This window comes from Thunnus thynnus, chromosome 2, assembly GCF_963924715.1.
Source record: "Thunnus thynnus chromosome 2, fThuThy2.1, whole genome shotgun sequence".
Classification (NCBI taxonomy): domain Eukaryota; kingdom Metazoa; phylum Chordata; class Actinopteri; order Scombriformes; family Scombridae; genus Thunnus; species Thunnus thynnus.
In genome coordinates, this window is record NC_089518.1 from 15,476,447 (window position 1) to 15,537,394 (window position 60,948).

The 60,948-nt window shown below is 40.3% G+C and overlaps 4 protein-coding genes across 4 annotated transcripts; 1 reads left to right on the forward strand and 3 right to left on the reverse strand.

Moving 5' to 3' along the window:
* Positions 1-12,199: 12,199 nt before the first annotated feature.
* On the reverse strand, positions 12,200-33,874 carry mfsd3 (major facilitator superfamily domain containing 3). Its single transcript, XM_067605619.1, has 6 exons — positions 33,769-33,874; positions 32,428-33,256; positions 24,403-24,550; positions 18,054-18,154; positions 15,954-16,063; positions 12,200-13,951 (listed from the first exon to the last, which is right to left on the reverse strand). Exons 2-6 carry the CDS (start codon positions 33,125-33,127, stop codon positions 13,745-13,747), a joined length of 1,266 nt encoding a protein of 421 aa, XP_067461720.1. The 5' UTR covers positions 33,128-33,256; positions 33,769-33,874; the 3' UTR covers positions 12,200-13,744.
* A 1,304-nt stretch (positions 33,875-35,178) lies between these two features.
* On the reverse strand, positions 35,179-40,763 carry anxa1a (annexin A1a). The gene is made up of 12 exons (XM_067605629.1): positions 40,607-40,763; positions 39,769-39,842; positions 38,854-38,944; positions 38,444-38,538; positions 38,244-38,357; positions 37,846-37,936; positions 37,618-37,697; positions 36,405-36,549; positions 36,215-36,310; positions 36,056-36,114; positions 35,833-35,955; positions 35,179-35,684 (listed from the first exon to the last, which is right to left on the reverse strand). Exons 2-12 carry the CDS (start codon positions 39,826-39,828, stop codon positions 35,625-35,627), a joined length of 1,014 nt encoding a protein of 337 aa, XP_067461730.1. The 5' UTR covers positions 39,829-39,842; positions 40,607-40,763; the 3' UTR covers positions 35,179-35,624.
* A 4,646-nt stretch (positions 40,764-45,409) lies between these two features.
* Positions 45,410-52,853, forward strand: LOC137194093 (uncharacterized). The gene is made up of 20 exons (XM_067605640.1): positions 45,410-45,599; positions 45,839-45,960; positions 46,370-46,462; positions 46,533-46,655; positions 46,916-46,996; positions 47,130-47,190; positions 47,274-47,419; positions 47,980-48,147; positions 48,336-48,499; positions 48,653-48,765; positions 48,967-49,073; positions 49,605-49,704; positions 49,808-50,000; positions 50,321-50,501; positions 50,625-50,862; positions 51,284-51,444; positions 51,546-51,650; positions 51,749-51,846; positions 51,938-52,016; positions 52,141-52,853. The coding sequence occupies exons 1-20, from the start codon at positions 45,524-45,526 to the stop codon at positions 52,189-52,191; spliced, it is 2,460 nt and encodes an 819-aa protein (XP_067461741.1). The 5' UTR covers positions 45,410-45,523; the 3' UTR covers positions 52,192-52,853.
* A 993-nt stretch (positions 52,854-53,846) lies between these two features.
* Positions 53,847-60,521, reverse strand: cyp1d1 (cytochrome P450, family 1, subfamily D, polypeptide 1). Its single transcript, XM_067605654.1, has 7 exons — positions 60,234-60,521; positions 59,518-60,135; positions 58,604-58,727; positions 58,394-58,483; positions 56,559-56,682; positions 56,131-56,217; positions 53,847-55,538 (listed from the first exon to the last, which is right to left on the reverse strand). The coding sequence occupies exons 1-7, from the start codon at positions 60,519-60,521 to the stop codon at positions 55,256-55,258; spliced, it is 1,614 nt and encodes a 537-aa protein (XP_067461755.1). The 3' UTR covers positions 53,847-55,255.
* Between the last annotated feature and the right edge of the window lie 427 nt (positions 60,522-60,948).

Consider the following 60,948-nt stretch of genomic DNA (forward strand, 5'->3'; position numbering starts at 1 on the left):
AAATCATTTCAGAGAAAAAAATTGCAAGTGTGGGGTTGGGAAAAGTTTGCATGTATTCTGTGTTTGTGTGTGTGTGTGTGTGTGTGTGTGTGTGTGTGTGTGTGTGTGTGTGTGTGTGTGTGTGTGTGTGTGTGTGTGTGTGTGTTTGTGTGAGAGAGAGAGGTTGGGGGTTAGGCAGAGTCAGACAGTGTCTAATCCTCACATCCCTCTCTCTCTTACAACAACAATAACACAGGATGAGACGAGATAAAACAGTCTCAGTCATTGTTGCCTCAGACAATGAATAAAACTGTTGTTGATTAATACGAGCTTCGACCCACACTGAGCATGCTCGGTTTATAAAAACAAGCTTTCTTTTTTTTATTGGACATGTATGCATCCATTATATGATACTTAAGTATATCATTAATTGGGATGAAGATTACACAATGCAATACTTTTTTAGTCTTATATCCTTTAAAACATTTACAGTGGTAGGTTACATATGATAATGGATCAATATACCCACTATGTATAATAGAATATCTGATGTTAACTATAGATCCCAAATAACATGTTTTTATTTTTCAATTATTTAACATCAAATTTTGTGAAAAATGTCTGGAGCTCAGCAGTTCTTCTCGCCACCACACCTTTTACCCCGTCTCCATCTCCAGGCATAGGCACTGTATCACTGACACATTTAAGTATTGTTAAACATTGTTAGTGTTACCGAGATGTCATCGTTTCACACACACACACACACTCACGGAAGCACCCTCATGATCATACATTTATTCGGGGTCTTCGATGCAGGGATATGGGCAAAAGGCACTGGGTGGCGAGGCAGAGCTGTCACTTTGCCTGTCTGTCTGTCCATGTTGAAGCGAGAGAGAGAGAGAGAGTGTGTATGTGTGTGTGTGAGTAGGGGGTTTCTCTTAATAGGCAGGTCCCTAAAAGCGCGCCGATTACCCCAATTAAACAGTGTTCCCATCACCATCTCTGGGTCCCGGGGCCCCGAGAGCCTGTTCGCCTGTCTGAAAGAGTTGACGAGGCCAGAGTGACACACCCAGCCACACACACACACACACACACTGAAGCTCAAGAATATACACATACCCATGGAGAAAATCCCCACTTCAATAAATTCTTTATAAAATTCATACTAGAATCTCACTGTCTTATAACACCAGTAGAGAAATCACTTAGTTGATTCTAAAAATGTCCTCAGAAAGGTGGAACTGCAATGGAAATAAAAGAGAAAAAGTGAAAAAATTAGATTATTTTATCTCATTTGTGATTTTTTTAACTCAAAAATATTAGTGTTTAAAATTAAATGACTTGGCTAAAGCATACAGTACTCCTTGCACATTAAAAATTGCATTTTAGACCTGAAGCTGATGCTTGTGCTGTGTTATATTACAGTAATGTATAATCAAAATTTCCAAATCCAGTAATAAATCAGTCCAACAAGCATTTGACAAATGCAGGTCAATGTCAAATTCAAATCAGCAATATTTGAAGAAAATGGTGAGGACGAAAAAAGAGAAACAAAATCAAGTAAACTGTTTAATGCTATTTTCAGATTGTAGCTCATAAAATTATATTGACTTTCAACAGTGATGATGTTTAAATTTCTTGCATTGCAGTGAGCAGGGGAGACACACAAACAAAACAATTTCATACCCCACACAAACTCACTGTTATGTCTCCAAAAACAATCTCATTACCATTACATGATACCTATTGTCTGTATTACATCACAGATGTCACCTGAACGTACCAAACTGCATCCCAACAAATGTTTGGAAAGGAAATCTGAAATGAAAACCACAACATGACGTTTATTACACAATATTTCTGTCAACAACACTTGCAGACATTTTGACTGCCTGTCTTATTTTTTGACTCTTTCCCTGTTATTCTCTATACATGCACATATTGCTCTCTTTCTCACACACACACACACACACACACACACACACACACACACATTCAGACACACATAGCAGCGGTGTCATCTCTGAATGCTGTGGTCCCATGCTGTCGTCTGGCTGTCACAACTGCAGTGTTGGGCCTGCTGTTTGGGAGAAAAGCCTGCGTCGGGCAGATCCTATTTAGACAGATTAAAAAATCCATGTCCAGCTGTCTACATCAGTCAACACACTGCCTCTCTGATAGTCCCACCAGATACACCACTGCTCTCTCTCTTTCTATCCCACATCCGTCGCTTTTTATATGGATACATTACCTCCTCTGTCTCGCCTCTGCTTATTCTCCCTCTTGCCTTTATTTTCGCTGCTGTTTCCCTGAAAGACTGTAATTTAGTGCTTGAAGCACAGGAGCTGCTGTCACAGGGGTTTTAGCAGTTGAATTAAATTAAGCAGAGCACAACAAATGCTGGTGGGGATGAGTTGGCTTTTCTCAGCAGTGTGGCACTGTAAGCCTTTTTTCCCTCAAAGACTGCAGAGATGCACAAGTGGTGTGGCTTTCAAGGTACAGGGTGAGATAGAGGGGCTAAACTGTTTACCTTTTGTCTCATGGATGACACATCAACACCTACATGAATGATAATACAAGATTAGTTTCCCCGTGAAGCAACAGGAAAATAGGATGTACAGTATAGGGCCATGCTGTACCCGTTATTCAAGCAATTTCAATGCAACAAAACAATATGTACAGTACAGCTTTGCACTAAAATTAAGATAGGAATGGAGTTACCTGCTCCAAAAAAAGAAGTATAGATTCAGCTATTTGTTATTTTAAACTCTGCATGAAAACCTTATTGGATTGGACATGGCAGCTCAGCTCTGTGGATGTGCATACTTGTGTACATGTGTACTCACATGTGTCTGCTTGTATAGCTCTAAGCATTGAAGCTTGCATGAATTCATATCTGTACATGTAGTGTGCATTTTGAATGTGATTGTTCTGTGTGTGTGTGTGTGTGTGTGTGTGTGTGTGTGTGTGTGTGTGTGTGTTGGAGAGAGAGAGAGAGAGAGGGAGAGAGAGAGAGATGGGGGAAGAGAGAGGGAGAGGCAGAGACCCCCATTAGTAGCTCTGGCCCGAGGCTGAATCCCTGATGATGTCAAACAGCGTAGTAATGGTCCTATATCCTCCTCAGTCCTTTGGTCCGTCCATCCTCGCTTCCCTTCCTCCAGCAGATCTCCACCCTTCCTTTCCTTCCTCCTCTACTCCTCGCTCCATCACCTTGTCACTTCATGTTTTCTCCACATCAATACACCAATCAAATATGCACCAATCTTTTTGGAAAGATAAGATAATTCCAGACAAACCAACCTGATCTCATAATAATTTCCTGCAAAGAACTATGTAATTGGCACTAATTATAGGGAAAATAAAGTCTGTATTCAATTGGTAGACTTCCAACCAATTATGTAATTTTTCTACAGGCAAGCATACAGTTCAACAAATATGGAGAATTAAGTTCACAGTAATAAATAAATAAATAATGAACTAATATCATATCAAACTACATAGTTCTTTTCAGGACCTTTCCTAGTTTATTATTAGGAAATCACCAGTAAACTAAAACAGAAGTTAAGGAGGATGTACCATGCACATTTACAGGTCTGCATTTTTAATCTGGGGCTCTACTGGAATATCTTTGCATGATTTACAGCTAAAAAAAACCTCCTTATTTATCTTATACTGACCCTTTATGCAGCCCCTCAGTTCAGCCTCTGTCTGAAACAGGCCGTTTAAGCTCCTGTCTCTTTAAGGCCCCCCTCCTGAGGAGCTCACTCTGTTCTGATTGGTTAGCCCTGGAGGCTGCAACTCAGCTGACTTCCGGGGGCTACGTAAACAAATACTTGTAGTAGGATTTCACTTCTTTTTCTTATTCTTTACTCGAAATGTCAACTTCTCAAATACATCCAAAGCAACAAAGGCTGTAAAATGGACAGCCATTGATGGGCATGCGCAACGAGTCGACGTCAGCTCATCGGCAAGGTAAAAAAACATTGCGAACGAAGCATTCAGCTTCGCCCTGGCTTTTGACTTGCAGGGAGCATTTTTACATACGTTAACCTCACGTTATGAAACTTTGACCATGTTTAACATAGATATCCAATATCATGACAGTATAAAAATATAGTATCAGAAAATCATAAAAAGCATAATATGTCCCCTTTAATGCTCTTCTTGCACAACCAGTAGGAATGGGCACTGTTTGTATACAGACACCTGGGGGTCTCTGTTCATTGTGGCATGATAACACCAAACTTTTGTAAATGATATCTGCATGACAAATTTGACATTTCCCATTTATTCATAGCCTCAGTTTCATACCACAGATATTCTGATATGGGATTAAGAGAAATCTGAGTCTTTCTTGTGTGACTGCACTCTAAGAAACAATAGAGTCTGTTCTCGGCCAAACTTTGCCAAAGAATGATTTCCCTGAGAGATACTGAAAATAATATAGGCCTGGAATATGATATGATCAAGTCTGCCAACAGCAACTCCTCAATGACCAGTTAAAAGAGCTTTTCTCAGCTGTTATGAATGAGCAAAGAAACAGAATAGCAGCAAGATACAGACAAATAGATAGATAGATAGATAGATAGATAGATAGATAGATAGATAGATAGATAGATAGATAGATAGATGGGTAATGACCTAAAAAGGCTCCATCACCAGGAGGCATGGAGTCAGCTAGTTAGACAGACAGCCATATAGAGATGGAACCCTTTAAACACCATCACAATGCGCTGTTAACTCCCCCGTCAACAACTTGTCCCGACGGGTTGTCCACATGTGAGGGCAGCGAGATGGATGAATGGAGGGAAGACGTCGGAAAATAGATGACAGAAAATGAAAGAGAAGAAGTGGGGTGTGTGCAGAAGAACGAGGCTTCGCCTGTCTTGGCCCTAATGGTCCAAATGAGGCTTGGGGGGAGGATGGGGGTGTATGTGTGTGTTGGGACTGAGACTGAGGGAGAGAGAGGGGATGTGGGAGGGCTGGGCTGAAGGGGTCTGAGCCTAGAGACTGAGGCAGACCAGAGCTAAGTGACTCAGGCTCAACACCATATGAGCTGGCAGCTTGTCACATCCCAGCCCATCACTGAGGGACCGGATAGCAGAGACTGTTTCACCACAGAGCAGCTCCCATCACTTGACACACACACACACACACACACACACACACACACACACATACACACACCATTTTTAAAAAAAAATAATAATTTCATTGCAGTTTTTCAGAAATCTGTGTAAAGGTCAAAACATTTAAAAAAGAAATTTCACAGCAAAATTTATCGATGAGTGGATTTGCTTGCAGGGCAAAAGTAAATCTTTGCCAGTCTTTCAGGTCAAGTTAAACTTTGGTGAACTTGACCAACAGAAAGCCATCTTGACAGTGTTCACCTTTGAGGAAACAGAAAGCTGAAAAGGCCAAAATGGAGGAAGCTAGCGTAGCTTAGCTGTGTTGCACCGTCCATCTTTATTTACTGTAACTATCCTCTTCCAGTGTATAAACTGCTCCACAAGAGGAATGTTTTTTAGACCGTTAATGGCACGAATACATCCTCCTTTGAATAATCTGTGTGAGCTTAATGAGCTTGTTAGCAAGTGAGTGAAACTGATGTATAATCCTGAGAACAAAGTGCCAGGAGGAGAGTTAACGGCCCAGCACAGAGAAATCAGAAAGAAGCTCAGAGCACTGTTGTGAGTGACTATCGCTAGCATGTTCCCAGATAGCATTGCATTGACATGTAGGTGCAGACAAACAAAACGGCGACCCACTCGTATAAAAACTGCTCTATATCCATTAGAAGTCAGAAACTCCACAGGGTAAGTTTTTTGTGGAATTTTAATTTTTTTTCCATTAAGCTTATTTATAAGCTCAACACAAGCAACAAGCTAAACGTTAAATGATATTTGTTGCTTTTTATTTTCATCTTGGACTTTATTTCCCTTGTTTTTGACTATCATGATGAATGATTTCCTTTTAAATATAATCACCTCTTATCAGTGAAGACCTTAAGTGCCACTGTATGGTGGGAAAAAAAACTATTAAAACATCTCTTTTCCACTAAATAACCTGTCTACAGTAACAAACATCTGCCTTCAACTGACTTCCCAGTTATCCACTGTGTAAAAGCTTCGTAGATGCAGTATCAGATTTTAGTACAGTTATTTTAACTAGCTTGATCTTCATGCCATATCCTGTTAGCATGCACACCAACCTCCTAGTGGTAATTAGAAATAGTTATGGCTGTAAACAGGCAGTAGCAGTGATTTTTTCTGATCTCTGCAGTGGATGGTATGAAAAATCAAAAGTGCATACAGTCAACTCTACTCTACACAACTACAATATACACACAAAATGTTCTAAAATATAAACAAAACATTTGCTGTGATGGTTTACGACTGACTTTACACAAAGGCACAATCATTAGCCATGTTGGCCTACTAGGAAAATAAGACTCAACACATAATATTAACTCTAAGATCTTGTTGAAAACCTAATAAGACATGTGAGATCCTGAAAAAAATACCTCACTTTTCTCTCCTTGTAATGAAACAAAGACCCCAAAACTACAGTGTGAGGATGAAGATGAACTCATAGACAGCGGGTCTGTGTGCACATGTGTTGTACTGTATGTGAAATACTGTTCCTCTCCCTCTTTCTCATTCCCTTTTTCTAAAACTGTTTACGCTGCCATCTTCTACCCACGCTTCTTTGTCTCTCATTGGAATATTCATGCCAATTAAAAGCCTGTATCTAAAAATAGACAACTATGATTATGTTGGCAGGGAGCAGAGATCCTGTATGAAAATTAGTTGTGTATTATTAATGAAATGAGTACAGAACATACAATTTATTCTTACGTTAAGTTATTCAGTAGGGTTAGGGCTTGAACTGTAGTTATTGCTCAGAGGCTGTAAGGTGAACTCATGGCATTTCAGCGAAAACTAATTGAAAATTCCACTCAGGCTCTCATCAAAATGGAAAATGGCTGTTTCTAAATTAAGGGTAGGGGATTATGTTTGAGATTTTTGAAATTAACAGCATTCAGAGACTGGTAATTCCCGAAAGAAAATTCTCAAAAACACGATTATCAGACACCCTGAAATAACAGAACAGGATAAATGGTCATGTGCTGGATTTATTTTTCAGATTGGGTCTATGTGCCTGAAGTGGATCAGATTTTAAGACCAAAAACAAGCAACAAGCGCCTCAGTGAATATTTTACAGGAGATTTTAGGGAGCATTTATAAATTAAAACACATCCAACTCAAGATAAAAATACAGATTCAGTGTCATAACTAAAGCGACATGCATGAAGATTAACTATTCACATTCATTCACATATTGAAGGATGCAGCTGCACATAAACACAGTTTAAATGTGCTGTTCCCTCTGAAAATGTTTATTAAAAATTTAAACCAACGCTTCCTCTGCAGTCCTTCCTCAAAACCCCAATAAATGCTACCTGACTGCATCTCTCTGCCTGTTCCCACAGTGGCGGTCAGGTCATGTGATCTACACACAGGTGTGTGTTGTCACTAGGTAAAAATATCTGCCTGCCTGCAATGGAAGAAAATACAGCAGGGCTCCTCTCACCTCGGGCTAGAGTTACGTCTCGGTCGTTGTGTCTTAACAAACAGCAAACTGACCCCTCACTGCTCCTCTGTCCGTCCTGCATTAAGACCACTTCTCTCCTATACTTCCTCCATAGATCCTGGTCAGTCATGTCTCTGGTTTCTTTTTCCTTCTTCCTGTCCGAGCGTTTGCTGCTGTAGATAAATGTATTTTGCATGACTAAAAAGAATAGTTCAACATCCCCACATGGCCACATGAAAATAAAAATGTTAGGACTTTTATCAAACAGATTGAGGGGTAATATTGATAATAATATTTAATATTGATCATTCATCATCTCATAGTTAAAGTCTGTATGTTTTAACATATTTGAATATCAGAAATGATTTGTTGCATTGGATGAGCATCTCTCTGTCCTTTTTTATTTTGGTCTTTTGCCTTTCACCTGTGTGTTAACCTGGTTGTGACAAAGCCAAAAAAAATCCTACACAGCGTTGATCTTTTGTTTTGTTTGTTTTACATTTGCTGCACCTGTCAGTAAGACTTCCTGGCGTGAAATAACTTTGTGGTAACTGTTACCTGTCTGTAAACCTGCAGTGCAGTTTTGCACATTATATTTCATCAAACTATCTAGAAGTGTTTGAAGTGAGTCAGTTTTTCTTCAAAGGTCTACCCTAAAGGTAACGGCTGCCTGTTTGATCAATCTGGGTGCTCATGGAGACTTTTAGTGTCATATCATAGCCTGACTGCTACAGTACCTGCAAGGATTTTCCATAAGGAGCAGATACTTTACAGCTGGCCTCATTTGTGGCATTTAAATTCAAATTTTTAATTATATCCAATATTGGTTAAATTAGAGATCTTTAAATACTTCTAAGTAAAAGTAACACTTAAAAAAAAACCTCATAATTTTCATTCTACTCGGAGCTTATGAAAACTATTGATCCTGTATCTGCTGAGGATCATGAGATAAGGTTAAAAGAGCTGGAAAAAGTTAGAAAGTGGACCTTGAGTGAAGATTGCTCTGTCAGAGATCTTTTCTGTTTTATTTCATTTCAATGTTATGAGAATGGTAAGTGTGTTTGCCTTGTAAATACTAAGATGCTGGATATCATGTTGTGCATATCTGAGTACTCAGATTCATGACAACTTTCTGAACACATTGGGGCATCTAAACTAAATTTTACCCATTTATGAAAACTGCTGGAAATTTAGATTTAGATGGACAATTATCTCATAGATTTTATAATTGTTGTTATTTCACTTATTATATCACTCGCCTAAAAATGACAGTAATCCAGAGTCTTATATGCAATATGTTTTGATATAACATTTCAACTCTAGATATTATTTGTACTACTAAAATTGGTGCCACCATGGACTGTTTAAGTTATAAAGTATATTACTAGATTATTTATTACTTTGTTCTAGATGTGCTTTTTGACTCTGACCTTAGCTTTGATGCTATATCAGAAAAATTCAATCTTTTTTATCCTTTGCTGGCCTGGAGAAAGTCATCCACGCTTTTATCTTGTCACGGTTGGACTACTGTAATTTCATGATACTCTTGCTTGAGCCAAAGTTCTCTTTCCTGTCTGCAGCTGGTCCAGAACGCAGCAACGAGTATTTTAACTAATTCAAGGAAATGTGATCACATCACCCCTATCCTGGCCTCTCCTCAACAGTTACCTGTTCATTTTAGAAACATTTTTAAAATTTTATTGATTATGTTCAAGGCTAAATGGGGTCTTGCTCCAAATCCATTTCTGAACTCCTGACTTTTTATGAACCAAATCCTCTGACAAGGATCTCTTGGCTGTTCCTAGATCAAGGTTAGTGACTACAGGTGACAGAGCCTTGGCTGTCAAGGAACGCCTGACCAGATGAACAGAGGAACTAACACTCACAAACTCAGTTTCAACCTTCAGGTCCCTTCTTAAAACATACTTGTACAGGCTTTCTCCTGTTCTCAATCTATAGTCTGCTGTTAGCTTATTTTATATTTATTGTGCTTAGATTTTGGGTGGTTTTGTTTGTTTGTTTGTTTTGCTTTGTTTTTATTTTATCCTATATTTTATATAAGCTTTTGGTGTGCTACACAAATAAAGTTATTATTAGTTTTTTTCTTTTTTTTTAAATCACTGTACTCCAGGGAAATTGTTATTTTGTTTCTGTTCATACATGTAAAGAAATGACTTAAATCTAAAGACTGAAGACTGAAATCTTGGTGTTTTTTCTAACTGAAAGAGGTGCACCTTTGGCACCTTCATATGAACGGATGGTGAAGTTAGTTGAGAAAGCAGAGGAAGAACACAAAGGACAAAGCGGTGGGAAGAGCGAGAGGAGATGAGCTTGGGAGAGAGGATAGAGAGAGAGGTGTCCATGTCTCTCATTCTGCAAATAAACAAAAAGTAAACACCAGTGGAGGAAACACTGTGAAACTTGATGCTGCTGATCGCTCCTTCATCTGCCCACTCAGGTTTCCCAGAAGGCCATTCTGCCGGCCACAGGACAAAAGCCGCGCAAAAAGCCAACACCTCTCTCCCCCTGGGGCACTCGGAGACAAAAGAGGGGGGGGAAAAAGCGATACAACACCTTTGTTTGCTGAGATTAAAACATGTTGCATTCTCTGCCTTCCTCCCATCCTCTCTCCTCTCTCACAGCTCGGCCCTCCCTCTCTCCCCAGAGGTAACTCTACCGGACTGTCAGTGAACTCTCTCCATTCCTGGTAGCTCAAAAAAATCCGCCTTATTATTTCTGTTTCCTATTGTTTGGGTGTCATTGTGGTGCGTTCTTGTGACGCTGTGATTAGCAGATCAGCCTTGGCACAGGGTGAATGAGCAGGCCTATCCTTTTGCTGTGCCTCCTGTGTGATACAGGTATAAAGTTGGTGATGTGACCAGACTTGTGCCCCGGCCTGATTGTTAATGACTGAAACTAAATAGTTGTTGACATAAAAGAATACCCAGCCTTACCCTTCCACAGAGGGAATCTGACGCTGATATTAACAGCTCAGGAATTCACACATGGAGGAACACGAGTGGCATGTGCACTGATATTTCAAAGGAAAGTATTCACCGAATAATTGCCCGATCCATGTACTGTGATAACACTTTTAGATGTAAGGTACACTTAATATTTGCAGCACATGCCTGGCTTCTCTCACACTTGGCAATAGGTCTTATGCAATTCCCGTGACTGTTATTATTCCACTAAATCAACAGTCGACATGTGAGGCAACACACACATCACATCCACCAATCTATCACTACAATGGTAACCGTGGCAGGGAGGGTGGCCCCGAGACACGCACTCTCTCTATGGGGGGTTTCTGCCAATCTGGCAACCGCAGTGGGAGGTCTCACTCTCATCAGGATCCAGACCACTTGTCTACCTTTCCTCACTCTCTTGTCTGCACAGGCTTTAAAATAGAGCTTACAAATGATGCATCTACAGTTAACACATTTCTGATTTGATTTTGTGTGCTTTTTACAGGAACTACTTTCTGTTTTAGAAAACAGTCCCAGTGAAAACTCTTGACAGTGACAGTAATCAGACCGGTGTTTATGGAGGGAAGTATTATTGGTGGTGCAAGGGTAACAGTGAAGGGATCACAAAGTCATTAAAATGAAGTTGTCAAGACATTCACTAAAAAACAAAAATGTCCCATTAATCCAGTGGTTGTTGACATATTTCAGTCTGAACCAATGTGGTGGACTGAGTGACATGGTGCTAGTGTGGCTAAAAATGAAAATTTGAACATCTATAATTCCATGACAACTGGGCAAACTCCATCTGCTCAGGAAGATTAGGTGATATAATAGAAAGCTAAAAAAAAAACAAAAAACATTAATTCACTAAGGTTTTCCACTTTCTTCTTACTGTACCTCCCATCTATCTCTTTGAGTCAACATCAAAAGACTCTGCACAGGAAAACTGTTTTAGGCTTTAGTGTGTCATAACATGACTTTAAGTGAGCTTTTGAGAGCAGTTACAGGCTTCCTGCACCATCCAAAATGGAAACTAGATAAGTAAAACCTCATTCCTGACCAATAGAGGCAGATGTTGATGGTTGTACAGAGGCTATTTTTTTTTTAAATTTTGGGAATCTTCTGAGAATCTGACTCATAGGTCCGTATGGGCTTGTGGTTTCATGTGACTTTTCAAACTAAACAGGCCTGTCGCTCTTGATGCTGGCTGTTTTCTGAGAACGGCAAGTGGAAAAAGTATAATCTCTTCAAACCCTCCCTCTCTATCCCTGCATCGCCTATCCCGCTACACAAACAGTACTCCCAGATAATGAGGCCGGGTGAAAAAGCATAAAGTGGAGGTGTATTGAGGGGCTGTGTAAGCTGGCCTAATCCTCCTTCACAGCATTTGTTGTGTCATTAGAGCTGTATGGGCTGTGGATCCTGTGACACGGGCCCTATTCACTCCTATAGCCCTCAGCCAGCTCACCGCAGAGAGGGCCAGTGTTGTGTTCGTAGCTGCTAAGCCACGTAGGATTTTCAAAGGTGGGATCGTCCTCAAAGACCAGACGGTACCTCTCCCCTGGGGGATAGAAAATGTGGTAAAATGTGGCGACAGGAGAAAAATATCAGAGGTCACACACAGACACACACACACACAAAAACGGCAGACCAGAAAATTCTGTCAGCAGCTTTATTTTTTTGTGCAAATCTCAGGTAACACAGTAGCTGAGAGACAAGAGATGTGCTTTGCAACAAGTGTTCTACATGTCAGTGCATGACAGAGACTGCTGGCTATATGGATGAACCAGTAATGCTGTGGTATGAAATCCCTTTATTTATTATGTGGGTGAAAGCAGGTGACCAGCTGTAATAATAATTTTGCTAAATTTGCTGAGAATACTGCATGTAACTAAACCAATCCAGCCCTCTCTTATCTGTCTCCTGTCAACACAGTTATCAATTCTAAGACTGTTTCCATTAATGCATCCATCTACACGGAGGACTATGTTTTATTCTCATAGAGCTTGATGAGAAAAACATTCTACGCTGCTGTTTCAGTCATATTTAAGCCTGGAGAGCATTATCTTCTGTAGAATACAGTGTCATGGAAAGTTACAGTATATTTTATAGTACATATTTATTGTGCATTTCTTAAAACTTAAAACACAAAAGTGATATTTGCAGAATATTGCCTGTGGCATTGGTCTTTCAAGTTTAATAAAGAACAGGCTTATTTTCAGAGTTTATTGATAAGACTTTTTTTTTTTTAAATTCAAAAATGACAATGAGATGGCACCATGCAGTGTGTAAGGCTGAAGTTTCCTACAGGAAGTAAGCTAACTGTCCGGGTTGAGCTTTATTTAATTCTAACCTATGAGGGAGATTTACTCTTTGAAAACAGGAAGTAATTACAATTAATAAATGGACAGAATAACCTACTTTGGATAACTGCTGTGGCTTCTGTGACATAGTGGAAGTGTTGTTTATGTGAATGAGTGTACAGTATACTCTAGTTGCGGCTACTGTACATTCACCTGCGTATCGTACCATACAATGCTGATACGAGGTAGTAGAGATTCATTCATTTATAACTGTAAACCATACAACTCAAGAGAATGACTAACATATTCATATACAGTACAATATGATAGGACAAGCATCACAGGGTAGCAATATTGCTTTTGGCTAGAGCTCTTATTGCTGGCTTATTAAAACATTTAAATGGCTCAGATGATAAACGTAGCTTTGACTTTATTTCCCAAAGTACTTCTAAACTTTCAGCACAGTGGTGTATAGTATGTCTGTATGCCACTGCCCAACACACTAAATTCATCACATAGATTAAATTATCCCACCCTGTCAAGAAAACTCAGCGAGCTCATCTCTACCTGCATAGTATCTGCAAGTTTCATCGCACTACTTTAAACATTAAGACATTTTCACACATTTCAAATGTTTAACAAATAAAATGTAAGGCCAGTTTTGCCAGTGAAATGACAAAAAAAACACACTCTGTAACATCAGAGCACTTAATCACATGGCTGATTTCTCCTTAAAATATGGCAAAACAGGAAACTGAACTTACTTTAAGACCTTCTAAACTGAAATGAAGTTATGAGGCTCATATTTATTATTCACAGACATTTGAGGTGTCGTTTCAACATTTTTTTCAGCACCTGCAGACGCAAATTATCAAGACCTCAACAACGCCGATCTTGATCTCATTTGGGCTGTTCTTTGAGCTGGTGTTCCCTGAGAGCACCAGTGAAGGTAGCCGTCCACACATGCAGGGCCGTCCCAGCGGAGAGGGTGAGGAAGAGGAGGAAGGCAACTTGGAACCCGAACCAATCCACCAAGCCTCCGGCCAGAGCGCTGAACGTCAGCTTCCCCAGCACCTCCAGAGTTGCCAGGAAACTGTAGTGGGTTGCCTGAAGGGGGGAACAGCAGTGAAGAGGGAGGATGAGGGGGGGGGAAGAGAGGGAGGAATGATGAGAAAAGAGATTAAATTGAGGAGGTGAAGCAGAGAAAAGTGAGAGGAGAATAAGGACAAGGGGGTTTGGGAAAGAAAGAAAGACATTGTGAGTAAAAGGGGAGAGCGGTAGATGGGAACAAGGGGGGTAACATGGGCAGAAAAGGTGACACTTCATCCTATCCCGTAGCACAACTTATCAGCTGATTATTCTTGAACCTTAATACAAAACAATTAACCACAACAAGAGGCCAGACGAGGGAAAAGGTGTGATTAGAAATATTTAGGAACAAATGCAGAATGGAAACGATTAAAGAGAAAATTTAAAATAAGATGCCTGAAAGAGAAAGCGTGAGATCATGGCCTGAGACGATGGATGGAGGCCAACTGAAGAAGAGTATCTGATCCCAGCCTTAAGGCTTTCAGACGGAGTGAGAGAGAGAGAGAGAGAGAGAGAGAGAGAGAGAGAGAGAGAGAGAAACGGACAGAGATTACTGAATCTCTCCAAGCCTCCTCCCTCTGCCCGCGAGCATTCAGCAGGTAACTCCAACGAAACAGGACTCTAGTGACACTTAGACTAATGACCGTACAAATGATTTATTAAGTTGATTCTTCTCTAGAAGATGCCTTTAATCCTTCCATCATATAAATATAGATCAAACTTTTTTTTGTTATTTTAAATCAACACAAGCCTGCACTGACAAATAAGTAATTTTGAAATATTTTCAACCACAAATGATATCCAAAGATTCTTCCACAAGCATTTGTTTTTTCTGTCATTTTAGGAGCCATCAGTGACACTGTACAGGATGTTTTCCACTGGGAAACGAGGGCTGACAATGAAAAGATATGAATTCGATGAGTGATGAGGAATCAGTGGTGAGTTTAGAGTATCTGAGGCAGAAAGCATTGAGAGCCTGTGTGACCACAGCTAAGTGGAGTGCCTTTATTCTGAGCAACTTGTTTAACAGATTCGGTTTCTTTCTCCTGGGGATCGTTAGCAAGCACTCACACGATCAGCTTTCTGTCACTGGATAGCACTACCTTCAGTAACACACACAGGTGAGCTAATGCTCTCCCCTCCTGTGTGGCAGCACACACACTGATTCGACGCACTAAAAAGCCAACAGTGTATGTGTCATGAGAACCTCTCAAATTAACCGTGGTTTTCATCATCACATGTTGTGACCTGTTCTCTCCTGTTATTTATTTTATTAGTAACCAGATCCTGATATCTGTGCCACAGCCTGTGATTTTTTTTCTTTTCTTTACATCTTTTCTTCTCCGCTTTAAGACTGACAGCAATTTAAATGATAATTTGTCACCTTCAGAGATTGACTGAGTGACGTCTGAATGGCTGTGCGAACAGCGATCACCTCCAGGCAATGATGGCCCAGTTACGACGGGGACAAAAGGAGTTATGTCAAAGAGGAGAAAACGAAAGAGGAGAGGAAAAAGTCAGAGTGGAATAGAGAGCATTTAAAGGACTACATAATGACAAAGAAATAGAGTGAGGTGGTAGGAGGGACAATGCCGGTGAGGGGGGAAAAAAACGGAAAGGGGGGAGGGGGGCAGAAAAGAAAAGAAGCGATGAATAGAAACTGGGTCTGCTAAGACTTTTGAGATTTTCCAGGTGGAAACAGCTGATGAGAACTGACAGGTAGAGTGGATGACAGGGGAATAGATGACAGTAGGTGTGGTACCGTATGTTTGACAACCAGAGGAAATGACCTAACATTACAACATAGCACAATTTAACCAAGACAGAGGAGAGGCATGGAGGGAAGGAAAGAGGAAGAAAAGAAAAGAGAGATTGTGTTGTCTGTGTGTTGAACCACAGGAGATGACCTGGCACGAAAGAATGAGACAGTTAACACTATAAAGATGCGAAATTATGACATAACAGCCGCCCGGGTCTCCAGAATAAAGCTGTCGGCAGGTATGAATAACTACTGTTTTACCTGAATGCTTTCCTCGGCCCTCTGAGTGCAATGCATCATGGTAGTGAAGGTGAGTGTGGTGATGAGACCACCCAGAAAGTGTTGAACACTCATGCTAAGGACAGCCATACCTGCGGGACCAAACACACACACACAAGAAAAATCAAGCAAAAACAGTCACACAGAGACAAATGTCTGAGTGCAACGACAGTAAGACACACAAAAAAATAAAGATATTCTTCTGAAAAAGGCAGAAAACTATCAATTTTACACTGTTCCCTGCTCTGCAACACTTCTTTCTATAGTTGGTACTGTTCTATGTAGAAGTCAAAGCAGTTGGAAACAGTAAGCTGCTGAAGTATCTCCTCTCTGCCGCCTCATCCCCAAAACACATGTAGCGTATCCTCTGAGGGGAAGTGGCAGAGCGGTGTTAGTGGGAAACACAGAGGAACCACAGAGCCTATCTGTCTCTGCTCCTGCTAACACTGAATTATTCACTCAAGCCGCCAGAGTTTTTGCCGAATAAGACTCTTCAGTCAGCGACACAAGACTGTCGGAGTCGCACAGATACACCGAGTGATCAGACTGGAGGAGTGGGAAGCGGAGGGTTATCATGCAATATTGAAAATTCTGAAACTGAATGTTTTCCTCTTTTTTTTTTTTTTGGTTCAGTTTTCCTGCAATCTTTGTTCTGGGTTTAAAGTGGAGGGGGGAGAGGCCTCAGCTTTCAGTCGGAGAGGCTTGATAGGGGAACAGATAACTCCATCGGAGACGAATGGTGCGGATCTGAATCCCAAATGCTTTGTGACTGGCTGTGCAACAGAATCAGATGCGTCATTAAGACGTTAACAATTGAATGGCTCTGAAGAGAGAGAGAGAGAGCACCTGTCTGTCAATGTCCTCTAAATAATCCACTTTTTTTGCTGTGTTACTACAGATCATTTGGCTAAAATGCTTACGCTATGGGGTAGTGATTCCCAGCCTGTTTTGTATTGTAACCCCTTCAAATAAAGCAATGTCTACTTGTGACTCAAAGAGTGAATTTTGCGTCTCAGATTCTTTCATTTTTAGAGGCCTGAGGAGCTAAAAATATCCAGCACTTCAAAAGAAAAAGTCAGAAAAACTGACATAATTTTATGTGGAAGAATTATCTTTTTTTTTCTCTCTTTCCTATCCGATCATTAAACATCTTGTGATCCCTTGATGGCCTCCAGTTTGAGATCACTGCAGAAGGTACCTGACAGAGTGCTGACCTGTTTTAGGTGTTTATTGGACCGACAGGCTCCAGGTCACCTGACCAAAAACCTGACAGAGAAAGGTGTCAGTAATTCTACAGAAGGATTTACGCCTTTCACTATGATGCTTAACTTCTATTGTAAAATCCTGCTGTATGGATGTTATGTAACCTTAATATCAGATGACATACCTGCCAGCCAAGCTGACAGAAATCAGCTGACAATTTCTCAATTTCCATTAGAGAGAATGGACAACATACACCTTGTGTTACAAATGTCCAGGGGCTGAACACACTAACAGTAACACTACCATACAGTAGAGCTGCAGTAAATTTAGTGAATATTCAGATTTTGCTGATACTGTCAGATGTTGAACTCGGTGGCAGCTGAATAAACAACTTTGACTGCACACAAGGGTGCCTCTACCTGATTACAAGTTCATTAAGTTCAGTCAATGTGACCGTACTGTGTTCATCCACTTAAACTCACATTGCACATCTGTGACCTTAAGCAGCCTATTTAGATGAACCTGCATGTGTGTTTATTCAAAAAACTAGAGGGTTATATGAGAACTATGTATATGTGATCAGGATCTGGAAAGTTTAAATATGTAAATGTACAAGACTTCAATAAACAAATTGCGGCGCACTCATACATTGTTAATGGTAAAGAATACAGGACTAACAGGGTCAATTCAACTTTTTTATGATCACCTGCTTGCTATGGATGTACAGTATATACAGATCATCATATTTAAAACAGAGCACAAGCATAAAGGGCCGATATTTAAGTATATAAGACATATAATGCAATTGTAAAAACATGTTGCAGTTGAGTTCCAGCTAAATTTGGTGCCTGAAACTCTTTCTGTGACTGTATTTCTCACCTTTCATGAGTGGTGATGGTTCCAGCACAGTGAGTAGAGAGCTCTGGAAGACCATGCTGACAGTTCGCAGCACAAACACACGTCGCATCAGAGCCCCGATGCTGAGGAGAGACCAGCAAACAAGCCAGATATCAGAAAAATGTTCTACACCAACTTTTACATTTGAGTATATAAATGAGCAGCATGACACCCGGTGACTGAGCTATTATCATTAAATTTTGAGACATACTGCATTTCTGTTCATGTCACACACAATTACACACACACACACACACACACACACACACACACACACACACACACGCGCACACACAAAACATACGTGCACGTGCTTAAGTAAACAAGTCCCCAGACACTAATTGATTCCCCGTTAGTGAAAGAAAATCATCCCCCTGTGGGTTTGGTTCATGACGTAATCAATAACCTAAGGAGATCCCCAGCATGAGGAGGATAATTAAACGCTGTTAACATACACACACATACACACGCGCACCCACATTGTTGTGTGACATCAGGGATTAACAATGCCAATCACTCAGAGGATGCCTGCCACTCAAAGGGCTATGTGTGTGTTTGTTTATATTTTTGCATGTAATTATTTATGTGTAAAAAAGGCTGCGAGGAGGAAGGGCCCTGTCTCATAAAAACAGGATATCTAAGTTAGCTGAGGATGTAGTAAAACCATGAGCAGGTCTTTTTGTTTCATTGCGTGATCGAGGTTTGATGAAGTTTCAGGTTCTACTGAAAAGTAGAGTTATCCATTTAATTGAATTATCCTGTCTCAGAAGACAAACCCCCACTCAGCAGTGATCAAAAATTGATACAACATACCCGTTTGTGTGTTAAATGCCAAAGTGAAACTCACTGTATGACTGAATGTTTACTTCTGGATTCACTTTAAACTGATTTTAACACCTGTTAAAAGATCATTCCAGTTTATTGCATGTTGTTGTCAACAATCATCCTTTAAGAGTCTTATAAATATTTCTTTATATATCTTTGCTAACTGATATACACTTTGTGTTTTCCTCTAATTGATATGTGTGTGTTTAGTAGATTCTGTCCTGTGGCCCTTAATTATTATGTAGTCCCCTTTTGCAGTTGAACCAAGGATATTACAATTATATAGTCAGTGTCTTAAACCCTGAGGTCACCAGGATTCCCAATCTGAATGTGTTTCTTAAACCTGCATTAACTGATTTTTTTGGTCTCTTGGGAGCAGTGGTTGGTATCAACTCCTGAGGAAATATTCGGCTCTTTAGCTGCTACATGCTTCACAATGTTCACTTGCTAGGTGCTAACTGTGTCTGATTGCCGTTTGATGCTAAGAAGGTAGTGTACAGTAGGTTTTTAGATTTTTCTCGCTGATAACAGCTGCCTACTGTGGCCAAAAACGACACTATAAGAGTGATGAGAGTGAACCAAAACAGTAAAGTTGCAGCCGAACAGATAAAACAAGGAGCTGAAATTCATCGTAAAGCTCCGTAAAACCCATTGTAGTCCACACATAAGAAAAAGAAAAGAAAATCAGGAACAAGTGAGACACCACGATCCACACTTATGTCTATTTACAAGAATATTTACAGAAACTGTATATCTAATGAATGAAAACATCGGCCTTGCAGCTTTCATAAGTCATTCAAAGTTGTGCAATCATATGAAATTCTTGTATCTTGAGTGCACCATAAATAGGTCTATTTTACCCCAACGCTCCTCAGAGCATGGCATGCCACAGCATCTCATCACTCAATCCTTTGGGGGATAAAGTTTGCAAATTAAATATCCAGTATAATATCTCTACTTTTAAGAATTTCATCAATGTTACCACTTCTCTCTGGCAGAGTCACCTTTTCAATGCCCTGGAACCTAAATGATGAGATATCATATTTGAAGTCAGTGAAATGTACTGCTATTGGGTAATCGCTATCATTTCTCCTTATGGAGCTCTTGTGTTCACTTCTTCTCTGTTTTAATGAAAGTGATGTTTTACCAACACAGGGTAACCCACAAGGACATTTAGTCATATAAATTACATGAGAATGTGATGAATGAGATGACATCATTGATAAAATACTTTTCCCCAGTATGGGGATGAGTAAAGTAGTTTTATTTGACCGTATTATTACATGAGCACATCCTTTGCATTTGTAACACCCATTTGAAAGATGTTTTAACAAGGCCTGTTACGACTCTTTTTCACTGATTTTCCATCATCCAGCATGTACAAGGCTATCTCTGTGATTATGTCCTCTACTATAGACTATTAAGGCTGAGAAGAAGTCTGGTACACTACGTACTACTCTATACAGAAAAGATACAGATCGAAACAGCTTTCTGCTTGCCAATAGCTTTCACCCCACATCCCTAAAACTCAGACTCAGGCGAATGAGTCACACCACAGAGGATTTCATTGATAAATCGGTAGTTATGAAACAAAGGTGTTGAGAATGGGGTTATTATTGTGATTGTGTGTTGGAAGCCTATCATGACCTTGTAGAAATAAAGAAATGAATTATTACAAAAGAATCCCCCGCAGAAAAAGAAATACTCCATCATGTTTAGTACAACCTATACCTCAGACTGGGCTCTATTATTAAAAAAAACATTGGCACATACTGTATTATCATCAACACAGCAGCGTCCATGGATTTGAAAGAACCACCATTAATAGTCTATTAACGAGGGCATAATCTCAGAGATAGCCTTGTACATGCTAATAGAAAACCATTGAAAAAGAGTTCGCTGTTATTATGAAAAGTATTGATTAGAGCCGCTTTAAATATTTACTTTCTAGTTGTCTTAACTCCAGCAACTACAGATGAAAAAGTATTCACCTCCAACAGAAACATCTAGCTAAAATAAACTCACCAGTGTGTGCTTAAGAGTTTACAGAAATGTTAAGTATTACAGAAAAATGTCCAGGAACACATGTACACAATGTACTGTACACTATTTTTGACTCATAAGAAAATCTTAAAGGATTAAACCCTAATTTCTGCAAAGCCTACATATCCCATAAATATTGACATTAATCCACTGAATTCTTTTTATTTCACTTTATTATTTTTGTACAAGGCATCCGTCTCTTTCTACTTCCCCTGTATCTTTATTCCGTATCTTCTCCTCTCTCCATCTCTCCCTTCGCCACCCAGCCTTTCCTTACCTTTACACTGGAAAACCAATCCTGCATCATTCACATGCTAAAGACGTTCGTCTCTCTGCTGCTCCTTTACCTCCCTTCTCAATGACAGCCTTTCATATCACACACTCTCAAGAGATGCTGAGGGAGGTGTGTGTGTGTGTGTGTGTGTGTGTGTGTACGTGTGTGTGTGTGTGTGTGCATGTGTGTGAGAAAGAGAACCTGCCTGGCTGCCACCTCACACGGGCCGGGCCCAGATAAGAATAACCATGTTCTCAGGTTGCCAGTTGCAGTTGTAAAGGGGGTTACTCACTGACCACTCAGCCGTTTCTGATGGTGGGGAGGATAAACCTTCCAACTGAGCTTTTAGAGGTGGGACCACAGCCGACTGGACAGCCCTTTCTCTGAGAGTGTGTGTGTGTGTGTGTGTGTGCGCGTTATAGGCAGAAATAAGGGGAAAAAAAGTGCTCATCTAAAACTGGAGCGCATATACAAAATATACATTTTTACACATAATTTAATCCACAACTGAGTCATAAAATTTGACATGCAACTTTGTGAGAACATTTTTTTACACTGCACCCATCAGCACTTTATTTTGTGTCTCTTTCCTAACTATACAATCAACTTGGGCTTCTTTGTTTTTTAGAGCAAATTTAAATTTAATTTCTGATCCTGTGGATTGGTTCAAATTTCCACCAAATGCCAAATGTTGGAGAAATTACGCACCTCACTAGCCTGATGATTCAGTTTCAATATTATATTAAGCAGTCCAAGGGAGGTGCTTCAGTTACTGTACAGGTTAAATAAGCTGACAGATCATTTGTTCAACTAAAGATTATTTTCCTCAATTAACTGACTAGCTGTGGATAGAGGATATGATGAGTCACGTATGATTGTTATGAAGTGTTAAGTATGACTGTGAAGTGTCATATGTAACATGAATATGTTTAATTTGTGTGTCAACCTCTTAAACTGAACTGCCTAAGGACACAAAATGAATTTCAATGTAAACTGACTATAAAGTGGTATCGTATCGCAAGTTTACTATCACAGAAAACTATAGAAATGAGAAATTACTCACATTTGAGAAGCTGGAACCAGAGAGTTATAAGACAGTGTTTTGTCTTTGTCAGTGTTTGAACATTTAACTGCCGTTACAAGTAAGTTACTGAGTCCTTTACAAGTGAGATGGAGCGAAAGAGCAGTCTTGAAAGCGCTTTCCACTCAACAGAAATGTCGTCTTTGGAGGCTAACTCTGTGTTTGCTAGAGTCACTTTACAAGAAGAGAAAAACATGGCCAGCGGAAAACACAACACAAAGACAAAAAGACCGACATAAGACAGAGCACAGGGCAACTGATACATATGTAGGAATTTAAAGTTGCCAATACAGCAAAACTCATATAGATGTGGCTTTACAGAGCCTCCCTGACATTTCGAGCATGTATAGTTGGATGTTTTGTTAAGTTTAAGTAACATACTATCCTCCATAAAGGCATTGTAGTTATTTATAGTTCCCGTTACATCACACTGGCCATAGGCAGGGCTGTGCTATAATGTGACACTAGTATGAAGAGACGTACAACCTTATGCAACGGTGGTTAGGCACAAATGGCACAAAGTCAATATGTTGAAGGGGAAAACATGCACAGTAAAGGTTAAATATAATCACATTGTTATGATAGAAATTGTGAGTCCAAAAATGTATTCATACTAAAACACCTTCCTATATTAATTTTTCTAAATGTAATGTCATCAATTTATTACTGTGTGAAATTATCAGATTAAAGGACACAAAAAACAATTCATATAAAATGACATTACATTTCAATGGATTTTACAACATATTTTTGCCAAAATGTCACATCTAATGATCCTAATGTGTCTAATCTAATATACTACTATCACCGCCAGTGGAATATACTGTATTAATCAGAAAATCTCACATACTTGTATCTGTGAATCTGAGAATTCAATTCAACTAGTGTTGTACATTATCTCTGCGATCAAACCCTGAGGGGTGTGTGTGCATGCGTGTGTGTGATGGATTTGCTGCTCATGCTGTTCTCACACCACACACCAGACACAGGGGGTCCCTGTGCTCTCAAACAAGGCTATGTTTACTTATATTACTGTACACACACAGCCAGACAGACACTCAAACACACACACACACACACACATAAGTGCCTATAAAGGGTAATAAAGAAATACGAGCAGAGAGTGATGAGGAAGAATTAAAAGGTAGGAAAGTGAAAGGCAAAGTACACCGAAAGCTTGGAGGAAGAAGAAGAGGAGCATGATGATGGTAACCTCTGATGGGATGAGAACACAGCATGTGAGGCAGTAAGATGCATGTTCATGTGGTGCGGTGGACTGTTACCTTATCAGTCTTCTCACACTTCTTTTCTATTGCTGGAAACTCAGGACCGGTTTTACAGAAGAACCATAGTCTGCTTTTTCTGTCCTATAACAGCTTGTTTCCACTCCTTGACTGGTAGGATTTTCTAATATTGGATATATATATTTATGTGTTGTGTTATGTCAGTTTGTGCGGCATTGAAATTTAACTCTGCTGCTGGCCAACATTTTTATACTGCTTCAGACTGGTTCATTTTTAATAAAAATCACTTGTGACCATGGGGACATTCGCATGTCAGTGTTAGAGCTGAAACGATTAATTGATTAATCAATCAACAAAATGAATGACCATTTGATAATCCACTAATCATTTAAGTGCCAGGAATTGACTAGTTCCAACTACTTAAATGTGAATATTTCTGGTATTTGTAGTCTTCTGTAATGGTAAACTGACGACCTTTTGGGGTTTGGATGGTTGGTGGGACAAAGCAAGACATTTGAAGACGTCATGTGGGAAATTGTGATGGTCAATATTTGATATTTTTTGACATTTTATAGACCAATATAGATCAATTAATTGAAACAATCCTTGGCATATTAATTAATAATGAAAATAGTGGTTAGTTGCAGCCCTAGTGGACAACTTCATGACAGAGTGTCGATTTGGTGAAAAGCAAAAAAAGTGTGTATTCACAGTATGTAGCCTTTTACATAGACCCTGCAAAACGATACCTCAGTACAGCCTGGACAGTCACACTCACACAACCATTGTGAAGCCAGTGACAACCATTGTGAAGCCAGTGACAACCAAAATGACGATGAGAACGATGCTGCTGATGAAGGCTACCTGAACTGAGCGAGCAGCAGGCCTCCCAGGGACGAACCGCAGATGGAGAAACCCATGGCGATAACGCCGTTCCAGAAGCCGAGCTCTCTGGCGGTCATGTGGTGATCCAACAGGAAAAGAGGAAACATGGTCACTGCACCCTGCTCACCTGCGTACAGGGTGAAGGGAGAGAGAGAGGTGGATAAAGAGGGAAGAGCAGAACAAAAAGAAAGACAACAGATAGAGGGAGAATGAGAGGAGAAAAAGGAAGAAGGAAGTTAATTAGTCAGATCTACTAAAGGCAGAATTAGGTGCTGTAGAGTAAAACATAAAATCAACACATCATCTATTACCATATGTACTGTATATCTCTGACTAAGCATTACCATTTTTTACATACAGTAAATATGTGCGACGCCTCCTGAACACACACGTCTATTACAATCACAGTCACGTGCGATGAGCATGTTGTTCCAAACTGTTTGGCCTGCAAGACTGAACAACATGGTTTTCCTGAGATGACGACTGCAGAATCAAATACAGCACACCGACACGCTGCGCACCTAGGCCTATTCCTGGAAAGTGTCAATAATAGATGCCTGACAAGAAAAAGAATACCTTCAGTCACTTTATCAAACGGAGGCCTAGCGCTTTTTCCTAAAGCACAAAAAGGAAAACACAACAAAAACACAAAAACTTTCACAGATGAAACAAACCTCACAAAGACCTTTCAGTCAAAATAAAAAGTTTCTGTCAGACAGTAAGACTTTCGCTGTGTGGCGTTGAGTGTGGGGGTAATGTTCTGCTGAACATTACAGTAAAATATTCAGTGGCGCCGACTATACGCCATTATTATATTAATGGAGACTGACTTCAGAAAGACAGTGGGACCAAGGAGCTGCATGAGTGACAGCTTGGCTCCCAGACTGCTGTCAAAGACGACGCAACACAACCAACGACTCACTCACTCAGTCAGCCAGGAGACAAACAAAAATAGAGAAAGAGGAAAAAAGAAAGATGAAACAGACTGGAATAAAAAAAAAATAATAAGAGAAAGCTGAGAGGCTCCCAGTGATAGGGAGTGCAGCAGCAGAACGAGAGTGTCACCGCTGTAACAGTGGTGTGACAACCCAGCGAAAACGTGGAGCGGGAAACGTGGATTCTCTGTTGTCTTTCTCTCACTTCTGTCACTCATGTCTCACTGCTGGCAGTTTACACATGGTTAATACAGACGGCAGTGACTGCATTCAAGGTGGCCATAAAAATTGAATTAGCCAACCAGAGACTTTTCCGAACCGTACCTGCCTGTCTGACAGACTAATTTGTCTTGAAAAAGTAATGTGATTAGCGACCGGGAAATGAGGAGACAAAGAACTTCCACTGTTATAAGTCTTGAGGCCTTTTTTTCACCACAGTAGACACACTGAACAATATGTAGTCTGCAACAGGGCTGGACAATAACAAATGATTGATGTTATGAATCCTTTACCAATCCAGATTTACTCATATCATGAGTTTATAATAAATACTCTGAATCCCATTTAATTAAATCAGCTCACAGTCCAGTTTTAAACCTCTTAGTGGTAATACAGGAAAAACAAAATTGTGCACTAATGTATTGCTAATATGTTTATTGCTAGCTTTAGCATGATCAAACTTATTGACAATATCTGAAAGATGAAAAGATTAGTTTATTAGTTGTTCAACAGAAAACAAATCAGCAACAATTCTGATAACAGATTAACTGTTTCCGTCATTGTTTAAAGGGAAAAAAAAACTAATGTGAGGATTCAATGCTTTTCTTTGTTATATATAAAAGTAAACTGAATATTATTGGGTTTGAACTGTTGGTCAAATAAAACATCACTTTTTTCTAAAATTTTATGGTGATTAATCAAGATAGTATCAAACAGCAGATTTATTAATAGTGAAAATAATTAGTTGCTGAACTAAAACATATAGATTTTAGGTAGTATTGTTAACCCCCCACACTGAAACAAATACAGATGATGATGATACTCTTATAGTTTGATTGATGCACTGTTCGACATTACTTCACATCTGAGAAAAAGAACACTTCTATGTGCAGATCTGGTGGTTGTGTGTGCTTAAAACTAAGCCATCACAGTGAATAGGAAAATGTTTGTATTGATCTTCAGTATCTGGTTAAATGTTGCACAAATACTCAATAAAACAGGATTCATTCGGTGAATACAACATGCAATATGTTTACAAAAAAAGACAACACAGTCGGCAAATTTTAAAGCAAAACCCTTGAGGTGGTCAGACATGATAACAGATTTACAAGTAGATCTTTATACCACATTACATTAGCATCACTCCACACTCTCAGTGGGAGCTACACTGATACACTTACACCCTCTCTGTGCATTATTCACATTTTAATCTCTGTCATCCTCCGTGCTGAACTGTTGTGAGTTGCATCAACTGTGCAGTAACCATATTAGTCGTAATAAAGTAAACATTGGCAGCAGCGGTACCCATGATGCCTGAGTTGTTTACCCATGGTTCTGTGCTCCCGTGCCTGTCTGCCTGTTGTTTAGCTCAAAGCTCAAAGCTTTCACAGTCCTGCCTTCAACTAATTATTTCTTTAAAGAGGGGGGCTGGGGGGAGGGCGTGCAGACAAACACAACTAGGCTGATTATTCCTTTCTATAAATATTCTCAAAGCAACAATTGTCCATTTCAGCAGGGATTTCATTAGACATCCGCAAAGATTAAACAAGCAGAGCGGAGGGAGAGCAGAAAGGGTGGAACAAGAGTGAGGAGGGGGGGGTAGGATGAGAGAAAGGAAACGGATTGGGGAGAAAAGGGGAAAAATTGAAAAAAAAAAATGAACAAAAAAGGAAGGAAAAATGAAAGAAATAAAGAAACAGGCAGTAGGTGAAAAGGAACAAGAAAGGTAGATACAATAACTGAGATACAGTGCAGGAAATGACAACCATGATGCATTTATTTAAAAAAAAAAAAAGTGAACTGTTGAACATGACTGGAGAGAAAAGCAGAGCAGCCAGGGATGGAGACAGATAAAGACAGAGGGAGAGGAGGGGGGCAGATGAACAGAGACATTGTTAGGAGGTTAGTGAAGAGGAAACAGAGGAGGGATGGCAGGCTCAAAGAAAACTCTGTGTTTGTGTTTACATTAGAGACAGACAGCGCAAAAAAAGAGAAGGAGAGAGACAAAACAATTTCATATTGAGAGGGAAAGTGACAGAAAGAATCCCAGTATTTATCCTGGTTATTAAAGGTGCTTCGTGACATCAACCATTTGTTAACGCTACAAGGAGAAGCACCGACAAGTATCTGCCATCTTGACCACTCTTGCTGGTTTTAGGAAGTTACCACAACTAGTTTACCATTTATACACCCGCTTTTAAAAATGATACACTTTTATCTCAGACAATTAGATGAGAGAGACGGTGTATAGGTGTGTATAAGTGTGGTAGAAGGGTCTGGCGGCAGTATAGCGAGGGATCTGGACAGGGTAGGAGTGAGATGAGGGGTGAGAATGAGGGTGAGAGGTCGACGAGGACAGTGGGGTCAAATCCTGACGTCCATGCTGCAGCTCAGACAAAGGAGCTGGCAGAACAGCAGAGATCACCGAGGACACCCAGTCACCCTGCAGAACGACATAATCACTCCCTGCCGAGAGCACGGTAAACAGAGACAGGTTCATACATACTACACACACACACACACATATATATATAGAAATGACACACAGATGTACGCACACCTTTCAGCTCCTCAGGCTCCCTGAAGACAAAACAGTAAACAGAACCCTGTGTATACACATTTTCACAATATCCTATGCATATTGGTCTATTCACACACACACACACACACACACACACACACACACACAAAGAGCCCCTGCAGATCAATGCAGATGTCAAGGAGTTCTCTGTGGCCTTCAGGGCTCATGAACATGAGAAATACACTCTATGTGGTAAATGGACTGCATTTATATAGCGCTTTTCAACTCTACCGACCACTCAAAGCGCTTTACAACACATGCCAACATTCACCCATTCACACACTACACATTCATACACTGATGGCAGAGGCTGCCAACCTGCTCATCAGGAGCGATATAGCGCTTTTTTATCCAAAGCGCTTTACTGATATCTGGATAGAAGCAAGACAACCGCTCTCTTTTCTACCCGACACAAACCCGCCAGGTTACTGGGTTGATTTTGTTTGTTGTCTGTATTCATTTTCTGAGAGATGATGCAATATTAATATCCATTCAGGGTCTTACAGCAAATACACTGTTGCCATCATTTTCAATGATGTTTCAATGATCACTGTAAGAACTTCACTGTCCAACATAAATTCAAATCCATCCCGGGGGGGTGGCCTGGTAGCCTACTGGTTAAGATGCAGGCCTCATATCCACAACAGTCCACTTTCCACTATCAAGTAAAGGCAAAAGTCACTCTGGGTTACAGACATTTTTTCCTATAATGCTTACATATACAATATTTGTAGGTTTAAAGAAAAAACAAGACTGCAGTGTTGAACAAAAGGGTCATTTTGATAACAAAATTCAAGGATTTGGACCTGCTGTCACTCTCATATCGATAAGGAGGGTGTTATAACACAAAAACTAACACTAAAAAACATCTACGTACTAAGTTGGTGATGTTATTAAAGGCTTATTTACATCAGTAATTAAATAAACACCAAGAAAACAGGCCAATATTTTCAACTATGATCAGTTTTTAAAAGCACAAAATGTTGGTTTTTAAACACAAACACAAACTAGTGTATTTGGATTTAGTGCAAATGTTGTGTGGTCCGAAGAGTAAAGACTGGGCCTTTAAACATCTAGAAAGATCTTGTACCTATGTGTCTCTGCATGGATAAATGTGTTTATTTCTATGGCCATTTTGCTCTCTCAGGGCACCATGTGGTGGTTGTTCATTAATTCATCCCCTCCATCAGCCTCCCTCCCTGCAAGTCCTCTTTTTTCCCCTCTGGAAAATAGCCCCCCTTCCTCCCTCCTCCCCAAGTTTCTCTCTTCTCTCATTCGCTCTCCTCCATCACCCTCCTCCACCTCCCCCACCCACCATCATCCACTACTGCATGTCACTGAAACAGGTCTGCAGACTGGACTACAGGTTTTGTGTCAGTACTGGGATACTGAGAGTTAAAACTTCACTTAAAAGTCATTCCCACCCATCAAACAGACCTCCGTGTGTGCATCGAGAATTACCTAAAACTCACTGCTAAAAGCTCCAAAAAAGATGACCAATAGAGGGCGGTGGCGCATCATTAAACTTAATGTGATTTGCCATTAAATGGTGCAAGAAGAAGTAAAATGCTAATATTTTGTCAACCCCATTTAGATCAATGAGGTGTCCTGAATAAACTACCAGTGTATTTTACCATTAACCCTTGTGGATGTCTTTAGGGGGGAAAGGTTAAAGAGGAGCGTTAGGACAAAGCTTTTCCATCCATCCATCACTCCGTCCACCTGGTCAATTCCCAGGGAAAGACACCATCAGGGTCCACCTCTTCTCACTATCTATCATTCATATCTCCGGTCAGACATAAAGGGCTGCTAGCCCCCTACCTTTAAAAAAAAAAAAACCTTCCCAGATGTGTACGCAACACTGCAGCAGCATTTACACTTGGGCTGTGTCGTTAATTGTAAATAATAATCTGAGAATAATTGAGATTTGGCAACACAAAGCATTTTAATTCAAAAGCAGTTGAGGTGTTGATCTGAAATAGTGCGGTTAAATAATTATGTTCCTCATACTGTCAAATTATGATAATTAACACTTGAGTGTGCAATATCTAAAAAGATAATAGGACTGCCATTTTAGCTATAATTGTTCAGTCTTTAAGCTTCTTCACCTGTGAGCACACAAGTCAAAAGGTTTGTTTTGCTCTGTATGACATTAAAATGTTTTTATTCAACAACAGGCTTACTGTAACTCTGAGCGTCTGTTGTTTGCCTCTTCCCTGGCCTTTCTTGCTTACATTTTCTCTCACTACTAACCTCCCTCCCCTCCTCCCTCCCTCTCTCCGTCCATCGCTGCAAGTCTACCCAGACAGTTCTCCCATCATGCCTGTGGCCTCAGATAGCACAGAGGTCACAGTTCAGACAGGAGGCCCCCGATGATTGGCCACTGTGTTGGACACAGTGCAAACTCAGAGTTCATTAGGGATAGATGAGGGAGAGGGGTCTGTGCTTGTATGTGTGTGTGAAGCGAGTGGGGGGGAGGTGAGGGTGGGGAGGGGGGGGGGTCCAGACAGGCAGATCACCGGTCTCACACAAACATACCCGCACACCCCCTGAACAAAAACAATACTGTCTCACATAGACAATTATGTCGGCACATCCAGGTCTCGTCTAAAATATTACACAATCTTTTTTTTTTTTGCCTCTAAAGGTGGGAAATATTTTGACAACTACGACAGGAAATACAAATGAGTGACATAGCTGTTATTGAATCTACAGAGCTCAATCACGACACTGAAAACACGAAGAGTAATTATCATGAGCATTGGCCGATTGAGTGTGTTTGTGTGTGTGTGTGTGTGTTCTCGTGCTGGTGTGACAGAGAGAGTGTTGTGGGGGGTGTGTGTGTGTGTGTATGTGTGGGGGGGGTCGCTCCCTAGACAGATTAGGGGCTCCAGCCAGCCTTCATATTTTGTCTAGTAGTGTTGTCTGCTGGGGCTCATCTGATTACTGAACTACCCTTAACACACATACACACACACACACACATACACACACACACACACACACACACTTAAAAACAAAGGCATATACATTCATGCACATACCCAAGATCCAAGTAAATGCTATGCAAATGTGAAAAGACAATTATATTTCCACCACCCACACACACACACATATATATATATATAATGATGCGCCGTCTTCCATTTCAGTTTTCTGAACGCCACAGACACAAAGACACTCTAATCCTTACATAATCCCCTTCTGCTACCAAACACCAAACTCAGGTCATATCAACACTCTCTCCCACACACACACGCACACACACACACAAGCTTGACTGATTCAAAACTACTTTAAAATGTTTGTTTCTCTTAGGGAACTATCTCATTCACATACAAAACTGTCTGCATGAACTTAACATATATTCAAACTAACTAAGTATTATTGTTCAAGTGCTTTATAAGTGTGACATTAAAAACAACAGCTTTATCTCGCTTCATGATGTGTTTTCCAAGGTACATGCAGGAGGACCTGGTAAGACTCCAATAAATTGCCTTGTAAAAATTACTTCCTAAACTTCTTCTATACGCTCGTTCCTGAGATCAGTCTTCATGGAAACACCAACAGAGACATCTAGTGGTGAGCTCTGGACCCTACATGCAGGCAGCAACAAAACTAAAGAAAAGTTCACGATGGGACAAAAGAGACCCTATCAGGAAATTGACATTTCACTGTTTTTGGGAAGGTTTTTTTTATTTAGGGAACAGAATAAAGACTGTTAAGCTGATAAACCAGCATCCTGTCTGTAAGTTGACTGGCTTGGAGTGTTCCTAATTTACTCTTTTCTGTGCTTTTTCTTTCACCACTCTTTCATTCTTTACTTTTGTCCAAAATGGTTATTTTTTACCTCAGACTGTGCACATAATGTTCACGTTCACCAGGAAAGGCTCAAATTGCAGCTTGATCATCATACCAGGTGATAATGGCTTGTCAACGATCTGTTTGTAATGATGTATATGTTGACTCGTAAGTAAAAAGAAATTGCAGTACATGATGCCAAAGATATGTTTGAGGTTATTTAGAAAGTGTCTCTATTAAATAGTTTGTCCAGAAAGTCCAGAAAGTTATTTTTCAACTGGAAAATGTCATGCTCATTACAAACAGTATCTTGATTTTAATTTTTTAATGACCAAAATCAAGAATGATTGTATGTGTTATTTGATTTTGTGTAAGTAAAATATTTTATTTCATCCAATTAACAATATTGTGGTCTATGAGTCTATTTATGTCCATGTGAGTAAGTGCTTGTGTATTAATCAGACTCACCCAGTTTGTATGTGAGCACATACAGGACTGTCCAAGGGGTGCCGGGCACTGCCAGCAGTTTTCTCCACACCCTCCATGGCCTCATTGCATCAGCTCCCTGCCCTCCCCTTCTGCTGCCATCTGCCTGCTGGCCCCTCACAGTCTCATCGTCCAGCACAGGGGCCCCCCACACAAACAGAGCTACGCCTGCATACACAAACGTCAGCAGCATGAACATCCAGCTCCATCCAGCCACGTCGATCACAGCCAACAGCCCGCCTCCAGCGAACACCGACCCAGCTTTATAGCCTACAACTTGGGCTGTGTTGCCCAGCCCCAGCTCTCCACGACCTTTCAACAACCCCACAGCTGCCCCGTCTACAGCAATATCCTGGACAGAGGCTAGGGTGTTCATGGCCAACAGAGTTCCTGCTACTCCCCAGATGTGCGCCTCTGGGGCCAGTGCAGCACTGGAGAGACATGTCAGTGCCAGCCCAGACACCGTCCCCACCAGCCAGCGACGCTTAGTGCCGATCCGGTCCACCAAAGGAGCCCAGAGCACCTTGAGGACCCAGGGGAAGTAGAGGATCTTGGTGAAGCCGATGCGGGTGAGGGAATGACCAGCTCCACGCAGGTAGACAGGAAGCAGGGAGGACTGGAGACCGTAGGGGATGCCCTGGACAAAGTACAGCAGTCCCAAGAAGACTAGTTTGTCATTCATGATCTACCTCCAGACGTGGCCCTCTGATTGAGCAGAGACTGCAGCGGTCCATTCGTCAGGTCATTGTCTGTATTCTGGTTATAAGGGAGCAATTTAAATGGACTGGCTGACCCAGATGAATTGAATGGCCTGAAATGAAAAGACAAGAGAGTGAAGTTCAGGGTTATTGATGTTGAACTTGTGATCTTGTTGTGAGAGTTCAGAGGTGGGTAAATACTTTCACAGACTCTGCAGGCAGCCTTAAAAAACGAGACTGCTGCTGCTTTAATTACTGTTTCAATTAACAGTTACTACACAGCTCAGTCATCAGTGACATGGCTAACGTTAGCTTCTCAAAGTCAAACGATAGCTATATGAACGGGAACATGTACAGTTTTATGATGACCACCTGTGTTTTCATTATTTTAGTTTTATCATAACACAAGCGTCACTTTACAACATTGAAATTTTACCGACAGTTGTCAAACTGACTGACTACAGTGTAGCTACCATTAGCTAGCTAACAGCCTACTGTCACGCTAAACCCAACAAACGGATAGCTTTAAAAGAAATAATTATACAGCATGTCAGTATTATGTGAGATGTTGCTGCCGTCAGTAAAATAGTTCCTTATCTGTTATGAGATACATCTTGACACATACTGAGAGAAGACAGTTGGTTAGCTTAGCGTTAGCTGACCGCAGAAGGTGCTCCGCTTGTTTAGAGTTGTGGTCTGTGTGAGCTATGAGGTTGCCAGGTTCAGTAACTGCAATCCCCCTTCTGCGGATGGCAAATAGATCGTGTCTGACGTTTGTAATGTAAAAGACCTAGTAGTGCCAACTGGTACTTATTTTACTTTACTTTTCTTCATATGTTATCTACGGAGCTCCTAAAGTCTCGAAAGAGCATCATTTTTACCTTGTGAAGAAAGAAAGAAAGAAAAAGAAAGAAAGAAAGAAAGAAAGAAAGAAAGAAAGAAAGAAAGAAAGAAAGAAAGATTCATTCATTAGCAATTTATTAACATTTATAACTGCAGACTTTAATTATTTTACATTAATCACCTAATAAGTGTAACTGCAGACCTGATGACTTCTAACATGTGAAACACTAACCCTTTATTAATGATTTATAATGATTTATAACTGCAGACCCGATGTCTCATCAGAAAGTGTTAAACATTTAATCCTATATTAATGATTCATAATCATTAAAGTTTTGGGGTGGTCAGTCTGGCTTGGCTCTAAACACACTGATTGTCTAGTTGGTTTGTTCAATGACATACACAAAGCCTATCCAGTGTGAATGCAGTCTCGGTATTTGCAGGTATTTGCAGGTTTAAAAAACCTTTTGAAAAAATGCTTTATAATTGTTGTTGTGGTAATACTAAACTGGTGCTGTTACAGATATTTGACTTTATCCTACCGAGACATTCAATGTGCTATCTTGCCTTTTTGTCTTCTAGCTTCACCCAACAAAGATTTAGTAGTAAGTTAAGGCTGTAAATAGTAAATAATTGCTTGGTAGTCACATTCACTGATTAGTCATCATTCCTGCAGTTATGAATGGTTATGAATCATTAATAAAGGGTTAAATGGTTCAGACACATGAATTTATTCTAAATTATCTTGTGCACACAAGGTAAAAATATATCACCTTTTGGGACTTTGGGAGATCCGTAATTACCTGCTTTTACACTGCAGGTAAAAATACTGTAAGTGGTTGTCCAATTTGTCAACCCCACCCCTGCTTGCCACAGTTCTAAAAATATCAATCACACTTGGTACTGTTTGCACATTAAGTCTGCTGTGTTCATTGTATTCAGTTCCAATATCTGGATTATATTGATTTAGCAGTTGCTTGTGCATCAGGAGGAGTGTGGGGTTTTCAAAAATATTTCACATTATTATTATTATTATTACAAAATTAAGTAAATTAATAAAACAGATAAATACTGTGCTTATAGATTTGGTAAACATATCTTATTGCTAGTTGGTTCCTGTCTGTCTGATATGTGCTGTATGTTCATAACTGTGTAACATAACATGATGTGTGGTTAGAAGAACAGAGACCGCTCAGATAGAAAAAAGCTTTTATTTGCAGAATGTAGTTCCTTCAAGGTTACTGCTGCCAATGAATATAATTGGCACATGGGAATGTGTATACACCTGTTTGCAGCTGCAATGTGGCCACTGACTCCAGCTTCTTTTCAATCACCAGTTATGACAAGCTAATGAGTGTAAGGCTAAGTCTGTGGGAGAGCACAGGTCCACTGACAAACTCTTCAATCTATATGATAAGAGTGTTGGAATAAAAGGGAATAACTACTGAAAATATCTGCTAAAGCAGTGATCCCATGTTAATCTTCGCTCATTGCTGTTAATATCTTCTAAATGTCATGACAGTTGTCCGTAAGAGTACAGGGCACAATATGTGTCAAGAGATTATAGGTGATTTTCCACAGCTGGTCTTGGTGGTGGATCTTCAATTGTATGAGAACTAATAGCCAGTTGATTAGCTATTAATTTTCACCCCCACAGAGAGCGAGCAGAATCTTCTCGTAGTCTCCTTTAGTGTCATCCTGAAAAAAAAAACCCAAAAATGTGTGTGAATATGTAAACTGTTACACCTTACCCCCTTTTTTAAACAGTAAATGAGCAAATAAATCCACACATTCTGAGATCCAGGATGGGTTCATTGTCATTACCATTGCTCATATGTTTGCTCACCAGAATATCCTGATGGAGTGTTTTGCCGTAGTTCTTCTTGTACTCATTCTTGATGTGTTTCATGTCAATTTCGGAGCGGCTCACCATGATACGGGTCAGGATGTTTTTGCGGGTTCCTTTACCCTGAGGGGTTAGAAAAGAGTGAGAGAGGGAAGGCAAAGAGTAGCAGGCACAATATCCTGCATGCTTTTTAATATTTTGTGAGTAGCAGCCTGTGGTGTACCTTCATGGCCAAGTAGAGCTTCTCAGCGAAGAATGCAGACTTGCTTCCAGCACACTTCACTAAGTTAAAAATAAAGGTTGACGTTCACATTAAATCTGTGCATAAATAACTGGAGGTATGTTCAGGTAATGAAGTTTTAGTAGAAGTTTGTGTCTTTACCTACTGCTGTGAGACAACTCTCAATATCACCCTTCATCTCCAGGTCGATAGCTTTGGCTACGTCCACTTTGCTGTACTTTGAGTACCTGTCAAATACTGAGAGACAAGGGAAAGGAAGAGTGTTAGGTCTGACGGAGACATACAGGGGAAGAAAATGGATGTTACTGATGAGGGCAGCCAGCCAGCTAACCTTTACGAAGATGAAGGGCACTCCTGGTGGTGAGGATGTCAATGAAGACGGAGCAGTCTTTGCCCTTCCTGCCCTCTCCTGCTTCATACAGAGCCCTTGCATCGCTGTCAATCAGCTGCTCACACACTCCCTCAGTCCTGCCAGCCTGTGATGAAGAGAAACAGAGAAACTTGACGGTGCTGAACACAACTAAACTGGGTCCAGTATCTCTTGGAAAATATTTTTATGAAAGATCTAACTCAGTCAGTAGACTGTAGAAAGTGATCACCTACAAAAAGGCACAGGACAGGATGGGAAGTTGTGGGATGATCCAAAGATCACTTTCACTCTTGAGTTTGCTGTGTGACACTGTAGCTTATTCTTCAACATATTCCAAAATATTTTTGTTTTGCTCCCGTTCAGGCTGGATTGATTATGGTATTATATAATGTGAGGTGAATTGTCATAGGTAGCATCTTATTTAGAATGGAGCAAGGTAATAATAAATAATGGCAAGATATTTGTTTCTCCTTTTGACCATGTGAATGTCTCAGATGGGACCTGTGATGTCACCTCGCTATTTCGGTACAGTCCTCATTTATTGCGACTGGAGTGACATAAAATATATGGTGGATGTTAGAATTACTGGTACATTTGTGTCTTAACATCTGAATGACACATTTTTTCTACTTTTTTTAGCATAAAAACTACAAGAGTGGTGTAGGAAGTGCTGCTTGATAAATAATGAATGTAGAAAACTGACAAGCTTTAAAAAAGCTGAGTAAGCACAAAGGAAATGGTTTGAACTTGAGATTAATTTACCCACCAGACTGATTAAAGCAGACATTCTGCAGCTTGTTTCCATCCTCTCATTGCAAAATGCTTCTTTCACTTTTTGTATTTAAGATATAATGTATGTTCAGCATATTTAATTTATTTATTTATATTTATTTAATTTTAAGATGCCCAAATATAAAGCCATAAAAAACCAATTGTTACTTGTGTTGTGTTAGTGTGTTTGTGTTAAGGGAGTGATTGTGTTTATTTTTTATAAATGCTGTCACTGTAGCAGCTACAGTAAGGAGTGTTATGTTGCCTCAGAACTTAAGGGCATCCTGGTGCTCTGACGGAAAGGCTGACGGTACTAAATACCCCTTCAAAATCCTGTGACAAAACACTGTACAGAATGAAACACCCCATATGGGAGAGTAAGCAAGCGTGGACACACATGTACCTTGCAGAGTGTAAGGAGGGCAGTCCTGAAGTCTCCACTGGTGTCAGATCTGATGTCATCCTCCAGGTCCTTCTTGTAATCTTGGCACAACATTGGAGGACATAAAATACTGACGGTCACAATTTGAAAACTGTGTTTCACCGAATGCATTTCTAATGTTTAAACCTTCTCCCATATTCCTGCAGCTGTAATTTTCCACTGTAACATGTTGCATGTGTTGGCACACACCTTCCTTGTAGGCCTTCTTCATGTCCAGGATCTCTCTGTTGGTTCGAGAGGACATAATCTCGATCAGGGTATCCTCGTCTGTTCCCAGACCCTGAGACATGGATCCAAGGATAGAGAGGTTAAAACAGAGAATGATCACTTATTCTTCAATGGTACATTTAAAAAAAACCCACAACATTTACCCTGCCAATAAGAAAACAATACATGAATATGTGGAAGTGGGCGGGTATCAGTAGGTGCTAAATATAACCGATGATGGTGAGGCCAAAAGTTCAGTCTACTACAACCTGTTCCAATGTGCTTCATTTCTGAGGGTTTGAGTAATTTATACATTTATATCAATGTTTCTTTTAAAAGAGACTGTGTATGTGTGTGTATGTGTGTGTGTGTGTGTGTACCTTCATTGCCAGTTTCAGCTGCTGGGCATCATACTGGGCTGGTGTTTTCAGCAGAGCCAACACCACATCCTCCAGATCTCCCTTCAGGGCGCTCTTCATTGCTGATTCCAGAGGCTAGAGGGTAAAAACCAATAAGTAAATATAGGTAACGCTATCGGTGTGTGTACTTGTTGTGAACATCCTTGTGTCATACTCATTACCTTGCCACTGGCCTGCTGGTAGGCCTCTTTGATCTGCTGTCTCTGCTCGTTGCTCCTTTTCACCAGAATTTCAATAATGGTGTTCTCATCAACACCTGCAGAAATTACATATTTAGTAAAATCACAACTTTTATTATTTTGCTTCTGTTTGACGGAGACAAATATACAATTTAGTAGAGATTTTAGCCCTTACAGTATTTTTACTTCAGTGTGCTTGCCCATACTGAGCTGTGAGATGACTTTCTACAACAGAGAGCAGTAATGGTGCATGTTGGCCAGCAGAGGGTATTGCGGTTCTTACAGCATAGGGAAACCCCTCATACCCCAAGTAGGGACACACTGCTGAGCCAAGACATGTTCCCACAAGCTCTGAAGCTTTCCCTTTGTGTATGTTTGCATTTTAAGCTCACCTTTTGCCTTGATGGCCTTTTCCAAGACTGCTGCATCTCCGTTGGGGCTGAAATTGGGCGCTGCTGTCACCGTTCCCTCGTTCTTTAGGGCCTGAGAGACACATCACAGATTATTATGTGTTTGGTAAATACTTAACTTCCACCCAGTGGTGTGCAAGAAGTGGGAGGGTTGCAAAAGTCCATTTTTGAAATGTCTTGGATGCAAAAGTGCTCTTTAAGAGAGGTCAATTCACTACTTGTTTCTCCCTTTTCACATTGCCTGTATATCCTCCAGCTAAGAGGCAATTAGCTAAATGATTTTGTTAAAAGACAACAGAATACACAACATACACAGATTTAATGACCCTGTGGGCACTGCCTTGTCTCTGTCTCTGCCCCTTCTCCTCTATGCTTCAAAGGACCATGACGCTGCCCTTTAAAATGCCTGTGCACACCCGTATTGGACTGGACTGAACAATAACAGGAGAGCTCAGACTGCAATCATACAGGATAACCTTGTGCAACCTTCTCTTAGTTCACTTTAAGAAACCAGGGAAAGGAGAAGTAGCATTTTGTTCTGTATGCAGAGTTTATAAAGGGAGGGGCAAAAATTCCTGCTTATATGAGTCACACACTCATAAGTCTTAGTATGGTCATCTTACTCGTTTTTTATCATCTAGACGCCCTTTCACTTTAGTAACAGTACTCATCTTATCTTCTTGCCTTGCCCCACTCCTTTTTCATTCCCTCTGTCTTGTTTAAACTTCCCACTCATTCATTTTTCTCCTCACTATCCTCTACACTTCACTCTTTCCCTTGTACTAACTCTGCCAGATAAATTTTTCCACCACCCTAGCATACCACAGGAAGAGAAAAAAAAGGAAAAAACAGAGTAGTTGGCCTTAGCAACTGGAACACAACCGCAAAGTTACGTACTGAGTCATCAGGCATGCCCAAATAGACCGTCTGCTGCAGGAAGGCTTGGATGAAAGACATGGTGGGACTGCTGTCTGTAGAGGAACAAAACAAGAGAACAAGAAAGAAGAGAAGAGAAGAGAAGAGAAGAGAAGAGAAGAAAAGAAAAGAAAAGAAAAGAGAAGAGAAGAGAAGAGAAGAGAAGAGAAGAGAAGAAAAGAAAAGAAAAGAGAAGAGAGGAGGACATGTCACCCTCACACATTCCAAATATGTGTACACATTGTTGAACATTTAGAGAGTAGAGAACAATAGTCTGTGGGTCTGTGCTGAGAGAGCTGAGGATCCTCAAATAAAATAAAACAAAGTAAATTGAAACTATTTCAGATGTTATTCAAAGTAGAAATGATCACTCTTTTATTGATTCTACTTCAGTAAAGTTCTTATCTGTTGAAAAAAGAAGGAAATAAACATGTTTGATTTTCCTTCATTAGCTCATGGAGAGCAGCAGCCTCTAAAAGTTTATATTAGGTTCTCCATAATGGCAAGCATCTGGAGACTCCCTGCCTGGCCACACCCACACTTAGCTCATATACAGATATGAATTATGGGCTATGTTATAGATCCAGTCTGCTTTCATGTACTTTAACATTCCTACTACTTGAGCCAGTACACCACTTTTCTTGTTTCAGTACATCAGAAAAAGTATCGCCGTTGTTTCCTCAACCACACCCACATAGGTTGCATCAATACCTTGAGGAAGAGGGAACTTTAACCCGTTACAACAAAAAGTATCAAACTTCTCCTAAACCTTAAACTGAAAGCTGGATTTGAGTTTTTTTATGGAACGAAAATAACTTACCGTGTGGTCTTACAGGAAGAAGTTTGTCTCGCTGAGTTTCCAGGGGCTTTGTAACGACACAGAGAGTATATTTATACCCATGATAAACCCCACCTAGTAACGGGCCCAGCCCATACTCCCCTACACCGCTGCTATTGGTCTGAAGCGCTGCCTGCCACAGCAGCGCTGCGCCCAAAACGCAACGCCGTGCGTAAAAACTAGGAACTCAGTCTCCAGCAGATTTAAAACAGTCACGCTGCTTACTTCAAAACATGTGCTGATCAAGTTTCAGACCGTAATCTTTCAATGAAAGATAAATAAATGTGATATTATCGAAAATCACTAATAAAGACCAAGGGAGTCGTTGTGTTTGTGATGACTATTTTACTTTTTATGGAGTTTCAATGCTATATTTGAATATAATCCCTAAGAGGATTTGAATTGAATTGAAAAGTTTGTTTTTATTAGCTATGATTATTATTATGTTTTATTCTGTTTTAAGTGTCCAAACTTCATATTTTAAGGACTTCAAGTTGTGTCTTGAAGTTTCAGACATTTGAGGTTTTACAATTACATGGTGCTCTTCTAAAGGGATACAGGAACCTTTTATGGCAAGATTTTGCTGTATCACTCAGTATTTGTGACCTATGCTTGTGTATCTATTTATATATTTGGCGGTAGCCTGAGTGCAAGCATCCCCAGTAAACATAACTCTTCAAAGCAACCATTTAGCAGTGTGTGTGTTTGGTTTGGGCCCTGGACACATACACATGCAGGTATTGATGCTGTTTCATTTGGCTGTAAATATAATGAAGTATACTCTCTCTTTCCCTGCTGTTATCTACTCTGCTGCAAGAATGTTATCAGGAAGGGTTTTGTAAAATCCACAGCCCCCTGGACCTCATCATTACAATACCTTCAGGAACGACTGAGTAAAGACCACCAAACATTCCTTACAGGACTCTGCCTCAGGTCTGATGAGGTAATGAGTTTCCTTAAGGTGTGGCATGTTGTCATGACAGCACAGCCAGGGCCTGACGCTACCTGCCGGCTACATGCCTCAACAGAGGGTATTGCTTTCACACAGCTGAGATTAACAGCCAGGATAATGACACACTCACACATTTGATTGATGACGGCATCATTCTGACATAGTCATACTATGTCATCAATCAACAATCAACAATCAAGACTTCACAGGTCCTTGATGACGTTTGTCTATCTATGCCTTTGTCTGTCTATCATTACTCCATCTGTAGTGGAAAATGGTCAGGGCAGGGCTTGGATAGTGAAAAAAGAAGGGGCGGCAAAGCTGTATTTTCATTAAAGTGGTATCAGGGTTGGATTTATCTCTAAGTAAGGTGAGTTAAACAGATGCTCAAGCTGTGGTCCAAATGTTTTAAATGAATCTCTCGGTCAAAAAAAAAAAAAAAAAGGATATCCTCAGAAGAACTTTGGCCAAGAACAACAAGGAACCAGAAGCAACACAATGACCATGACATTGGTTTTATTCCACATTGACCCCTCTAGCATGTCAGACATCATTCTCTGTGGTCCAAAAACTATGCGTAAAGATAATTCACTGCTTCTCCTCAGTGCAGTTCATGATATATAATGACCCTAACAATAGCTGAGGAAAGTGTGGGGTCTCCAGGTAAACAAATAAAAACAAGAAAGACAAAGTGATGTGAGTGTGTGTACATACTTTATGTGTGTGTGTGTGTCCGTGTGAGTGTGAGACAGCATCCAGTTACAATCTCTAACTTACACACGGGAAACCTGAGGACTGTTTGGGGCATCTTTTTACCAGCAGGCTTTGTGGGGTTTAAGCCAGTACCTGGTGAAACTCCATCTCTTCAGGTTTAATATTTAAAGACTGTTGAGAGTTTGGTTCCCCTTAGAGATCAGGATCGATGCGTCCTCATTCTCCTGGTCAGCATAGCAGCACCAAAACTGAATCACACTGAAGGGATCAGATCTGCTCTGAGACCAGGGAATTAATTTATCATCAAGGCAAGTTTTATTCTTTTTTTTCCTGTTTGTCAACTTTGCTAAGATTTTTTTTCTCATATAGCACCTTGAAAGCAGGGAAATTGAAGAACAAAAATAGACACACGCACTCAAACTTTGGGATTTTCAGTTTTTCCTGTTGAGAAGCTCGTAGTTTATAGCAGCTTGTGTAGGCTAACAAAAGGATTTTACTCCTTGAGTGAATGTGCGGTGTGAGCTTTTTGACATCTGCAAATAATTTGAAGATAGAGTTTTTGATGTAGATTAAAAATATTTTTTGAATTAAAATTGAGAGATTATTCATCTTTCCGGGATCTTTGTGGCTTTAAAATGATTTTAAGCATCTTTTCTCTACAGATTTTGGACAGATCCAGTTGCATGTACTCATATACAAAGATCATACACAACAGCAGCAGTGACAGTTAAACTACATTCAAGATGTATGTGAACTCTTCTGGAGCTGAGAATGGATCCTATTCACTGACCTTTCTGGGAAAGAAAGTAGGGAGACATCACTCTGTGGCCCCTGCAGGCAAGCAACGTGAGTATTAAACACAGCAACAAACACCTGAGCTTTAGCAATGGATTGAATGAATCTTTACAGCAGTAAGGACATCCTTGTGTTCATTTCTATATCAAAAAGATTACTGGAGCAGCACCACTGCAGATTATGGGCTGTAGAAGAATCTGTTCTGAGTGAGAAATGTGTTACATGCAGACAGATAAAGGTAGATAAGGTTTAAATATTACAGCTACTTGGCTGCCTCTGTTGTAAAGCAGCGGCACAGTCAGTGTATCAGAGCAAATATAACACATTGTTCCTGGAAGGGTTTGATTGGAGATCTGGATATGAAGCCCAGCCAGGTCCACCAGATCCAGACTTAAACACACACACGCATGCATGCACACATACAAACAGACAAGCATCAAGTGAAGTGACAGTAGCTGGTGGTCATGCCAGCTGTTGCAGAAATGGACGCAAAAATGTTTTTAAGTGTGTGTGGTTTACAGTTTGATATGGCATGCACGCAAATGTCTGCGTGTTCTCATAAAATATATTAAGACAGGCCTCATGCCAGCATTGCATCACTGTAAGCTCCACCATCTTCCATCCAGATGTTTTCATTACATGAAGGCTATCTGTTCCTCTGCTCACCTTCGTTCCAGCATTTCATCTCACCTCCATCTGCATCCATCCACAATCTGTCTTATCTACATGATGTGTAGATAAGACATCATGTAGATAAGGAGGATAAATAGGAGGAAGAATCTAGGAGTAAAAATCAAACCTTATCCTGAATTTCTGTGTCTGTATCTAAATTTACTCCTCACATTATGCGCACCATCTGTATGCAAATTTTTTGTCAGGTGCCTGGGAGGCCACTAACCAGTCTACAGGCCCTGAGGACCCTGTGGTGTCCTCGCGGCTTGTACGGGCCCCAGTGACAGCGCAGGTGCTGGAGGATTTGCCGGGCAGTGTACCAGAGCTGAAGGATGAGAGGCCATGTCCAGTAATTCATAACACACAGTTTGACCCATATGAGGACAACACAGCAGGTCAGACCAGTAGAAGCAACAATCACACACACACTTGCATCCAATCATAATCACTTTTACAAGATAAATTACCAAACAGTGGGCTTTCATTCAATAACCTTTTATCTAATGACTTTTAACCTCAAACTAAACTCCAAACTAAGTTTTTATCTTGCTCTTGTTTTGAGTTTTTTGCCTTTAGGTTCACTCTGGCTGCTATCTTACAATCTGCTGTGTTTAATTTTATGATATAATTTCTGTTTTTCCACTGAAAGGTGTTTCTGGGAAGACGGTAACAGCTTGACGGCACACCCACATTCCTGTACGAGGAAACAATGAGGATAGAGGGTGGGATGGGAATGTTAGACACAGAGAGTGATGAAATATTCAGTAGGGGAGCCATTTAATGAAATGTGTCAATATTCTAGATAAGCAGAGATGGATTACTATCAATAACAAAAAATAAACAGGGATTAACAACATCATCTTCTTCACTCAGAATGATTATTAGAAATGATTCAATATGTAATATTAAAGAAAAAACCTGTAAATAGACACTAAACTGAATACTAATCACTTATCATAATCATAAAGATGTAAAACATGTTTTTAATCTAATGAATAAAATGTAAACTGTCTGACTGAGGTTCATGTGTTTTATTTTCCCCAAGACTGTTTCATTTTTAAAGCCACACTTCACTCCTATGAACTGCATCCATGTCAGAAATGTTTATAGCCAAGAAAATGATGATAAATACATTATAAACAAATATTTGTATTGATCAGATTTTCATCAGAAAAACTGGCAAAGAAACATGCTAAATAACTTTTTTTATACTTTAGCCAGTTGTTGTGTGATTGGTTTGTTTGCTTTAGAGAGCACACACACTGACTTACACACACGCTAGGGAGTGATTTATGAACTCCAGTGGCCAATAAAACTATTTGCTTAGGTTGACATTCATCTGATCAGTGCAGTATTATGATTATGAATATTTGCTCTTCTCTTCAATTAAATGACTGAAATATTATTCTCTGGTTTGCTGGAATACTTTTGTTTTCCTTTTTATTCCTATAAAAGAAATATCGACTGAGAAAAACTCTCAAAATCACAAACCAACCAGAAATGAATTTATGAACCTGTGTTCTTCATTGTGATATTTTCAGTTGCAACCTTTGACTGATTAATAAGGGTGTTGTGCAACTTATGTCATAACACTATATTGCAAAATGAGTGGGCGATAGTAGAATCTGTGTTACAAGACTTGATGTCACTCTTTCTCCTCTCTTCTTCTTTCTCTTTCCCATTACTCCACTTCTTAAGTTGATTCCAACTCTCCACAAACAATTTGCTTCTTTACTCAAGCTGTCGTTCATCACAAAACTCAGTGGATGAAGAAGTGGACTGCGTTCAGACGTTGGATCGGTGCTGATCGGAGGAAACACCCTGGACAAGAAGTCAACCAAGGTGCAGTAAAAAGATAAAGAAATGTGTGGAGAAGGAGGGGTGATAGTGTGAGTCTGTGTATAGGTGAGAGGAGGGTGCTGGTGGGGCAGTGTGAGAGATACTGCAGGTGAAAGGATGCCCTAGAGGTACTCATGTTAGGACAAGTGAGGTCTTCTATACTGATCACCTGCTTATTGTAAATTTGAGGCTATACCTGCTTTGAACTGAATTGTAATATACAGCATGAGCTTTTTCTACAGGCCAATCAGAATCTCAGCTGTCAGACAGCTGTGATGCGACAGATCAGGCGACAGCAACTGAGCGATCACAAGATGTCAAGATCTACATCCCCTATGAGTCAGCTGAACTCTGCATCACTCAGGTACAAAAAAAGAGCATCATAGCAGGAAAGCAGCACAGAACAAAATGTGTGTTTCTCACAGTGGCAATGAGTTTTTATTTAGAATATAATCAGTCGATACCACAAGACTCACAAAATTATATCCATATTTCACACCAACAGTGTCAGAGCAGATAAAATAACTTTTATTTGATCTTATGAACCAGTGAATACTGAATATTTTTCAGTGTGGTTTAGAGATGTGTCCAGTTGTTCAGTGCTAGGGCATGCAAACACACAATGCAGTTACTGTCAGACACTGTGTTGTGTTCTCGTTCATGCTCACATGGCTGCCCTGATGCTGCTTGTGTAGCCCTGGAAGACATTTGATCAGCATATGATACAAGAATGTTATTTTTTGCAAGTGAGGTCTGTGGTATGCACTGCGCAGATAGCCGAGGACATGGAAGCGATGAAGAAAAGACATCTGGAGATGGTGCAGGAGCTGGAGGAGAACTTCCAAATGACAGCACGGGAGAACCAGGTGAGAAAGTATCTGCACATGTGTGTAAGTGCACTGACAAATAGTAATGCAATGCATTTGGTGTGATAAGGAATGGACCATGCAGAGGATCAGATGTCATTATCAGAACAAGTTGAACACTCTGAGGAGAATCCTGGACCTCTACCAGGAGAAGGTGGAGAAGAAGAACGCTGACTGGGAGAAGAGAGTAGTGGTCAGTGTTGTTCATTTGTCAATCCATCTGTCCCTATTTTTTCCCTTTTTTTATCTAAATATCAATCCTTTCTCCTGCAACTGCTTCTTTCAACACACTTTGTTCTTTCTGGTGGTTAAGTTAAAAAAAATGCACTCAAAGTCTCAGATTCTACACCAAACTTCATCAGTCATGTAAATGCACATGTTACAGTCCATATAGTTGTAATATTAAACTGTAATTTATGTATTTCTCTATATTCCTGGTTCTGTTTCCTGCAGGCCTTGAGTGCACAGAACGAGCAACTGCTGGATGAGCAGAGGAGAAGTAAAGAAGAGGCCTTGCGGTGGCACAGAGAAAAGGTTTGATAAAATTTGATGCAGGCCTCATATCTTCTTATGCCATCGTCTGAACTAGAGCACCCCCTTGTGGCCTTATTTGAGTATAACTATCGAGGCTACTGGCAACTGTTTTATCAGACCAACTTTCTTTTAGAGCAAAATGTTGGAGTTGTTCTCCAACAGGCTGGACGTCCTGCACAGCCACCAGGCCTCCAGTGAGTCTTCATGCATGCATTACATGTGTGAGTAATCACTGGCCTGATATAACACCTTAATTAATGTCCGTTTACGGTAACAGCACTACAGGAGCTGCAGATGGCCAGACAGGAAGTGGGTAAAGTCCAAGAAATATTGATGCTATCATCTCAAGAGCAGCAGCAGGAAGCAGCTGAGGAAGGTGTAAGCTCAGAGAACAAAGGACTATCAGCTCAACAGCAGACTGTGGTGGGTTGAAATCAGTTACCATTGCAATCTGTTGCCCATATCTGAGGTGCACAATCTAAGATTACAAACATATCAACAAACAACCTTCTGGGGGACAATAGACAGCAAAGCTCACGTTGCACAGCAGGGGGAAAGACTTAACATAACATCACAAGTTCAAGATTTGATTCTGCCACATCACATTCTGTACAGTTTCCTGAACTTTCTTATCTTCATTTTTTTATTATCTAGATATTTGAATAACTTCTTGGTCTATGTAATGTGTCCTTTTATTGGCCTGATACATTATGAAGGAATCATTCAATGTTTAGAGACAGGACAAGAAGTGCAGGTATATTGCCCATGTAAGCCACATTTAACACCCATGATTAATGAATGCAAAATAGATATTTGATACTCTCGGGCTCCCCACTAAGCTTTGTTAATTGGCTACTAGGATGGCAAAACTGACGTAAAACTAATAACTGAGCAATGGTGTTTTGGCATATTCATCAAAAAGTTAGTTATTAGGAAGTTTTGTCTGCTGGCAGCTGTTGTCTGAACCATGGTTGTATTTGCAGGTCTGCAGTGAGTCTGAGCGACCACTGGAGGGAGCTAAAGCCCGTCTGGAGGAACTGAAGGAGAGCTTGTATCAGAGGGAGAGAGAGATCACAGAGCTGCTGGAGGCAGAAAAGAGTCCCATCCCTCAGCCACCCTGCAGTGTTCTCCTTCCCACTGTCATACACAAGGTGCTGTTCAACAAATAAAATTAAACTTGTGTGTAAATCAACTGTTGTCAAATGCTTTTAAATATGACATTCTCTTGGTTTTTTTTACTAGAGAGATACGTTTTGTTCTGTTTTCTTATACATCCTCCTTTTTTGTATAGGAACTTTGTTGTGTTGACAATGTAACACTTCAGTGTTTTGTCTTTTAGGCTCATGCCATCTGCTCTGCTGTAGCTGAGACCAGAGCTCTTTTGGACCAAATGATTGAGGAGAATCTTGTTGCTCTGGTCAACGCCAGAGACAAACTGGACCGTCTACAGATGGCCAGAGAAGACAGCAATGACAGAGAGGAGGAGACCACAGACCAAGAGGGGTTAAAGATCATGGAAACAGTTTACAGAAATAAACAATATATGGCTTTTTGTTGGTTGGAATATCGCCACTTAAAAAATACTATATCAGGTTAAATTGTGCCAAATTATTATTATTTTCTGAAATTAATAACTGTGGACTGTGAACCTTTCAGGTCAGATGAATATGAGTCGAGTTTGTCTTTACTACAAGAAACTGTGAGGGAGTTCGAGGTTTCTCAACTGGCTTTAGGCTGTATCAAAACTGGAGAAACCCCTCTTGTGAATGGTAAATAAATATCTTAAATAACCTGATGCTTTCAATCAATGACAAATGAATGGTAAATACATTCATACATACATGCATGTAATATCTGCATCTTCACAAGATCACTTCCTTGCAACTATGCATCTGTTTTGGCGCCACAGTTGGCTAACTGAGTGTAGGGAGCATTACTTATATCAGTGCCTTTTTTTCTTTTCTGCACAGATGGTGATGCAGTCTCAGAACTGGAGGACCTCCTGGGACGAGGAACAATCAAAACCACAGAGGGAGTGAAGAGTGTTGGCCATCAACTTCTCCTGCTGCAGGATCAGGTCAAGATTGCATCACTGGTCCAACGAATCCTGGTCCTTACTGTTTCACTATGCTGGTAGACTAAGGGTGCTTTATAAACCACAGGAATTGTTGGAGATACATATCATGCCTGTCCTGTTAGTTTTGACACCTAGAGTAGATTAGGTTTAACCATTCATTATAAGATAGTGTTCCTTGTCATGGTGCAAGAATCATTCAGGAATGAGCAGGAACATTCAGGTGAAACCATGCTGAGGACCCAGCCACCTCAATCCCCTCATACTGGTTCCACTGCACACCTTTTGGATGAACTCAAATACAACATCTACAGCAACAAGCATAAAGCACCAAGGTCTGCATGGTCAACTTTAACACTCAGATACTACAGCTCCCCTGTTGACTCAAAGGAGCCCATCAGGGTGGTAAACAGGGGTCATTATTTTAAGTTTCCAGATGCATAAAATGAAACTATCTAGGTTATGAATTTACTGTTAAAAGCTGTCTTAATCCAAGGGGCTACAAATACATGTTTGACTTGCTTCTCTCTCAAGCTGAAGCAAGTCAAAGACGAGAAAAAGAAGATCATTGAGAACTACACTTCAGAAAGGACATTGAGGAAGAAATACTACAATATGGTGCAAGACATGAAAGGTACACGTTAGGATTCAGTATGAAATTAACCACATGTGATGGTGCCTTACTACCGGTATTTTTAGGTGTTTAATGTTTCATGTCCCTGTTTTTATTTCTTCAGGTAAAATCCGAGTGTTTTGTCGGATACGACCAGTGAGTCGATCCGAGACTGTGCAGGGTGGGGCCATCGTTGTGGATAAAATAGATGATTACTCTGTTTGTGTGGAGACCCCACGTGGGCAGAGGGAGTTTCAGTTTGACTGGGTGTTCAGTGCTGAAGCCTCCCAAGAAGACCTGTTTCATGACACCAACAGGTGAGGGCAAGGGTGTAGGTTTCTAAAGCGGTGGGAGGGTGAGCAACAACAGGACTTTCCAATCAGTGACTGGTACATGAACATACACATTTTTTTTAAACAAATATTCTGTAACAAGCATATAATAGAACCCAGATGTGTATGTTTTGATCCACAATAAATTTACAAAATGGTTTAAGCTATAAATTTGTGCTAACTCAGCCTTATAAAGGTACAGTTACTATTAAATTGATTGAGGTGACGGGGGGCCTGTAATCCAAGACTCTACAGATGTTTGAGGGGTTGACAGCTCAGCAGCTCAGAAGTTACTTTTCTCACAGGCTGATCCAGTCGGCTATTGATGGTTATAACGTCTGCATCTTTGCATATGGCCAGACGGGCTCAGGGAAGACCTTCACCATGGTTGGGGACAAGGAACAGAAGAGCCCCGGGATCATGCCGAGATCTTTTAAGGCCATATTTGATATCATACAGGAGAACAGCCCCAAATTCAGCTTCAAGGTAATAACAATGTATCAGCAGTATACCACCACAGAACCTTTGCTCATTTCTTTCACCTTGTCTCACTTCCCTTTTTCCGTCCTCCTCTCCTCTTCTCCGTACTTGTTCATTCCTCTACCTCAGGTTTCGACCTATATGCTGGAGCTGTACAATGACAGGCTGCAGGACCTCTTTGTGAGCCTGGCTGGTGAGGCCCATGCACAGCCCCAGTCTCATGGCCAAACCAGGCGAGTGGAGATCAAGAGGAACAGAAAGGGGGTTGTGTTCGCCCAAGGAGCAGAGACAAAGGAGGCCTCCAGTGCCCAGGAGCTCTACGCTCTGTTCCAGCAGGCCTGCGCCAACCGACACATCTCTGCCACCAGTGAGTTCTCTATACCGTGCAGTGTCGCCCAGTTCAAACAAGGCCCTGCTAAATGGTTTGGATTAATTATGTTAGTTACAGTCAGTGTGACGGTACAGTAGCTTGGTACATCATTACTGGACTGAGCAGGGAGTGGCACAGCATCGAAACTGTGAATCAGCATGCTGTAGGAAGAGGAACAACTTTGTTTTATAGATACACACAAGTCATTGAGGTCCTCACATGAAGGACCTGATGAATAAGTAATGGAGAGCTACTGTCACTAAAAATTACAAAATGAATAATTACAACTAAAAATATAATCTGTTTACATCAGACAATAACAAATTTGTAAAAAGCTCACAGGTTTAGATTTATTTGCTCTGAATAGTTAAAAAGAAACAGTATTTAGGATTCTTTTTGTTTTGTTTTGTTTCCCAAGAGATGAATGTGGAGAGTTCCCGCTCCCACCTCATTGTTGGCATCATGGTGGAGAGCAGGAATCTGACCAATGGGAATGTGAGCACCGGGAAGCTGAGCCTCGTGGACCTGGCAGGCAGTGAGAGAGCAGCCAAGACTGGAGCCAAGGACCACCAGCTGAAGGTTTACTCACTTGTTATGTATTGACTAACCTACCAATGCTCAATTGATTGAATGTATCAGAGAAGATTTCACATGACCTCTATAAATATTCTCCTCTGCAGGAGGCTAACTCCATTAACAAGTCTCTGAGTGCCCTGGGTGATGTGATATCAGCTTTGTCTGCTGAAATGCCCCATGTACCGTACCGCAATAGCAAGCTGACTGAGGTGATGAAAAAAGATTATTATATTTTTGCAGAATGCATCTCAACCACTGGTTCTCTTGGGTGAACAGTCATCTGACTTTCAAATTTGATCTCCCTCAGGTCATGCAGGACTCTCTGGGTGGCAACGCTAAAACACTCATGATCGTCAACATCTCTCCCTCAGAGTGCAACCTTGATGAGACGCTCACATCACTTGTGTAAGAGATTAAAACTGAGACAAATATTATCATTTATCCGAACACAAACAAAGTCTGAACCTTAACATAAAGATTTCCCTGAACCCTTCAGTTATGCAACAAGAGTCAAGGCCATAACCAACAGTGCTCAGAGAAATGTGGAAAGCAAAGAGATTGCTCAGCTAAAAGAGGTTTGTTACTGTAATTACAGTCAGTAAAGCCAAAACTTCAATTTATATTTAGGATAAAACAGAATTTTATCAAGATGACCACACTGATACATTCATACTAACTTTATTTCTCTTTTTCTGATAGTTGATCATGAAGTTGAGATCAGGACAGACAGTGGAAGAGGAGGACGTCTGAAATGATTGTGTTTGAGATGGTTGTGCTTGAAAAAAGCACATATTTTAAATGATTCAATGTTTAATTTATTGAGGTGACATCACTACAGGGGCACCAACAGTTGCATTCAGGAGATTGCGTGCAGTTTGTTAATCGGTGCTGCCTGCCTGGGTCTATAGAAGGAGGCCCCGTAATACAAGGCCCCACGTGTAACTGAAGAGGCAAATAGGAAGTCAGTTGGCCATTCAGTTTGCACTCCTATTGTATTGTGTAGTTTGTAGCCCATTAGAGCTTGTTAGGTTAAGTCTCCAGAGCCAAGCTGCTGCTACAGCTACTGTTCCGGGGGGGGTGGGCATATCACATGGCTGGGAATGGACACGCTCACACATGCAAAGGCCCTGTCCTGTTGTTCTTGTTTTCTTTTTTCAGACAGGTTCACTAAAATTAGAGCTTTATTATAGTGGGTAAAGACAACTGTAAGGAGGGAGGGCTTTAAAGGTTAATACATCAAATGAACTCCCAGGTATTACTTCTCTTTAAATGTGCAGATAGTAATGTGTCATATGGGTGATTAACTGGGAAAAACAATAATTTTATTTTGGAGCTGCTCCTTGTTTTGTTTTTGTCTCACTCAAGGTTTTGGCTCAGACAAAAGAAAAAGTCACAGCAAAGTCAAACAGAAATTGTTTGAGCAAGGATGGCATGTCGGTGCTGATGGGGGATAAAAGTTTCTATTAGTAGACTATTTTTTGTCTGAAATTGGGCCCATTCTGAATTGTTCAGCATTTTTAATCTATACCGAGGGCCCCACAAGTTGTTCTCTTTGTTACGGCACATTAGAGCCATGTTTCCTAGCTTTGCGTGCTGTGGTTTATTGGCTGCTTTAGATCAGAGGCCACTCAGCACATGTTCCCTGTGATTTGTTATTCTTTAATGACAGCCATGGTTTAAATCATACTGTGAGCTCTGTGGACCAGAACAAAGTGAGGGACAAAGAGACAGAGCGCTATGGAAAGCACATGGAGAGGGAACAGGGTTGATGAGGCGGCTGCGGTCTCATCCTCCGGGTGTGTTTTGTTAATTAATCGACACAAACCAAGTCATTGTAAATGGTTTGTATACATGACCACACACAGGCGGACTGGGAAAGATGCCTTTAATGCAGTAAATGGCCGAATGCCTGCTGTCATCATAAGACAATGTTGGCAGGTCTAGAGGCCACTGAGGACAATCTGAGAGTTACAATACTGTAATACAGTAAAAATGTTGAAATGAAAATATGCTTGAAAATATAAATAAGACTAGTGCAACACGGAAGTTAAGCATGTTCTTTTTTATTATCATGTTACAAGTTTCACTTCAGAGTATAATGTTCACCATACAAAGGAAATGTTAGAAGCTCATGTTCACTATTTCACTTTACAATATTTTTATATTTTACTACTTTTATCATTAACAATATGTCCTTTTCCCTTGTTTCCTTTCTCCTTTCCTTTCAAGATTATTTTTAAAAAGCCTGATGACATTGTCAACTATAGTCCAGATAACATTTTTAACTCTTTGAGTGAAACCTTTAAAGAGGTAATTTAACATGTTCACAGTTACAAATAATGATTTAAAAAAAACTATATATACCTGGATGCCTATGACAGTTATGATATCACATCAACAAGGATAATTATCTTGGATATTAAGGATTATAAATTCCTTTCAAGCAATGTGTGCTAAAATGTAGCTATTCTACCTAATTCATCAATCAATTTATGAGCCACTGAACATTGAATAAAAACAGAAACAATTACTGCTGGTTCCTCCCAAATTAATGTGATATGTCAGGACTTAAGGACCAAAAATCTTGAAATTTTACAGCAATTGCTGATCTTACTGGAGGTTAGGGAAGAGAGGTGTGACCAGGGGGTTACAGATTTGGCACAATGTTGGAAAAGACCATGAATCCTCAGAAGACTTTCCCTGGAGAGATACAAGTTAAAGGGAGATAAAACTGTCTTGAACGTAACTTTCAAATAAGTTCCTATAAGTTATTCTGCTTAACTCCCCTTTTGTTCAAACAGATGCTGCCATGCTTCTTTACATTCAGCTTATGAAAATAGAAATGCCTGATTTCACACTTCACTGTCCTCTTTACCCCCCTTAAAGATGTCTGGGACTGTATCTAATCCGGGTGTGTGGGAGTTCACAGTACTGATGCGTGTGGAGGAGGGTGTTCAAAAAAACGGGGGAACTTGTATGTCTTAATATATATTTTTGCATTATTTCTTTAGAGAGCCACTGGGGGAGATGTGATGGGAGCAGATGACAGTGTATGCCTTGAAGCTAGACTAAAAGAGGAGGAGGAGCCAGGGAAGGGGGATAATGACAGGAAGAAGATGAGGAAATAAGGGGAGTGAGGAGATGAAAAGGATTCTAACTGATGGGGAGGAGATCGGAGGAAAAGTTGAAAGAGAGGGAAGTGAAAGAGTGAGGATGAACCTTGCATGAACACAGTTTGAGGCCTGGAGTGCTGATTACCAATCTGTAACACCCTCTCTCTCCCTCCCTCTGTGTGTAACTGTAACTAATAACTTAAGATGAAGGCTTTTAATGAGGGGCTGTAGTTTCATTTTTAATTCAGTGGGACAGGAAGGCAGATGGACTTTACCCTATCAAAGTACAGGCACAGAAGCACTTTGAATGACCCTTTCTCAGCAAATATTGTGTCCCAAAACAAACATGAAGTTAGTTCATCTATTCCTACAATCAACACAATTTTTATGACTATTTTTCAATATCTTATGCATGGAAAAAATGTCTACTTGCCAGCATCTAGAAACACATTTGTATATATATATATGTAAATATATATATTTCCCTTTTTGTTGTTTGAATGTGTGCAAATCAGAAACTCCAGTCTGTGAACAAATATGTATTAATGAGAGGTACTGTATCAGGTATTGTGTTAGCCAAAAATGGAGGCTAATAGTAAAACCACAATTCCAGTAATATTTAACATTATTAAATTAAAACTAATCCATTAATAGGATTTGTGTTGTGATCCACATAGAGCAACACTTGAGTTTTTGCGGGTCTAAAACCTCGAGGAGATGGTAATCCTGTAAGGACGTGGTTTCATAGTCAGACCAAAATCAGTGCTGAGATCCAGCTCTTGACCTGGAACATTTTGGATCCGCAGCCCATGGAGCAGCGTGGTGAGAAAGACAAACATCTCCAAACGTGCAAATCCATCACCAAGACAACGTCTCTTCCCCATGCCGAAGATGAGAACCTTCTCCGTCAGCTCCTTGTTGAGAAGCCCTGATGAACTCAGGAAGCGTGCAGGGCGAAATGTGTCTGGGTCACCCCAAAGATCACTGGGACAAAGTGAAAGACATAAAGATCAATAAACCACTGACGCAGATGATAAAGAACATAAGTTAAATAGAACACATGGAAGCCAAGAAAATGTACATATCAACAGGAAATTAGATATTGAGAGAGGAGAGAAAGAGACAGTCGGATAATTTGGGGCTGCCATACGTTATTTAGGATACTGGACAAAAAAGAACTAAAATGAAGAGTCCATGAAAATCAAATGTAACAATCACCTCCAAATCTTCCCCTCACTTTAAAGTAAGACAAAGCAGGAGGACGACACTACGTTCATGACCTGCTTACCTAAAGAGAAGGCTACTGCACCATCCATGCACAGGAAGTTAGCAAATTCAGTGCCAAACTGTGAAAACATCTGCCTAAAAAAACACATCTGAGCACTGTAGTGCAACAAGACTCTTTGACAAACAACTACAATAACTTTAAGGTAAGTGTAAAATATACAATTCATAAACCTGGAATGTGCATTACTATACATTTTTGCACCTTTTGACACTTTACTGACACAATGACTGACACAAATTATGCAAATTCAAAGTCATAATTTTGTGTTGATCGCTGACAGATACTTACATATCATGATTGACCTGATACTGGTTGATGAAGACACAGGTATCTTTGGGAATGAAGAATCCATTAAGGGTTATGTTTCTTGTGGTACTAAAAGAGAGGAAAAGAGAGGAAAGCTTTAACAACAATACAGATCATCTTAAAGCCCCTGAAGGCCTGATTTTAAATACAAATTATTTATCCTGCTGCTAATATCCTAATGCTGATATCCTGATTGATGTATTTCCACCTGAGCCCAGCCTGCTTCAAACCGTGAGGAAAGCACAGACAATAACACAGATAATCAACATTCTTTGGTGAGAAATAAACAACACTGTTGTAATGCTGGCAGGAGATTTTGTGTTCATGTAGAATCTCTTCTTTCGTAGTAAGAAGCTGATTGAGAAAATGGGATGTACTGCACTGCACTATAAACACAACTATTGGCTTACCAGTGAGGTATGGTGAAAGGGACATAGGAAGCATGACGAAATACTTCATAGATGAAAGCCTCAGTGAAAGGCATCTTGGGCTTATCTGAAAACCGTGGCAATCTGGAAGTGCCAATGTGGTCATCTGACAAAAAACAACAGGAACAACAATAAAAGACAAAACTATGTGAATTTGGGCAAAACTGAGCAGCCCTCTTTCTCTCCTGAGACATAACTTTCACCTAAATTTGTGTGCTGGATTATTTGAAAGCTGCAGCTCAATAAAAAGTTGTGTCCTTTAGAGGACCCAAAGGTCAAGTTCAACCAGCACTTCCTCAACCAATGAAATGGTCTGGAGACTTAAACTAATAGTGCATTCAGGTGCTCCTCTGCAACTTGGGAAGTTTTTCACCAGGAGGTTTCCCCATGACAAAGTGGTAAGTACCAGGGGTAAACTGGGGCTCCATGTTCTGTAATACTTGAGTTTACATTACAGTGTTGTGATATTTTACACATTATAAGAAACTAGCAAAACATTCAGTGTATCCATATAATTTAGTTAGTTATACTTTTAGTTAGTTTTCAGTCTACTCTTCAAAACAACTAAAGGTTCTGTGTCTGTAAAACTGCTGTATGTATGCTGTGTGTAACATTGCACAAATATGCACTTTACAAATCATTACAATGACATAGACACTGCACGTTTATCTGTCAAATGAATTCAAATGTTTTTAATTAATCATTCAAAACATTTAATCAATTAATAATTTTTAGTCAACAAATGTTGACAACAAATGACTAAAAATTCACTCATCAGGCTTCTGGTAAAATGAATAAACGCTGCTCAGTCTGTTAATCAAACTAAACATGTTTTTACAATATCAAATTCATAAGTGAAGAACATTAAACTGTGTGTTTGATGCCTTGCGTGTTACTGCCTTTGTGTCAGTCTGGGACAACTCTCTAACCTTTCTTTCTTTCTCTGGCTGTTTGTGCCTCCCTCTTTCCATCTGATTCATCTCGTCTCCTCTTACAGCCCTCTCTCACTCTGCCTCTCTCTCCCCCTCTCTCTCTCTCTCTCTCTCTCTCTGTGAAAATGCAACGTGCCTCAGAACAGACAGCACCAGTTCTGTCAGCCCACTTCAAAAGTAGCTCTGGCGTCAGCAAATTGGACTCATCTTTTGTGAGTTCCTCTGGTGGCTGTCGGATTCTGTCTGTCCGGGAAGGGCACTCGGGTTGGCCATTGTTAGGTTTTTGTTATGTTGATTCTGCCTACGATCTTGATACTCCCTAACAGACATCACAGATGCCTGGATACTCTTGGGTTAATACATTTGTTACAGAGAGATGCATTTTCCCATGGTTGTGTTCTTAAAAACAAGTTTCACCTTGTTGAATATTTCTCTTGACGTACATGCTAGAATACATAACATCAGAGCTAAAGCTGATATTGATCTCCATAAATACTGCATGTCTCAAATACAATAATCTATTGTATGGCAAGCAACCTCTTCACTGCAAAGGTTTCTTTGGTGTGTTTTTTTTATAACAGACCACTAGGTACAATCTTTGTTCATTAGTGATGTGTTAATCATTAATGAGCGGATCTATGAGAAACACTAAACCATGTGAATAGACAGGCCTTTGTTCTTTATGATTTTTTTGTCTTCTTTTCTCTACAATAGTAGATTGAAATGAAAACAAAAACATTTGTTTCATGCCATAATGCTCAATGCTTATTACCATGAACACAAAGTTTTACCAGACTTCCCTCTGGCTCCCAGTAAAAAGGGTTAATTTGGTACACAAAGACATGGCACATTCTGTTAAATATCATATAAGACATGAGACAGTACCTATCTCCTGGTGTATTCTGTCCTGGATGTCTGGAAACTTGATGAGGTACAACAGGCTCCACTGTAAACCAGCAATGATGGTGTCAAATCCTTTTGGAAATCACACACAACACAACAACAACAGTGAATATGGAGAATTAGCCGTCTTCATCGTTGTGATTGATTTTATTGTTATTAGCACTACTCATCATCATTTCCAGTGTGTCTGACCTGCACCAAAGATGTCTATGACAGTGTGAATGATCTGAGAGTTGGAGAGCATAGACGTATCCTTATTTTCATCTCTGTCTTCACAAAGTGCAATCAGAGCGTCTGTTATGTCCCGGATACAGTTCTACAACAATAACAACACACACACACACACACACACACACACACACACACACACAAAATATGATACACTTGGCACCTAGCAAAATGACAACATCAACATGCCAGTTGTAGACTTGTTGTCTTTCTTCTTAAATCAATATTATCTTTGGGATTATGCAGAAATAGATGTTTAATTTTAAAAGCAACAATTAGGGCAGAGACATTAATCAGTTATGGTACGACGCGTGTCTTCCAGGAGGTTGCTAATTCCTAATTAGAGTGCGTGCGAACATTTTAGCTCCTCTGCACAAGAACAAAGGTCCCTCCCAGGGAACTTGTTTGTTATTTTTTGGCTTCAGTTGCACTCACAGCTACTACTGTATGAGAGCAATGTCAGATTACTAAATAGTGGACAGCAAATTAGTCGGACAGATCTTCTAAAAACAACACTTACAGACACGCCATCCACCATATTAGGCTATCCTGAAAATATTCTGTAGATTTTGTGTGTGAAAATGTTCATTGTGCAAGAATAGAAAAATAATCGTCAAATCGGTAGACAGTTATTATTTAACAGGTCATTGTGGTGGCTTGTCTTGATACACATGTGATGTCTTTGTCCCTTTATTTTGAACATCTATATTTCATCGCATGCTCCCAAATGTTGTCATAGAAAACAGCATTGGTCTCATTAAAGTGTGATCACATCAGTGTGTATCTTTGCATTGTTTTGCATTTTCTTCCAGTTTGTCCCAAATGATTTATCACACATCACAAACAATACAATGTATCTACTGGCCTCCTTACTGTACCTTATCAAAGGTGTTGATGTGTTCCTCGATGCTTCGCTCCATGAATCCATTCATCCTGCGGATGTGCTGGACCATCTTTCTCAGAGATGGACTTGGAAAGTAGCGGAACACAGGGAAGAAATCAGCCAGGTTCCCTGCTGCAAAGATCCTCAAGACCTCGTTGTTGATGTGGACAATAGTGAGGAACTCCTTGTCATTGTAGTCATACCTTTTCCCAAAACAGAGTGCACAGACCACATTTGCCACTGATGTTACCAGCGGCATCACCGGATCTATACCTGTCATATCTTCCCCTTTTTCCATCTTAGCAGCTTGTTCCCGAATCACCTCCAACATCTCAGCAGCCTCAGCACATACATGCTCCTCCAGCAGACAGGTGGCACCAGACCCCCTAGGTTCAGCCTGGGAGAAAGACCTGAGAGCATTCTTACACAGCTTCTTATGCAGCATCCAGGCAGGTCCATACTTCTCGCTGAAGGTCATACTGGTCCCATTGGCTACAGCAGAAAACGTAAAAAGGTCAGGTCGCCCAGCAAAAGCTTCCCCCTGCCGAACCAGCGCCTGCCTGATGGTGGTGTATCCACTCAGGACGACAACAGTCAAAGAGCCCAGACGCATCTGCAGTGTATGAAAGAACAAATTATTGAATATAGAAATGATTGAACACTTAGCCCACTGCCCATCACAAATGTACAAAACACACATCATTTTTATACCTTGAAAACATCGCCATACTGGAGCCTCAATCGGGTTAGAGAGAGATGAATCTGGTCCCCCATCTGGAGCAGATTACCAACAAGCGGCCAAGGTGTGGGGCCAGGAGGAGGGGGGTATTTCATCTGGTCCAACTGGGAGTAACAATTCAGGTGGAAGAGGGATTTGTGGCTCTTACGGCCCCTGAGAGCCATCAGGAGCAGAGTGAGAAGACAAAGAGCAACAGTGACACTAGACAGAGAGGTACAGGGGACCTCCTTGATGGGTAGAGTCCCAAACGCTAGTCTCATCATGCCAGGTTTACTGCAAAAGTGGAGACAAAAAGAGAGACCCTTAAAATGCAAAGAATGTGATAGCTTGTCCATTAGAGAGAAAAAGAAAAAATAACATCTATTTATATCTATATCAAGAAATTGTGACTGCTGTTCAAAATAAAAAAGGTTTTTTTCAGAGGAAATAAGTAGTTAGCTTGATGAAAGGTGAAAGGTGAAAGGAGAAAAAAGCAACAAATGAACAAAGACAGAAAGGAATCACAATATGGCAAACAATTCTGAAAACTCACCATGCAATATCTGCTGTAACTTTGGTGTAAAAGAGCTGGTCCAGGGCAGCAGACAGCAGAGCAGAGACCACAACAACACTCAAAGGTCTGAGGTCTGATCCTCTGGAGCTTTTTGATCAGAGTTGCTCACAGTCCAGGACGTCCCTTCAGCCACC

Coding starts and splice junctions, on each gene's coding strand:
- mfsd3 (XM_067605619.1), bottom strand. CDS start 33,127: ATGAATGACAAACTAGTCTTCTTGGGACTGCTGTACTTTGTCCAGGGC. Junction 18,155..24,402: donor CTGCTGCTCGCTCAGTTCAG/GTAGCCTTCATC, acceptor GTCTCTCCTCAG/CATCGGGGCTCTGATGCGAC. Junction 16,064..18,053: donor ACCATCACCACTCATGAAAG/GTGAGAAATACA, acceptor TTGGTCCCGCAG/GTATGGCTGTCCTTAGCATG.
- anxa1a (XM_067605629.1), bottom strand. CDS start 39,828: ATGTCTTTCATCCAAGCCTTCCTGCAGCAGACGGTCTATTTGGGCATG. Junction 37,698..37,845: donor GAAGAAGGCCTACAAGGAAG/GTGTGTGCCAAC, acceptor TGTTGTGCCAAG/ATTACAAGAAGGACCTGGAG. Junction 36,311..36,404: donor TGCCCTTCATCTTCGTAAAG/GTTAGCTGGCTG, acceptor CTTGTCTCTCAG/TATTTGACAGGTACTCAAAG.
- LOC137194093 (XM_067605640.1), top strand. CDS start 45,524: ATGAAGAAGTGGACTGCGTTCAGACGTTGGATCGGTGCTGATCGGAGG. Junction 46,463..46,532: donor TGACAGCACGGGAGAACCAG/GTGAGAAAGTAT, acceptor TGGTGTGATAAG/GAATGGACCATGCAGAGGAT. Junction 49,074..49,604: donor TTCTCCTGCTGCAGGATCAG/GTCAAGATTGCA, acceptor TTCTCTCTCAAG/CTGAAGCAAGTCAAAGACGA.
- cyp1d1 (XM_067605654.1), bottom strand. CDS start 60,521: ATGAGACTAGCGTTTGGGACTCTACCCATCAAGGAGGTCCCCTGTACC. Junction 58,728..59,517: donor ACATCAACACCTTTGATAAG/GTACAGTAAGGA, acceptor TTATTGTTGTAG/AACTGTATCCGGGACATAAC. Junction 58,484..58,603: donor CATAGACATCTTTGGTGCAG/GTCAGACACACT, acceptor GATTTCCAAAAG/GATTTGACACCATCATTGCT.